Source organism: Papaver somniferum, unplaced genomic scaffold, assembly GCF_003573695.1.
Source record: "Papaver somniferum cultivar HN1 unplaced genomic scaffold, ASM357369v1 unplaced-scaffold_150, whole genome shotgun sequence".
Taxonomy (NCBI): Eukaryota; Viridiplantae; Streptophyta; class Magnoliopsida; order Ranunculales; family Papaveraceae; genus Papaver; species Papaver somniferum.
Window position 1 is genome coordinate 654,360 of NW_020624377.1, and position 71,785 is coordinate 726,144.

The 71,785-nt window shown below is 36.6% G+C and overlaps 5 protein-coding genes and 4 long non-coding RNA genes across 24 annotated transcripts in view; 3 read left to right on the plus strand and 6 right to left on the minus strand.

Annotated features, from left to right (window-relative positions):
• Window positions 1-13,562: 13,562 nt before the first annotated feature.
• On the plus strand, window positions 13,563-15,352 carry LOC113335873. Its single transcript, XM_026581897.1, has 2 exons — window positions 13,563-13,779; window positions 13,857-15,352. Exons 1-2 carry the CDS (start codon window positions 13,563-13,565, stop codon window positions 15,350-15,352), a joined length of 1,713 nt encoding a protein of 570 aa, XP_026437682.1.
• Window positions 15,353-24,544: 9,192 nt separating this feature from the next.
• On the plus strand, window positions 24,545-25,273 carry LOC113335874 (F-box/kelch-repeat protein At3g06240-like). Its single transcript, XM_026581898.1, has one exon. The coding sequence runs from the start codon at window positions 24,545-24,547 to the stop codon at window positions 25,271-25,273; it is 729 nt and encodes a 242-aa protein (XP_026437683.1).
• Window positions 25,274-26,199: 926 nt separating this feature from the next.
• On the minus strand, window positions 26,200-29,875 carry LOC113335991. 3 transcript variants are annotated; one of them, XR_003353575.1, is made up of 4 exons: window positions 27,738-29,875; window positions 27,487-27,585; window positions 27,171-27,400; window positions 26,200-26,662 (listed from the first exon to the last, which is right to left on the minus strand). It is a non-coding gene; the product is annotated as an uncharacterized LOC113335991 (long non-coding RNA). The 3 variants fall into 3 exon arrangements; XR_003353577.1 differs by lacking the exon at window positions 26,200-26,662 and having other exon boundaries at window positions 26,690-27,400; window positions 27,738-28,201; window positions 28,574-29,875; XR_003353576.1 differs by lacking the exon at window positions 27,171-27,400.
• A 664-nt stretch (window positions 29,876-30,539) lies between these two features.
• On the minus strand, window positions 30,540-32,346 carry LOC113335950. The gene is made up of 4 exons (XR_003353553.1): window positions 32,158-32,346; window positions 31,600-31,961; window positions 31,301-31,510; window positions 30,540-30,745 (listed from the first exon to the last, which is right to left on the minus strand). It is a non-coding gene; the product is annotated as an uncharacterized LOC113335950 (long non-coding RNA).
• A 2,672-nt stretch (window positions 32,347-35,018) lies between these two features.
• LOC113335875 (NAC domain-containing protein 96-like) lies at window positions 35,019-35,858 on the minus strand. Its single transcript, XM_026581899.1, has 2 exons — window positions 35,487-35,858; window positions 35,019-35,290 (listed from the first exon to the last, which is right to left on the minus strand). The coding sequence occupies exons 1-2, from the start codon at window positions 35,746-35,748 to the stop codon at window positions 35,019-35,021; spliced, it is 534 nt and encodes a 177-aa protein (XP_026437684.1). The 5' UTR covers window positions 35,749-35,858.
• A 180-nt stretch (window positions 35,859-36,038) lies between these two features.
• LOC113336021 (serine/threonine-protein kinase HT1-like) lies at window positions 36,039-39,705 on the minus strand. 5 transcript variants are annotated; one of them, XM_026582023.1, is made up of 8 exons: window positions 39,224-39,705; window positions 38,546-38,686; window positions 38,263-38,462; window positions 37,711-37,874; window positions 37,490-37,625; window positions 37,254-37,388; window positions 36,583-36,679; window positions 36,039-36,482 (listed from the first exon to the last, which is right to left on the minus strand). In XM_026582023.1, the coding sequence occupies exons 4-8, from the start codon at window positions 37,842-37,844 to the stop codon at window positions 36,427-36,429; spliced, it is 558 nt and encodes a 185-aa protein (XP_026437808.1). In that variant the 5' UTR covers window positions 37,845-37,874; window positions 38,263-38,462; window positions 38,546-38,686; window positions 39,224-39,705; the 3' UTR covers window positions 36,039-36,426. The 5 variants fall into 5 exon arrangements, with proteins under 5 accessions (XP_026437808.1, XP_026437805.1, XP_026437807.1 ...); XM_026582020.1 differs by having other exon boundaries at window positions 38,546-38,726; XM_026582022.1 differs by having other exon boundaries at window positions 39,220-39,705.
• Window positions 39,706-41,643: 1,938 nt separating this feature from the next.
• Window positions 41,644-42,949, plus strand: LOC113335853. The gene is made up of 2 exons (XR_003353527.1): window positions 41,644-42,258; window positions 42,368-42,949. It is a non-coding gene; the product is annotated as an uncharacterized LOC113335853 (long non-coding RNA).
• Window positions 42,950-67,127: 24,178 nt separating this feature from the next.
• Window positions 67,128-68,364, minus strand: LOC113335976. The gene is made up of 3 exons (XR_003353566.1): window positions 68,188-68,364; window positions 67,889-68,098; window positions 67,128-67,333 (listed from the first exon to the last, which is right to left on the minus strand). It is a non-coding gene; the product is annotated as an uncharacterized LOC113335976 (long non-coding RNA).
• A 2,556-nt stretch (window positions 68,365-70,920) lies between these two features.
• The window catches only part of LOC113336008 (serine/threonine-protein kinase HT1-like), a 6,575-nt gene continuing 5,710 nt past the window's right edge, over window positions 70,921-71,785 (minus strand). For all 10 annotated transcript variants that reach the window (XM_026582007.1, XM_026582000.1, XM_026582001.1 and 7 more), the window contains one exon: window positions 70,921-71,785. This exon is cut by the window's right edge and continues 91 nt beyond it. In XM_026582007.1, coding sequence (XP_026437792.1) covers window positions 71,104-71,785 — 682 coding nt within the window. In that variant the 3' untranslated portion in view covers window positions 70,921-71,103.

Below are 71,785 nucleotides of genomic sequence, written 5' to 3' on the forward strand. Positions count from 1 at the left end.
TTTCCCTTTTACTCTTTGAATTTGAATGTTAATTGTAACCGCAAAGATTGTTTTGTTTTGTGACCTTTTTGTATTATGTGATATTATGCAGCTTGGTATCTAGAGTACAGCGACAAATGGTCTCACTGGTAAAGAACTAAGTGATGAATTAGTCACTCGTGTATCTTATGTATTTTCAGACAAGGTTAGTGGTTCTTTATGCTTTCATGGCAATTTTCTAAATTGTTACCAGGTTATATAATTTCCCATGATGTTGTGCTTGAATTTTAACTAGTTTAGTTCCATTCTTGCTGCATGTGAAAAGGTCATCTCAAGGGTTTAGTTCCTGCGTCTAATCTTGCTGCATGTGATCGCAAAGTGGAAACTGATCACTTGCTAAGTATCCCACTTATCATGAGGGATGCTACATCATCTGGTTCAGTAGCTACTGATGAGGGAAAGCTTTGGATTCGAAAGCAGAACCCGCACTCTCCAGATACTATTGAAGTATTGAGGCTGTAATTAATTGGAATCCTTCATAAGAAAGCATTTGCGTTGAAGCTATACGCATTCCTTGCTCACTTCAGAAGCCTGTTCAACCTCTATCTCTTAATATTTCTTCCAGGGAATATTACATTGATGTCATTGCAGAAAAATCAGGTGTTGCAGATGCTTCTAATGTTCATCTCTCCAGGTGGGTAAAACAAATAAACTACTGCAACTTTTTGTGGTTGGTTTACATTTACCGCCATATGCTTCAACTAGACATAGTAAAACATTTTGTGGTTGGTTTACATTCGCCTAACTATTGGTTGAACCCACTAATAAAACAGTGGGACAACTCAGTGGTTTTGAGCATTCTTGACCCATGACCTGTGAACTCTGGTAGCTGTGTTGTTTATCTTCAAGTGATGAGATTTTGTTGGGTTTATATGTACAGGACAGGGCAGGTAGGATAGAATCTTGTCCTCAATCTTCTGACCATGTCGTTTTGCCATTAATGCAAATTTTATTTTTGCAGGACGATTGGAAAATCTTCCATCAAATGGGTCTCTGGTTTGCATTAGCTATGATTGTAGGAGTTAAATATCGCACATATTAATAATCATGCGAAGTGAAGAATACAACATACGCGAGGAATATCGCACACAACATATTGAGATGTCACATCAGATGATGTCAGCAAAGTCACGGGTAAAGTGTGAGGAGTTATGCGAAGATGTAAGATATGCGAAGATGGGCGATTGTATATGAGCGAACATGTCGCACAGAGATCCCGAAAATAAAGGGATTCTTAGCTGTCATCCACTATGTAAAACCCTATATAAAGGAGAGAGTAATTGTCTTGTAAAATATTCTAGGACAAGTCTTGTAAGAGAGGTTGAAAGAGAGAGAAAGTGAGTTTAGTTTACAAAAAGTATTATTGTATATTTCCATCTATCTTGTAAACAATTTGAATACATTCAATAAATAAGATCATTATTCGAAATGATTACATAGAAAAGTAATTAGATCAAGTGGAGTGTAGTTGTAAGATTTCTTACAACTACATTTTTGGGCTAGAAACAGCTCTGGATGATAAATCCTGGTAATAGATCTGAAATTCAAAGAGAAATTAAGGAAGAATCATAAAAGACTAATGAAGACAACAAGAATCATACCGGTCCAAGAAAGAGGCAGAGATATACAGTGTCATAACATAACTAAGGTATCAAATTCTGAGGCAGATTTCCAAGCGACAGTAACCGGGAAAATTCATAAAAGAATTCATGAAGGAAAGAAAATTGAAACGATGAAGGTAGAATTACCATTACAAGATTGGGAAAAGATGAAGATATCCTTTGCGACAGGTGAAATTCCAGAAGAAGACTTACAGCGAACAGATCCATTGGTAATCACGGTCATAGTTGAGCGAGAAAACGTTATTGCACAACAAAGGACATTTGAAGGATGGGCGATTGATAAGACATTGATAGATACAGGAAGTGTAGTTGATATATTATTTTATCGCACATTTAAAGCAATGGGATACAAAGATGAAGAAATGACACCCGCATCATATAATATTCATGGATTCAATAGAGCAATTACAAAGCCAAGGGGAGAAATCGTGATGCGAATATTGCTGGGAGAGATCTAGAATAAGGTAACACTGTGTGTGCTTGACATTGAGTCACCATACAACATGTTGTTGGGAAGACCATGGGTACATGGATTAAAGGCAGTTGCGTCAACGTTACATCGATGTATCAGATTTCCAATTCCAAGCGGTATAGGTGAAATCAAAGGAGATGTTAAGGCTGCGGACACTTGAAATCAAATAGAAGTACGAAATTATGAAGGACGAGCAAAGAAACGAAAGGATAGATGTAGAAAAGCGAAAGAACAAAGAAAAGAAGAGGAGTTTTGAATATACATGATAAGAGCAAAGGAAGGAAAAGGAATGTCAGGTGAAAAACAAACTGAGGAAGGTGAACGAATTAAAGAAATTAAGGAACCAACACATATGGGCCAACCAAAGGAGAATTTTACCGCAGCAGAACCAACAAAAGAAATAAATATAGGAACTGAAGAAGAACCAAAAATATTAAGAATCAGAACCAAAATGGGTAAAGAAGAAGAAGAAAAAACAATAAACATTCTGCGAGCATATAGTGATATTTTCGCATGGAGTATGGATGAAATGCAAGGAATAGATGCATTTGTCGCATGCCATAGATTAGACATTAAGAAGAATGTCAAACCATTTAAGCAAAGAATAAGGAAAATTGCAACTGATTATCATCCTAAAATCGAAGAAGAGTTACAAAAGATGTTGGATGTAGGAATTATAAGAGAAGCAAAATATCCAGAATGGATAGCAAATATGGTGGTGGTACCTAAAAAGAACAATGTAATTAGGATCTGTATAGATTTTACAGATATAAATAAAGCGCGCCCGAAAGATAGCTTCCCTCTACCCGACATACCCCAAATGGTGGAGTCTGCGTCAGGGAATGATAGAGTCACGATGTTAGATGGGTACAAAGGCTATAATCATATTCCATTAGCAGAAGAAGATCAAGAACACACTGCTTTCTTCACACCAAGAGGTTTATATTGTTACACGAAAATGCCGTTTGGATTGAAGAATGCCGGTGCGACGTATCAAAGAATGGTACAGAAAGTATTTGAAAAATGGATCCATAAAACACTGGAAGTTTATGTAGATGATATGCTGATTAAAAGCAAAGAGGCGAAAGACCATGTTGATGATTTGCGAGAAATATTTGAACAAATGCGAACATTCAATATTAAGGTAAATACAGAAAAATGCATAATTGGTGTACCATCAGGAAAATTCCTAGGTTATATTGTATCTAAGGAAGGAATACAAGTGGATCCGGAAAAAGTCCAAGCGATCATAGATATGCCACCACCTGCAACAGTCAAGGATGTTCAAAAATTGAATGGGTTGATAGCATTGTTGGGTAGATTTATTGCGAGATCTTCGGACAAATGCATACACTTTTTCAACATATTAAAAAAGGGAACCAAATTTGAATGGACAATGGAGTGTGATAAAGCATTGCAAAGCATAAAAGATTATTTGGTGAACCTATCCATTATGCAAAAGGCGAAACAAGGAGAAGAACTATTATTGTACTTAGCATCAACATCCCATGCATTAAGTGCAGTATTATTACGACCGGAGGAAGGTGTGGAAAAACCATTATATTATATAAGCAAAACCTATAATTGCACAGAGAAAAATTATTCAAAAATCGAAAAAATGATTCTCGCACTGGTATATGCATCATTCAAGCTTCACATTTATTTTCAAGCCCACAAAATTAAAGCATTAACAAGAATACCAATTGAAAATGCAATGACGAATTCGATGAGGTCGGGAAGAATAGAAAGGTGGAATGCAAAGTTAGGAAATTATGAGATCGGCTATGAAATTTTGTCTTCACTGAAATCTCAAGTTATCGCAGAGTTTCTCGCAGAATTTCCAATAGAAGAAGATGAATATGTAGAAGAAATGATGGAGGTAGATGACGAACATGGAAATCCTAATGATTTATTAACTGAGCAAAATTCAGACAGATGGGAGATTTTGGTGGATGATCCTCCAATGGAGAAGGCAATGGGATTGGTATTGTATTCATTTCACCAACGGGGACGAAAATGGCTTATTTTTTTAGATTAGATTTCGCATCCACAAATAATGAAACTGAATATGAAGCGATTGTTCATGCACTAAGATTAGCAATTGAAATGAAAATTGAGGATGCGCGAATAACTAGCGACTCTCATCTCGTAAATCGTCAGATAGAAGGCACATATAGTACTAATGAACCATTTTTGCAAAAATATAGGAAACTCGTTATGGATTTAGTAATGCAAATTCCAAAAATAGGTTGGAGACACATAGGGAGAAAAGATAACAGGCTTGCGGATGCATTGGCGTTCATACCATCAATGTTAGTAGATCCAGTTGCAAGGGATATAAAAATACAAACACTTTTGTTACCATCTATAGAAAAGAGTGAAGAAGTGCCAACAGATGTGATGATCGTAGACGGAACACAAGAAGAAAATTTGAGCGAAGAAAAGGATTGGAGAACTGAGATACACTCTTATCTTGAGAAGGGAGAATTGCTGAGGAAAAGATTAGAAGCACACAAATTAAAGAGCTGTGCGACAAATTATGAATTAAGGGATGGAGTTCTTTATAAGATATCATTTCTTGGACCTTCACTTAGATGTCTTACGCGAACGGAGGGAATCGAAATTCTAAAGGCATTACACTATGGCGATGCTGGAAACCATAGTGGAGGAAGATCACTTGGATATAGAGCAAAAATACAGGGCTATTACTGGCCATATATGCATGAAGATGCAAAACAAGTTTCGAGGAGATGCGAAGTATGTCAACATCATGGCAAGAAGATACATGCACCTGGGGATATGCTTAACACATCGACAAATGTGTGGCACTTTGGGAAATAAGGAATAGATATTGTTGGACCATTTATACCAGGGACGGGACAGAAAAGATTCTTAATAGTCGCAACTGACTATTTCACTAAATGGGCAGAAGTAAAAGCAGTTCAACATATTCGCGATAAAGACATATTTAAATTCATTTTTGAAAATATCATATGAAGATTTGGTATTCCTGCACAATTGGTGTCTGATAATGGGAAGCAGTTTGAAGGCGAGAATATAACAATGTTGCTCAATGCGTTCAAAATTCAGAGTGGCAAATCTACTCCTTTGTATCCTCAAAGTAACGGACAGGTAGAAGCTACGAACAAAAAAATCGTAGACAATCTGAAGAAAAAATTAGAAGGGCACAATAAAGGATGGTGCGAACAAGTATATAATGTAGTATGGGCTTACAGAACTACAAGAAGAGAAACAACAGGAATGTCGCCCTTTTGCCTGACATATGGAGTAGAGGCAGTACTACCAACAGAAGTGATCATCCTTACCACAAAGAGAGAAGCTTGAGAAAAGAATTTAAGAGCGGATTTGATTTTAACAAAGTTGGATGATTTGGAGGAGGTATGAGAAGTCGCTTTGCAGCATATGGAAAATTATCAAAAAAGACTAGCTCGAGAATACAACAAGCGAGTTAAAATAAGAGAATTTCAACCAGGCGAATTGGTGCTACGCGAAATTCCAATTTATCAAAGAGGAAAAGATGAAAAGTTGGAGAAAAGCTGGGATGGACCTTATATAATAAAAAGAATAGTTGGAGAGGGATCCTATGAACTAATGGATCCTGAAGGACGAGATACAGGTCGTAAGTTGGATCGCCCTTGAAATAGACAATTCTTGAAGAAATATTATCCATAATTACTCGCGAATCAATTCGCATGTACAGTTGAAGTTTTAAAAGTTCATATTTTTGAATAGAAATGTAGCCCGAATGTTTCGCTAAAAAGTTAATAAAAAGAGAAATAAGACCTTTATAAAAGGCTACAGAAAATGATATTTATTATCAGATTGGCTAGGAATCCAAATATGGCGTGCACCCTAGTTCGCTCATATGCAAGAGGCAAAATAGTAAGACCTAACACACGTCATAATTGGAAATACCTAGAAGGCATGACTTAAGGGAAGGCTACACCGACCCCGGAACTTGAGTTGTGGAGATTTGGGGTGAGAATTAAACGATAATGCCCATCCGGGAGAGATACTTTAAATTTTTAGTCTAAGATACTAATCTTAGATTGAGAGCCTAAGGTGAGAAAGGCTCTCCTAAGGAGTGCAGAAACTCGATCATGGCGCCGAGGTACACGGTTGAGTCAAGAGTGCCCCGGACGTCTGGAGCGTACCTTGCCACTCTTGAAAAGTCCTGACTATGATGCACTCGGTCCGAAGATACCCCACTTAGGGTGCAATCTTGTTGCCATAAACCCTATAGGTAGTGTATGCGAGATTGCGAAATCAGCTGGTTGTTGAAAAGCAGGATGGGAAGAGCCATAATCTTAACCAGATAGAGGTAAGATTCCTTGAAGGATCACCATAGGGGAAGATAAGGACGGCACCCTCCATTAAGGAGCTTAATTGTGTCAAAAGACGTAAATGTCGCAAAGCCTTTACTCATGGGAGTATTAAGACTTGTGACATTTATGCAAGAAACCTGAAGAGGAAATAATACAAGCAAAAAAAGATAAGACGAGATCAATGGGTCAATGTACTAAAATACAAAGACTTCCTGCGATCTCGTCGCACGAAAAATGGGGCAAAATAAGACCTTTACGTAGGAAGGCAGCATAAGACCTCCCAAATAAATTAAATAAACTACTGATAAATTCGCACAATTGTTTCTCACAAGCAATATAATAAGAGGCAAGTATGGGAATTAAAATAACAATGTATTATCTTCCTTGCAATAAACAAGTCTAAAGGAGGTGCGAAGGACCAAAAAAAAAAACATCAAAATAAAGAAAAGAAATCAAGAATGATCAAACAGTAACATCAGACTTTAGCGCTGGGCTCAGGATTTTCAATCTCAATACCGGCATCATTAGTAGATTTCTCTTCTTCTTGCTGAATTTCTTCATCACCTTGATCCTTCTCATCATCGCTTAAAAAGTCAAAATCGCTATCTGGTTCAGGATATTCTTCATCTTCACCCACATTGGATACGAGGAGTTTTATTGCTGGAAGAGAATTGCTATAAAGAATCCCATCAATAACAGATTGAGCACTAGAGTGGCCTTTGCGAATAACAGCCCTTTCAAGATTTCTAGCATTTATCTCTAGGAAATTCTTCTGGAATGCAAACCTTCTTCGTTCTCTGTTTCGAGACGCAGAAAGAGAAAACTCAAGATTACCACGAGATAATTCCAAATTAGCATACTCTTTGCGAACTTTGGATAATTCAGAATTCAGTTGAGCGACAGCAGATTGGTGCGATGCTTCAGAATCTACAAGTAGAAATAAAAGTTAACATTGCATAAAAAAAATGCTGGGAAATTATCATGAGGCAGTCAACCCTAGTTGACTACCTTGGAAGAATTTGAAAAAAGCAAGGGTATTGTCCTTCATACTTTCCATGGCCTTATCAAATCCATCACCAACTGAACCACTGAGACGAGAGCGAATTTTCTTTTCTTCAGAAGAAAGAGATTTGTTTTTTTTCTTAAGAACATCATAAGAATTCTTCAGCTGGACATATTGTTCTTGAAATTGGTTCTTCTTCACAGAAAGATTTATATTATTCTGAATTAATTTCTCATTTTGGGAACTCAGATCTTTAAGCGAAGTCTCGTACTGCTCCTTCTATACGCGAAGAGTTCACGCTTGGTTTTCATTTATTTCATGAAGAATTGAATACTGTTGTGAAAATATTTCTTCTTTCTTTGAAAAGGACAGTTTTCCCTAGAAAGGGTGTGGTTTTCTTCTGATAAGGTTTGATGAAGTAAGTCAGCATCGTGTGATAACTTAGAAAAATAACATATTTGATCGCTAAGAAAATCAATTTTTTGAGTAAGACGATCATTTTCATGGGAAAGATGGTCAATCTGATTATGTGCATATGAATATTGATGATTTAATTGATTTAGTTGAGACTGTAACTTCGCGTTATTCGCTTGGGCATATTCGACAAGGAATTGAAATTCATATCTCTCATTCGTTCGCTTCTGGTTTAAATCTTAATAAATGCATGAAGAAATTTATAAAATGAACGTATGGGAAGAAGTAAAAAATACAATAAGTGACTCAAAGATAACAATAAGTACCTCTAAGTTTCTGATTATCGCTGCGAAGATTTTTAGCCTCAAAATTTGAAATCTGAAGTTCCCCTCTCAATCTTTGTATTTCCTTTTCCAAAGAGATATTTTTCTGCGAGAGTTCCAATTGAGAACATCTAGACTCAAAATGCTTTTCAGCTAGCATCATACGACGATGAGATTCCTAAAAAGAAAAAGATAAAGATTAATACTTGGAAATGTCACTAAAGAAGACAAAATTTAAGGTGTGAAGGATAATTACCAAAACATCTAGAGCGACGTGGAAACTCGGGTCAATTTGAGAAAGGACCTCATCTCGTGAAGCCTTGTCAACAAGAACAGGAGCGAAGTTTGGAAGGATCATCGGTTAAAGATTGGGCAGAGTTGATAACATCGAAAAGAGTTTGAGTAGCCAATTTTACGCTATCCAAACCCTTTTTATTCAAAGGAAGAGAATCCAATAAGGAAAGGGAAGGAGGAATAGCAGAAGTTGTTGGGATGGTGGATTTATCTTGAGGAAGGTTCGGATGAGAGCTAGAGATAATAGGTGAAGGAAAAAATATATGCGATGGATTCGCAGAGGCAACAGGGGGAGTATTTTTCAGTATTTGGCTAAGAGAAAACTCCTTATTCGCAGGAGAATTTCTAAAAAGTTCTTCATACAAAACATAAGCATTCTCATCCAAAAGAGGATTTGTTGGTGAAGGAGTAGCAGGAACATTCTTTTTAGAACCATGAGGAGATGTATGGGAAATGGAAACATCCTTTTCAAGAGTTTGACTTATTGGTGGAGTGATAGGAGGATTAGTGTGCGAAGGAAGAGCTGTGGATACAGGGACAACGTCTGTAGCGTTAAAATTCAAAATAGAGAGATTTGAAGAAAGAGGTACGGGTTTGCGAGACTTTTTAACTTTTTGTTTCTTGCCATCAACTATTTCAGCATCAGAAGCCTGCGAAAATAAAGAAGATAAGAAATAGAGGCAACAATATTGTTTAGAGACAGTAGAGTATTTCTTACTTCTTTATTGTGTGAAGCCTTCCTCTTGTGAGATTCCTTGTGGTGAGGTTCATTATCGACACTGGGGTTCTTCTTTTGTGTTTCTTTATTTTCACTTGAAGAATAATTGGGTCTTTGCATAATTCGAAGAGCACTAATTTTTCTGCGAAAGTCCGGGAATCATACCATATAATAATAATAAGTAATGGTTAAAATCAATGAAGAAAAGAAACAAACCTTGATTCGGGATTCATGGTAGAAGAACAATAACAGAAGAAATCAATACAACAACAACAGAACTGGGAAGTAGCAGACAAAGATTAAGAGAGAGAGGATGAATGATGAAATAAGAAAATCTTGTGGATAAAACCCTTAAATAGGTCAAAAGAGGTTACCGGTTGGAGACGGTTCAAGCCGGTAAAAAAGGAAGAAAATCAACACGTGTAGAGAGGAGCTTGAAACCCGGATAACTGTCGATGAAATAAAATGTAAAAGGATAAGCATGTGCGATTTGAAAACGGATAATTTCTCATATCGCTCACATTGAAGAATCAAGAGACATGAGAAGAGGCAAATGTAGGAGTTAAATATCGCACATATTAATAATCATGCGAAGTGAAGAATACAACATACGCGAGGAATATCACACACAACATATTGAGATGTCACATCAGATGATGTCAGTAAAGTCACGGGTAAAGTGTGAGGAGTTATGCGAAGATGTAAGATATGCGAAGATGAGCGATTGTATATAAGCGAACATGTCGCACAGAAATCCCGAAAATAAAGGGATTCTTAGCTGTCATCCACTATGTAAAACCTTATATAAAGGAGAGAGTAGTTGTCCTGTAAAGTATTCTAGGACAAGTCTTGTAAGAGAGGTTGAAAGAGAAAGAAAGTGAGTTTAGTTTACAAAAAGTATTATTATAGATTTCCATCTATCTTGTAAACAATTTGAATACATTCAATCAATAAGATCATTATTCGAAATGATTACATAGAAAAGTATTTAGATCAAGTGGAGTATAGTTGTAAGATTTCTTACAACTACAATGATATCTCATTGGTTAGAGAAAGAGAAGAAGATATGAAAGAAACTCTTAAAAGTTGTGAAGAATTCGAGTTGGAAATCGGAAGCGGTTTCGTGGTTCTTCAGATTGGAACATGTGTTACACAAATGTTTGTTGCTCAATCTGGATCACTGAGTTGCCCACTTCAGCTCTTCGTTCTGGGTTCAGTTGGTGGTTCTGCTATGCCTATATCATTGCCATCTTTAAGTGAGTTTCTTTTTTCTTTCATGTCACTGTTATCAATTCCTCCATTTTCATGTCAGCTCTATGTGTGGTTAGACTAGTGAAAATCACCTCGCCCCCACATAAATGTAACAGAGACTTTTTTGCTTCATCTAGTTTCTTGTTTATAGTTTTTTAGTTTCACGAGTATAATCATGTGAATTCTTAACTTAATCTTTTTAAACTAAGTTTATCATATTTGGCAAGTCTCTGAATGTTCTTCTCTTTATTTTGACAAATCTTATCTCTTTTTCAGAAGATTGTCCTTACGTAATTTGTTGCGGGTACAAGAGCCTCTGAAGGATCGAATGCAGCAGGGATTGCTTAGCCCTCCTCTTTGAAGCAACGGGTTAAATATGCAGTGAAACACATGAATGAGTCCTGTGCTGCAACATTGGTAAATATTTCGTACCGTTTATGTTTTGTAATATTACCCCAATCTCATACCTATTTAATGTTCTGTTTTTCTTTTAGAATTTGGGTCTATAATGTTTTGTAACAGTTGGTGTGGATATTTCTCGTAAAAAACTTACACGCTCGTGCTGCAAAGGTGTGAACTGCTAACGAGTTACTTGATTTCACATTTGAAAGATGTTTGTCAGTTTACTGGATCTTTCAATTAATCGCTCTGTAACTGTGTCAATAATGGCAGGTTCTCCACTCTAAACTAAGTGCAGTGCATGGCCAAGATTCACCAATATCAAGCCTCATATCCGCTCAGCTATATGATGGTTCCATCACCTCGTTTGACACTAGTATGGATTCGATGTTGGTATTTGCTTGGAGGTATTTGATGTTCCCTTTCTTTGCTTTGCACCTAAATTTAAAACCTTGGAGAAGTAGGTTTTTCTACAATATTGACAAGATCTAGTGAGAACTCTTTTTCTTCCCGCAACTACTTTCTCTCACCAATACCTCACAATTGCTTGATCTTCACTGCCCCATGTCATATTAGAATGCCACACTGGTTTTATGTATTGGCCATCTAGGTTCTCATAATCTTTAATAATACTTTTCTTGGTTGCACACACTCTCGAAGAAATGAGGATGTTATAGTTCCATTTTTATATTTCAGAAAACAATGTAATTAACATGTTGAAAGCATGTGCAGGTGATTGAGCAGATGCTGGAGGATGAAGCATGTGCATTTGGTAACATTGTGTTCAGTACTTTCCTTTCAGTCCCGAAATATTGATAGTGTCGACTCCAAATTACGAATACAACCCAATACTACAGAAGATTTCTACTTATCGAGATGATGCAGCAGATAGGAAGAACTCGTGTATTCCCTACAAATTCCGCAACAGTGACCACAAATTTGAGTGGGCTCGAGAGCAGTTTAACTGTCGGGCTCCCGACATAGCCACAAGACACAATTAAATTCAGTGGAGTTGGTGGGATAGGGGATGTTGAACCAGGGTTCCCTCTCAGATTGCTGTTTCAGGAGGAAGAGACATCTACCAAATTTAGAAGAAGATCGATGCTCACACAACAGAGACTTGGCAGCCCAACATTATGAAGTTGTGTGGGAGTGGAGTAGAATTTAAGATTTCTGGAACCAATGTAAAAATCTTAGTACATGCGTTGTAAATTTGCAGGCTCTCTTAGAATGTAAAAATTATTAGGTAGTTTGTAAATTTGGTTAGACAAAAACCTGATCTTTAATTTTGGGTATGATTTTACTTTTATTAACCAAAAATGTTGAACATAATTCTGGAGATACTTAGCACCAAAAGACAAAAATTCGAATCATTAGTGACTAAGTAGATAAGAAGTGGCTGATAGTGCATCCACCAAATTAGAGAAATCGCTATTCTGCTGCGTTAATGGAGATACAGCCCTGGGTGAAGAACTAAACGAACTTTCGCAACTGTTTGCATAATTTGCAATTTGAACAGTTTTTCTGTTGAGTCCAAGATATTGCTTTGATCCAAGTAGATTTCAAGCTGCTTTAACACTGTTAATAGCGGAACCATAAACCCTGAGACAATAATTAAGGTGCCCCTGTTGAGCACCAGCAGCTTGCGGAATCCAATCTTTTATCTGGTTATATATTTCGATGGCTTCAACCATTTCCTGATTAATAAGAGCTCTTGATACGGTTTCAAGGTTTTGGTTCGCTACCCCAGGAGGCAATACACCCATGCAGAAACCAGGGTTTCTTGTCCTTGAACAAACTTGATCAACCGAGACTTTGATATTACCGAAATTCTTAATAACTTCCCTTGTTGCAGTTGCTGTTGTGGCTACTAAGAGAACAACCAAAATGCTCATAAGACTAAGAGAGGAGGAAGCCATGATGATATTCTGGTTTTACAAAATACACGCAGTGTGTGTTCTCTAATCAACTCGAAGAAGCTTGCTTGTCTTATATAGTATGGAATATCTCGAGTCCTTTCGAAAAGAGGATCTCATGAATTAACATTCATATCTTGAGTCTTCATTAAGTTAATAAAAAAAGTAGGAATTACCATTAGGTACTATTACAGTGGTCTTAGTTAGTGGCAGGTCCACCCACTAAAGCCCAGTAATTGGAGGTCCATAATAAAAAGAAAACAACAAAATTGGACCTAAAACTTTATCCCATGGTCCTGTACACGTGTACAACATATGAGGACGTATTTTTAAATACCGAAAACACCCTTAAGTATATAAAAGCAATAACCAAATCCATTTTTTCTTCATTTTCTCGATCTATTCTTTTTCTTCTTCATTTTTGATGTAGTGCAAGATATGGCAGAATCCTACTTGGAAGGAAGGGATCGACGAAAGAATATCCGTTAAATATTTTCCTATTTGTTATTTTTGTTAGGAAATAAGAGATATCTTGCTAGTATTGGCATGATATTATATTTAGTAGGATTTCCTCTTTATTAGCATTAATCATAAAAGATATTGGCATATCCCATAAGGCCTATATATGGCCACGTTTGTAAGGAAGATCGGCAGATTTTTGAGAAAAGAAAACTCTTCCTTTGAGAAGTTTATTCATTGTGTGATTTCTAGTACTAACATTCTACACCATTTGGTATTCAGAAACTGGGTATCGATCCTTCCAACATGGTTCGTGGTAGAGGTCAGGGTGGTCCTCGCGAGGCTTTAGTTGAGGAGGTAATGGAGAGAACGAGATACGATGAACTATCACGCACGGTTGAGCAGCTCGCCGGTCAGGTAGCAACCCTGTTACAACGACATGAGCGCCGTCATCCTCCTATTGATGAGTCCAATTCATCTGATGCCGATGACGATAATGATACTGATAACCCTTTTGCTGGGCGTGAGCGTGAATCTAGGAGTTGGGAATCATCATTCCGCATCGAATTCCTGAGTTTCATGGTAGCGGGTTGACACCAGAGGATTGTATCGACTGGTTTTCTACTGTGGAGGAAGTTCTGGAATTTAAGAGGGTTCCTGATGATCGAGTGGTTCCGCTTGTGGCTACACGCTTTCGGGGTAGGGCTGCTGTTTGGTGGCGTCAACTGAAAGCTTCCCGGATTCAAAAAGGTAAAACTCCTATTTCTTCCTGGGCAAGGCTTGAAAAGTGTATGCGTTCAGCCTTTTTGCCATTTAACTATACCAGAGAACTGTATATTCGTTTACAAAACCTTCGTCAGGGTTTTCGTTCCATTGATGAATATACAAAAGAGTTCTATGATTTGGTCACTCGGTCAGGTATTACAGACACCGATGATCAGCTTGTCTCCCGCTATATAGGTGGTCTACGTGAGACTTTCCAAGACACACTAAATATGTTTGATTATTTTTCTGTGTCTGAGGTTCACCAACGAGCTCTGCGTTTGGAAAAACAATTATCCCGTAAGTCAATTAGAGCAGCTGTTGGCCGTCCTACTATTACTCCTTCACAGATTGCTTCCGCTCAACAGAATGTTAGTACGTCTCAAAGGCCTGGTCCTAAATGCTACCGTTGTGGTGATCCTGGTCACTTGGCAAACGATTGTCGTAAGGCTGGTCGACCTGGCAAAGCTTTACTTGTAGAGCCGACTGCTGCTGATGATATATTTGCTGATGCGGAGGAGACATCAACTGAGTTCGATGAAGTATTTCTGCCAGGAGACCAAGGTGACTGCTTGATGATTTCTCGACCATCGTTCCTGACGCCGAAGGTTGACACTGACGAGTCATGGCTCAGAAAGAACATCTTCCAGACAACGTGCACCATAGAAGGAAAAGTCTGTCGAATGATCATTGACTCAGGCAGCTGTGAGAACGTGGTGTCTGAAGAGGCTGTGAGAAAACTCAAGTTATCGACAGAGAAACATCCTAGTCCGTACTCTCTTCACTGGCTGAGTAAAGGTTCGGAGGTAACTATTTCCAAACGTTGTCTTGTGAAGTTTTCCATTGGTTCTGTATACGAGGATGCTTTGTGGTGTGATGTCGTGGTTATGGATGCTTGTCATCTGCTATTGGGACGACCTTGGCAATACGACAGGGAGGTAATTCACAATGGTAAACTAAACACATATTCATTCTTGTTCAAATCGACTCGCGTCACGTTAGTACCTGCCAAGGAAACTGTGCACAAACCACTCTCTAATCTGGCTTCCAATTTTCTGTCTTGGCGTACGTTTGAGACCGAGATGATGGATGAGGGTATTGTGTTCATCCTGTGTGGCCTTTCTCTTGCATCTGCGTCGACTGTGGCGGTTCCGTCATGTATCCAGGGAGTATTATCGGACTTTGCAGACATTTTTCCCGTTGACCTTCCGGATGGGTTGCCTCCATCTCGAGCTATTCAGCACCGGATAGACTTAGTACCAGGATCGGTTCTCCCTAATCGAGCTCATTACCGTATGAGCCCAAGAGAACACGAGGAACACAACGTCAGGTAGGGGAGTTGTTAGCCAAGGGTCTCATCAGGGAGAGTCTTAGTCCTTGTGCAGTTCCGGCGTTACTCATTCCTAAGAAGGACGGTTCATGGCGCATGTGTGTGGACAGTCGTGCTATTAATAAGATTACGGTGAAGTATCGTTTTCCCATCCCTCGTCTGGATGATATCCTGGACCAGCTTCATGGTGCTACGATTTTTAGCAAATTGGATTTGCGTAGTGGCTACCATCAGATTCGTATACGGCCTGGAGATGAGTGGAAGACCGCTTTTAAAACTAGGGAAGGACTTTATGAATGGTTGGTGATGCCGTTTGGTCTCTCCAATGCTCCGAGTACGTTTATGCGTGTCATGAATGAAGTATTAAAACCATTCTTGGGTAAGTTTGTGGTCGTTTATTTCGATGACATTTTGGTTTATAGTACTAACTTGGATATGCACTTGCGTCATCTTCGTGAGGTCTTGGTAGTCTTACGCCAGCAAAATTTCTTTGCCGCTACAAAGAAGTGTGTCTTCGGTACAGATCGCATTTTGTTTCTTGGATACGTCATATCCAAGGATGGTATTTCCGTGGATGAATCGAAGGTTGATGCTGTGCGTACTTGGCCTTGTCCGCAAACAATCCATGAGGCCAGGAGTTTTCATGGGTTCGCTTTTATAGAAGGTTTATTCCCCACTTTAGCACTATTGCAGCAGCAATCACCGATTGCATGAAGAATGGCAAGTTTTCTTGGACAGATGCAGCTACAGCAAGCTTCTCTTACTGAAGGAGAAGCTTTGTTCTGCCCCTATACTGTCGTTACCAAATTTTTCTTTACCATTTGAGGTTCATACAGACGCCTCTAAGGTTGGTATAGGTGCAGTCCTCAGCCAATCCAGCAAACCGATCGCATTTTTTAGTGAGAAATTAAATGGCGCTAAGCGTAATTACAGCACGTATGAACTAGAGTTTTATGCCATCATCCAAACCCTTAAGCACTGGCGTCATTATTTGATTCATTCTGAATTTGTGTTGTTTACTGACCATGATGCTCTCAAGCACATCGGCAATCAAGACAAGATGAATGCACGACAAGTTAAATGGGCTAATTATCTACAAGATTTCACATTTGTCCTCAAACACAAGGCTGGAACTCAGAACCGTGTGGCTGATGGTCTCAGTCGTCGACGAAGTCTGCTAACGTCACTACGGACGGAGGTCTTGGGTTTGGAATCGTTTGCTGATTTATACAAGACTGACCCCTATTTTGGTTCAATTCTGGACGCTGTGCATGCTGGCAACAGTACCCAGTTCTCGCTGTTGGATGGTTTTCTCTTCAAGGGAACTCGACTTTGCATTCCTGACTGTAGCTGGCGTTTACGTATCATTCAAGAACTGCATCACGAGGGTCACTTTGGTCGTGACAAGACCTTCCAGTTGGTTTCAACATCATACTTTTGGCCGCGCTTGTTTAAAGAGGTACAACGTTTCGTTTCTCGTTGTCATATCTGTCAGGTATCTAAAGGTTCTACGACAAATGCTGGTCTTTATATGCCATTACCAATTCCGTCTAAGCCTTGGACTGATATTAGTATGGACTTTGTTGTGGGTTTGCCTCGCACTCAACATGGGATGGATTCTATTTTTGTCGTCGTTGACAGATTTTCCAAAATGGCGCACTTTATAGCTTGCAAAAAAACTACGGATGCAGTTCATGTGGCATTTTTGTTTTTTCAACACGTGTATCGTCTTCATGGTCTCCCAGAGTCCATTGTATCGGACCGTGATTCTAAATTTCTTAGTCATTTCTGGAGGTCTCTTTGGAAATTATTGCGTACGGAGTTGAAATTCAGCAGTGCTTATCACCCTCAAACGGATGGGCAGACAGAGGTTGTTAACCGATCTCTTGGGAACATACTTCGCAGCCTGGTGGGTTCTCACACTAAACAATGGGACAAGCATTTGTTTCAAGCAGAATTTGCCTTCAACAGAGCCATTCATAAGAGCACCGGGTTTAGCCCTTTCCAAGTGGTCTGTGGATTTAATCCGCGTTCACCCCTTGATCTTGCGCCTGTGCCAGATTTGCAACGAGTACATGCCACTGCTGATGAGTTGGTGCATCACTTACAGCAGATACATGACGAAGCTGCTCAAAACTTGGTGGCGTCCTCTACGAAGTACAAAACGGCTGCCGATAAGCATCGTCGTCACGTTGAATTTGAGGTAGGTGATTTCGTTTGGGCTGTACTTATTAAGGAACGTTTCTCTACGGGCACATACAACAAATTGGGTCCTCGCAAGATTGGTCCGTTTGAAATTATTGAGAAGATCAATCCTAATGCTTACCGTTTGCGACTTCCCAGTCATATTCATACTGCTGATGTGTTCAATGTCCGTCATCTCATTCCTTACCACGGCGACTTGTCTGATGATGATTTTTCTACCCTGCCTAATTCGGGGGCGAATTTCCTCTTTCCCGGGGAGAATGATGTAGTGCAAGATATGGCAGAATCCTACTTGGAAGGAAGGGATCGACGAAAGAATATCCGTTAAATATTTTCCTATTTGTTATTTTTGTTAGGAAATAAGAGATATCTTGCTAGTATTGGCATGATATTATATTTAGTAGGATTTCCTCTTTATTAGCATTAATCATAAAAGATATTGGCATATCCCATAAGGCCTATATATGGCCACGTTTGTAAGGAAGATCGGCAGATTTTTGAGAAAAGAAAACTCTTCCTTTGAGAAGTTTATTCATTGTGTGATTTCTAGTACTAACATTCTACACCAATTTTCTCATATGTGCTTTGGTGAAGAGCTCCGGCTATGAAGATCTCCTGAGGTATCTTGTAAGTTGATTTACCTATATTGATCTTTAGTTATTTTAAGTTTCTTCTTGATTTTATCTTAATATGAGATCCAAATCTCTTGATTTCATGGAGAAAAATTCAAAATTCAGATTTTAGGGTTCCGAAAAGAGGAATTGAATTCGTTTTTTTTTGTGTTTACGATCTTCATGCTTGATTCGTTAATTTTTTACTTCAATTTTGGTAAAAATCCTTCAGATCTAGATAGAAAGTCATGTTTTATGTTCATTTCATTAGTAGATCTGATGTTTTAATTCCATTTTGTTGGTCTTTGGTTTGTTTTTAGTTTGTTTTTGTGTATTAATCATCAATACATATATGATGTACTGGTGGTTTTTGATGAAAATAGTCCAGATCTAGTTATAAAATCATGTTTTACGTTCGTTTCGTTTGTAGATCTGATATTTTAGTTTCATTTTTGTGGCTTTTGGTTTGGTTTCAGTTTGGTTTTGTGTATTAACCATTAGTACGTTATGACGTTCCGATTTTTCTGTGTTTACAATGCTTCTATATGTTTGGTTTCAGCTTTTGCTTGTGTATTAAACATCAGTACGTATATGACGTATTGTTTTTATGAATTTTGATCGTAATTATTCGATTTTTTTGGTTAGATTACGATGGTTTTAACTTATTTGAACTCTCAATTTGATTTTCTTGTTATTTCCGTTCTTTATTTTCTCAAAATCATACTTATTTGTTGTTTCAGGGGTATTATCCATCAGTACAGATGTTGCATACTAATACAAACTACTTTTGATTCTATTTTATTCTTAGTTTTATCACTTGTTGTTTGATCCATAAGTACATATCTTCGATACTCAAATAAGATTATCTCGATTCTGTTTTTCTGATAGATTCATTGCATGTAGTTGTTTTTTAGTTCATGAATCAGCAGTACATATGTGGCATACTTATACGAATTGCTTTTGATTATGTTTTATTTATAGTTTTATCACTTGTTGTTGTTTCATCCACAAATACATATATGCGATACTGAAATAAGACTATCTCGATTCTGTTATTTTTTTTTGCCATGGAGTTGTTTTATATAGTGAATTAACAGTACATATAGTGAATTAACAGTACATATATTAAATACTGAAAAACTGCTTTTTGAATATGTTTTATACATAGATTTTAGTCAGTTAATTCTTATGATTTTGGCAATGCATATATGGAATACCGAAATAAAATTGAACCATCGTTAGGTAATATAATTTTGATGTTTGTCATATTACTTGTATTGTTCATTTTTATCTATTATTCATATATGAATTGTTGTTGTGTTTTAATTGTTACATTTTGGTCACATTTACAGGTTCAATATGTCTACTGTTAAGAAGAGTGTTGGCGCTTTGGGAGGACGTGGTCCAATGGGAGTGGAGCACTAGAGAGATCCTGTTTTTTGTAGTATACGAATTTTTACATATATGTAGTGAAAAATTTCATTTTAACCCGTTTCTTTTAAGTACATCATATATGTACTGCTGAATTATATTGTAAAAAACAACTAAAGTAAGTGATGAACTTACGCAAATAATGAAATTTAACCTGCAAGCAGTGTAGCAGATATGTACCCAAATTATGTAAGCAGTGTAGTAGATATGTACTCAAATTATGTAAGCAGTGTAGCAGATATGTACTCGAATTTGTAAACAGTGTAGCAGATATGTGCTCAATATAATGAGCATGTAGACACACATGTTTGGTACTCGAGGGTATTATGGCCATTTCCATGTTTTAATTAATTTTGGACCTTCGGATAAAAGAAAATTCTGGTAGGACCCTACTATAAATAACTATATGGGTTTAGGACCAAATAGAAAATTAATAGCGACGCAATTAATGTAAACATAAAATAAAAAATCTTTGTAAATCAATATACTCCCAAGCAAACAAGGGAACAAATGCCAGCCATAACAGTACACGTTAGGGGGCATCAGCACTAAAGGAGTCAATGTGGTCTAATCTTTGTCAATCAAACTCGTTTTCGTTGCTGCAGTTGGTGCATATATGTATATAGAAATCTATGGATTCCTGCTCTTAAAGGTGTACCTTAATGGCTGGATGGCTCGTAAGTTTAGCAATTTTTTTTATATACTACATATAATTATCTGTTCGGGGGGAAGTATAATTAGACCACAGTGTGTACATACTGTTACAAGGTTTTGCACTTTGTTATGGTAATGGCAGATTTCCGGGAGATTTCGGGTTTGATCCTTTTTTATTTGATGAAAATGAGCAATATACTGTAGTTATATTAGATTAAGTCAGCTATACAAGAAGAAGAAGGTATAAGGAGACTTCGGCAGAACTAAAAACAACACTAGTAGCAAAAATATAGAATTAAATTAAACAAAACAAAATTATGGAAACAACGCTTATCTTAATTTTGGGTTTGATTTTACTTTCATTAACCATATGTGGAACATAATTCTGGAGATATGTAGCCGAAAGACAAAAATTCTAACCATAGCGACTAAGAAGACAAGAAGTGGCTGATAGCACATCCACCAAATTAATGAAGTCACTATTCTGCTGCGATAATGGAGATACACTGAACGAACTTTCGCAGGTGTCTGCATAATTTGCAATGTAGGAATTACCTATAGATCATATTATAATGGTATTAGTTAGTGGCAGGTCCACCCACTAAAGTCCAATAATCGGAGGTCCTTTTTTTATAAAAAGGAAAATTATGGATCCATGTTTTTATCAACAGGTCCTAGCACACGTGTGAATTTTGGTCGAAATACCAATAATATCATTAATATGTAGGAATATAAGAAAAATTCTTATCATAACCTTCTTTTCATTTCTCTCTGATCATTTTTCGTCTCGAAGGAGTTCTGGCAACGAATGTTTTATTGAGATCATGCAATTTTGGGAAATCAAGCTTCGATTGATTGTAACTTGTAAGTTGATTTACCTATTATTGATCTTTAATTCAGGTTTCTTCTTGATTCAATCTTAATCTGAGATCCAAATCTCTTGATTCCTTGGAGAGAAATTAAGAATTAAGATTTTTGGGTTACGGAAAGAGGAATTGAAATCGGTTTTTCTGTGTGTTTACGATCATTATTCTTGATTCGTTAATTTTTTTACTTCAATTTTTATAAAAATACTTCAGATTTAGATACATAATCATGTTTTAGGTTCATTTCATTAGTAGATCTGATTTTTTAGTTTCATTTTGTTGGTCTTTGGTTTGTTTTTAGTTTGCTTTTGTGTATTAATCATCAGTACGTATATGATGTACTGGTGGTTTTTGATGAAAATAGTCCAGATCTAGTTATAAAATCATGTTTTACGTTCGTTTCATTTGGAGATCTGATATTTTAGTTTCATTTTGTTGGCTTTTGGTTTTGTTTTTGTTTGGTTTTGTGTATTAACCATCAGTACGTATATGGCGTACTGATTTTCTGTGTAAACTATGCATCTATATGTTTTGCTTGTGTATTAACCATCAGTACGTATATGACGTACTGTTTGTATGAATCTTAATCGTAATTATTCGATTTTTTGATTAGATTACGATGTTTTTAGCTTATTTGAACTCTCAATTTGATTTTCTTGTTATTTTCGTTCTTTATTTTCTAAGAAAATCATGCGTGTTTATTGTTTCAGGGGTATTATCTAGCAGTACATATGTCGCATACTAATACAAACTACTATTGCTTCTGTTTTATTCTTAGTTTTATCACTTGTTGTTGTTTGATCCATAAGGACATATCTTCCATACTGAAATAATACTCTTTCGATTCTGTTTTTTATAGATTCATTCTACGCAATTGTTTTTTAGTTCATGAATCAGCAGTACGTATGTGGCATACTGATACAAACTGCTTTTTGATTATGTTTTATTCTTGGTTTTATCACTTGTTTTTGTTTCATCCATAAGTACATACATGCGATACTGAAATAAGACTCTCTCGATTTAGTTATTTTTCTTCATGGAGTTGTTTTAAACATGAATTAACAGTACATATATTGAATACTGAAAAAGTTGCTCTTTGAATCTATTTTATACATAGATTTTAGTCAGTTAATTCTTATGATTTTGTCAGTACATATATGGAATACCGAAATAAAACTGAACCATCGTTAGGTAGTATTAATCTTGATGTTGTCATATTACTTGTACTATTCATTTTTGTTCTGTTATTCATATATGGATTGTTGTTGTGTTTTAATTGTTACATTTTGGTCACATTTACAGGTTCAATATGTCTGATGTTAAGAGTGTTGGTGCTTTTTGGAGGAAATGGTCCAATGGGAGTGGAACACTAGAGAGATCCTGTTTTTTTTTTTAACCTGTAAGAAGTGTAGCAGATATGTACACAAATTATGTAAGCAGTGTAGCGGATATGTACTCGAATTTCATAAACAGTATAGCAGATATGTACTCGATATAATGAGCATTTAGACACACACGTTTGGTAGTCAGGGTATTGTGGTCATTTCCATGTTTTAATTAATTGTGGACCTTCAGATAAAACAAAATTCTGGTTGAACCCTACTATAAATAACCTTATGGGCTTAGGACCATACAAGAAATTTTCCATTTGCAATTTCAATAGTTTTTTTTGTTGAGTCCCACATAATCCTTGGATCCAAGTAAACTGCCACCTGCATCAATATCACTAATAGCTGAACTGTAAAGTGTTAAACAATCACTAAGATGACCCTGTTGAGCACCAGCAGCTTGCGGAATCCAATCTTTTATCTGGTTATATATTTCAGTGGCTATAACCATTGTTTCGTTAATAAGAGTGCTTGATATGGTTTCAAGGACACATGTCAACATCTTATTTGTCTCAGGGCCGGTCCTGAGTTGTTTTTTTCCTGAAGCGTATAATTTTTTTTTGCCCCAATAATTACATCAATGATCATTTTTTTCTACAATAATCCAACAATCACAATAGCGAACTATCGAGAGAATAAACATATACAAGCATACAAAAGAAGAATGAGAGATTGAAGATGAGAACTAGAAAACCTTTACAACTTCACTGCAAAATCCTAAAAGCTCTGATTGTTTTTTTTCTCTTTCGTAATCCCGCCGATAATGATTATCTGATGGAATGGGTAAAACACTTCCATTTTAGCACTGACTATTCAATATCTGTCCGGTATACAACACAATTATGAATAAGCCCCTAAAATATTTTTATTTTTAACAAAAACCCAAATAGGAGAACAACTATTTTGTTGCCCCCTGGGCCTTGTTGCCCCGAAGTGGGGCTGTCCCTGCTTCCCCTGTTAGCCCGGCCCTGTTGTCTCCATGCCTCCATCCAAAAACGCCCCCATCAAAAATTTTCTCATTCAGCTATACAAGAAGAAAATACAAGAAATATTCAGCAGAACTAAATAGAATACTAGTAGCAGTAATTACAGAAACAATGTCTCCTAATTAAGGATACTTCGCAAAAAAATTACATGTAAGCCAAGCATTCCTCAAGTGGTACAGAGAAGCAGAATTGTTCCACGCCCGATGGGAAATGGCAGCAGTTCTTGAATTTTCATGGGTCAAGCACTTCAACATATCGGTTCTTCAATGTACAAATAAGTATCCGTTTGTGACAAAATACGGAAACCAAGCCTTGGCTAGTGGGTGTTGTATATATGGCTATAGTTTCTTGCCATAGTTGTTCCTCTGTAACCTATAATCTATCCAAAGCAAAGAAAATACCCTTCCATAGTGCTTGCTAGTATCCCGAGTATATCCCTTGGTAGTATGCCGTACCCAACGACTTATATCCGCAGTAAAGCCCATTCAAATCCTGAGCCCCAAATCTTCCTCCATACGTCTTCATCATCAGTTTGGAGGTCTTAAGATTGACGTCTAAGAAAGAGGAGATACAGAGAAACGGCGATGTCAAGCATTCCGGAAGATCTTTACCTCGATATCTTGTTAAGGGTACCAGCGAGATCAATCTTAAAATGTAAGTGTGTTTGTAAGAGTTGGTTTTACATAATTTCTGATCCAAGTTTTGTTAGAACGCATCTAAAATTTTCTTCCCTTAGAGATATCTCTAAAAACCTCTTGGTTGGAGGTTATGATAAAAACATCAAAGAAGTAATCTACTCTATAAGTTATGATTCATTAGAACCATCTCCGCGGAAGAGTGAATTGAGTCTACCCTTATAAACATAAACACTCAGGTTACAGAGTTGAATTAATAGGCTCTTGTGATGGTCTAGTTTGCCTCGTGTTTCACAGTTATAGCTATGCTGGTGGGGTTTCCCGTCAGGAATTATTCTTCTGTCTTTGGAACCCAGCCACCAAAGAATACAAGAACATATAAAAATACCAACAAATAACTGTGACTATGTTAATCTCCGGATGTATGCTTTTGTTTATGATCACAAGAATGATGATTACAAATTGGTAATTGCTGAAGATCATAAACATGGTTCTTCCGTTTATGCTTATACATTGGGATCCAATTCATGGAAAACCGATATTGAGGTCCCTTATCGTTTCTTTAATGATCGGATATCAGGGGTATTTGTTAATGGATGGTTTCATTGGTTAGCTGCCGATAAAGGGTGCTGGCAAAGCAAACTCATAGTCTCATTAGATATCAGAGACGTGAGATTTGAGGAGTTGGAACTGCCAATGGAACTTAAGGAGGAGCATGAACACTATGGCAGGTTTATTACAGAAGGAGTGTTGGAAGGGTGCTTATGTATACTCGCAGTCGATACTGGTTATAATCATCCTGGTCCAGTTGAAGTATGGGCAATGCAAGATTATGGAGTTCGAGAATCTTGGACCAAGCGTTATACTATTAAGAATGAGATAATAATTAGGATAATCTATCCTTGGTGTCCTACGAGGACTTTGAGTTTTATATGTTGTTTTAAGAATGGTAAGATTCTATTCAAGACTTTTCTTGGTAAGTTGGTTTTGTATGACCCAAAAGATGGAAGTGCTGTTGAACGAGATATCAAAAGTATATGTAACTTAAGATCAAAAGTGATTTACACTGAAAGCTTAGTTTCAGTTAACTCTGGTAATTACGTGAGGAAAGGTGAAATTCAAGAACTATTTGAAACAGAAGATGCCTAAGAAGGAAAACATGACAATTGTGCTTAGTGGTTAGTTCTTACAACATAAGCAATTTACACTCTACATTTCTTGTTTCTTGTTTAAGCTTTTTGGTATTTTTTTATATAGCATGTAATGGGTATGAAAATTGTGGACAGTGTCGTGCCCTCTTAAGTACTCCATTTCATATTCCTAAACAGAAATTCAGGCTAAACTATTTTTTGTTGTGAAGTTCTTGAATTTGGTTATGTGATTGCAGTTTTGTGTCTCACCCAGTGTCCAAAATTTTCTCATTTCACATATACATATATGCACTCCTGGTTATGATGATTTCGAAAGAGGAAATATTCACTGGTAGAGAGGTTACGTGCAGTGAAGGATATTGTGTGTAGTGTGTTGCAGTGTTCAATAATATTCAGTTTCTTTCTCTAGGAAATTCGGTTAAACCTAGTCAAACAAAGTCAACGCCATGGGACTCATAGCCTAGGTGGTATTCCACAGTAAAGTTGGCCAGAGAGGCCCGACTTACATGAGAGGTGAAAATCTCAGCTCAAGGTTCAGTATTGGGCTATTGGCAACATTCAGCAGTGACATTGAATGTCAGAGGTGACCTGATACAAATAATGGTATTGTATTATGGAATGTTGTTTTTCATATTCCGACCGGATATGGCCGAGTATTAGATCAATATTGCGTTCCATGTAACCGTTGGCCCTAGCTAATTCAAATTAAGATCTCACAAGTAAAAGTCTACAATTCAATTCAAATTCCCAGCCAATTCAAATGAGATAATCTCAATACTCAAAAACAAATGAGGTCGTTGGGTTTGGATTTATGAAACTGGAGAGGAGGATGTGGTGACAAGAATCTGGTTCAAGTTTGGAGTGCATAGATAGGTCCGCAGTGGGCATGGAACTGAAGTGGTGGCTCATGGGAGGGAAGCAATATAAGAAAACAAAAAGTTTCACAATTCTGCTCACTTAAAGTCACTTCTAAGCACAGAAGACACAACAACCAAAGGAACCACTAATGCAGTGGAAGATCCAAGTTTCATGATTGTCAGTATAAAATGAATCAGTGTCAACTTCTGGAGTCAGGACGAAACTTGTAAAAAAAAACAGTGAAAACAGCAACAAAAACCATACAATTGTGGCTGATCTGAACTCCTCCTGCCAGACCCATAACTCTCATCCACAACTTGTGTTTACGCCCCTTCCCAAACAAATTCTTCCGGAATCAGATCCCAGACTTTTCCAACTCTCTGCTGCTATCAACAGGTTCATTCTATGAACATAAATACATCATCAACCAATTTCTTCATAGTTCCTGACCAAACTGGTTCAACCTAGTTAGTCATATGCAAAAATAGCTTGCAGCATCGCAGATTTCCTCTTCCACCCGAATTATTACCTACACAATCCAAAGATACCCGAATTATTACCTAGACAATCCAAAGATGCAGAAAAAGAAAATACAATGACTTGAACAAGTTCATAAGAACGAAATACCAACATTATGGAAAAGAAAGATGTAAATAGAGACATAAATTATTAGATGGACATATTCATATGGAGTTACAGACATGTTTCAAACGCCTAAATGAGCTTAGGGGTTACACAGAAATTGAGACTGAATCAGAGAAACTCAATTTTTCTGGATTATTATACAATATCTAGAAGGCTATAATGATCATTAAGCCATCCTCCACTCAGCGCGTTATCTAATCCAGAATTAACTTACGGCTATAACTTACTATTAAGAGCACCGAGTTAAAGTGAATGTCATATTCAGGCTCCTCAAGGAGCGATCAGACATTCCAGAACTTTCTATAAATGAACTCATCAAAGTAGACACATAATACTAACAAGCAGCACATTGCTGTAAACTGCAATTAAAGCTAAACCAGTTTATAGCTTACACAGCTTCCCTAGCTAAGCTAAACTTGTCATGATTCAGATCTTCGCTAAACTTGCAGGTGCAGAGCTTATAAACCCATTTCAAGGCACTTCCGATACATCCTTCACTAGCATCCATAAGCTCTGCCACAGATGCTGGATCATCCAAAGTAATTTATGTGGAATAACAAACACAGTGGACAGAACACTCGTATCGACCCAAAATAGTAGCACCATCCCAACTCAAAAAAATCTGTGCAGAACGAAGTCGTCGAGTTCATAATCAATTCATTAAACAATGTATCAAAACCATAAACTCAATATGGTGTTTTGGCATACCAAATTTCGCTGCTTCTTGAGAGGAAAAATCGTAGTTGCAATGATGATGGATTCTTCGTGCCCCGAGCTCTTCCAGTAAATTTCCATACTTGAAGTTACCTAATAAGTCAAGAACCACTAAGATTTCAGCATGACAACCAATATGAAAGCTATAAGGCCAAATATTCAAATTAATAAAGTTTAATTCAAATTCAGTAAGTAATTTAAATGAGACAGGTTTGAATGATTACAAGGATATACAAATGAGTTACCTTGGAGCTGTCGGAATCATTTTGAAGTTTGGGAAATTTACCGTCTTCTTAACTCACACTTCGGCTGATAATGGGTTTACTGAGGCATCCTAATCAAAGTTTTTGTCACATTCCTTGTCTCTCTGAACCCATAATGGCTTCTTCCTCAGGTGTTTTCATAGTTTTGTCAGCTGATACCTGATCTATTGCTTCACTCTGTTCCTATGCTCTACTTCGCCACCGAGAGGATTCTTTCCCTCTACAGTTCACAAACATGGACACTTCAGATTTGCTGATAAGTTGAGATGGTTGCCGTTGCTGTCAAAAATACTTATTCTCCTTGTTGCTTGGTGAGTAAAAAAAAGGGGGCAAGGACCGACAGCATGGAGAGAATTATGAGAGCACAAGCACAACCTTTGAGGGGAAGCAACATGAGTTCTCACATGTCTAACAAGAAGACCATGGAGATAAATCCTGATAAACGACTGGTCAGAGAAAGACTTGGAGGTTCAGTTCTTGGCTGTTGAAATCATGAATTTGGTCGTGTAATACATTATGCCTAACCAAAGTCTCCTAGTTAGTACTAGAAAAAGAGAAAAGTGTATCATTCCTTATTACTTGGTAACTATAGAACAGTTCACAGGATGACGTTAACAGTGAGAACTAAAACTGCAATCACAGAACCCGAGTCATTAAGTTCAGAAATTAACCAGAATTTCTGTGTATGGATACTAACTACTTAAGACATTGGATACAAAACACAATTTTCATACCCATTACAAGCTACATACCTAATACCTATAGTTTCTAAAACTAGAAATGAACACTGGAAATATAAAGCGTGAATTATATCTTACCGTAAGAACACATTCTCATGTTTTTCTTCTTAGGCTACTTCTGTTTCAATTGATTCCTCTATCTGTCCTTCCCCCACATAAGTAACAGAGTTAACGGAAACTAAGCTTTCAATATAATTCACCTCGGTACTAACGGTTCTACTACCCATATCTCGGCTGATAGCACTTCCATCTTTTAGGTCATATAAAACTAACTTACCCTCCACCATTAATAGAATCTCACCATTCTTGGAAGATGATATAAACCTAAAAAAATAGTCCCTATGCCCAGTTATTAATTCATGGGTAATGATATAACGCTTAGTCCAAGATTCACGAACACCATAATCTTGCATAACCCATAGTTCAACATGACCAGGATAATAATCATCAGCAACACTATTAGGTTTGGGTGGGAGGAGCACACATAGGCAACCTTGCAACACTGCTTCAGTAGCAATATCCCAAGTTTCAGTCACCTTGCCACTTCTTTGAATCTTTCCGCACTGATATCCAATGAAACTATAAGCACGCCCCTTCCCCTCTATCGGCAGCAAGGAAATGAAAATCTCCATTAACAAGTACACCAGATTTCCGAGGAGAAAAAAAAATAATACTGTATGGTGATAGTGCATTTCCATGAATCAGATTTTAATGTGTAGACATGGACTGCAGTACCAGTTTCATTGTTACCTACACCTAATACCAATTTGTAATCGTCATTCTTGAAATCATAACCAAAAGCATACATTCTGGTATCCCAGATACGAAATTTATCTTCTGGTTTGTTTATCTTCTTGTATCCGCGTGTGGCTGGGTTCCAAACACAAAAGAAAAATTCCTCACCACGACCAGTATACACAAGGCAAACCAGACCGTTACAAGAACCTAATAATCTAATTTTATAAAGTGCTTCATACGGGTAAGACATTTCAGTGAATTCACTCTTCTCCCACAAAGATGGTTGTAATGAATCGTATTTTATAGAGTGGATTACAATAAAATCATATAAAAGACCAGTTGCCATTAGATTCTCAGAGATATTTCTATAGGGAGTAAAATCAAGATGCATATTAGCAAAACCCAGATCAGAAATCAACGAAAACCAAGTTTTACAAACACGCTTACATACGAATGTTGATTTCACTGATACTCTTAACAAGATTTGGAGGTAAATCTCTTCTGGAATGCTTGACATGTTCCTCGTCTTTTTCCTCAATTAACCTCACAACTCTGAAACTCAACTGATCACAAATTAAACACCCAATTTACAGATGAGGAAATATGATATGAAAAATTGGGGTTCAGGGTTTGACATTTAGGTTACAGATGAATAAAGAAGAAGAAGATGGAAGAGGCTGTCTAAACGAGGAGCTAATTTAGATAGTGAAATGGGTCGGGCTTTTTAAAATAGGTCAATACAGATCCGAAGTGTACCCGTAATGCATTGTTAGTCAGTGCCCTGTTTTATGCTAAGGGGTATGCTATTGTTGTCAGGAACTTTAGGCGTGGATTGTTGTAGTAGGGCTAGGAAGGAGGAGGTTATGGACCACGAACAAGAAATCTAGAGGGGAATTTGACTGATAGTTCATGGGGCGAGGGTGAAGAAAATTAAGGAAAAAGTGATGTGCCGAAGTGAAGCAGTAGTGGACTTGGTAGTGTGATCAGCGACTGAAGCACGATTCGAAGCGTGGATGGGCTAAAATAACACTATGGGCTAAACATTAAATTCTTAGGGTCTATTTTTTCTCCCCCAAAAATTACACATGAAAAAATGGTTTTGGGTGAGTCTTTGAGATTTGGGGGTGGCTGGAGCACCCCTAAGCGGCCGCCACCCCCGTACTCCCTGGGTTCGATAGCTTCTAGCTACCAACAAAATGCAGATAATCGTCCCGGATGATTTGTCCCGCTGTTAGTAATGTCCCAAGGGACTGAAAAGAGTGATAATTGAGAAATTGGGCAACAATTTTTACTATTGCCTCGGGGCAGCAAAATCACAGCCGGCCATGATGGCCGATACCTCTCAGCTCCACAAAAAACTAAAAATTATGGTCACATTCCTGGACCTACCTTCCAAATGACTTCTCTACATTCAAACTACAAATTTCTACTCTAAGTGCTTATCTGTGCTGAAGCTCCAATGTACCTAAGCTGACGCATCACTCTGGGCATGCTTTCTTCTCCCAATTGTACCTGCGCATTTGCAAAATGATTACGGATTCAATAAAACTTGTTTTTGTGTCATTGTTAAAATGGAAAAAAAACATGTGAATCTAAATAATGAATCGGCATTGGGTAAGGGGTTTGGAGTTTAAATTCAATGAATCCATTTGGAATCAAAGGTAAAAAAATTAAATTCAATGAATCAATTTGAAATCAAAGGTAAAAAATATCTGTAAGGAGAATTATTTATTTAATTTTATAAGTCCTACGCCAATTAGTCTCAGCTTTTAATACAAGTGGCCAGAGTGAGCACGTCGGAAACTTCAAGATTTCCCTTAAGTGGATTTACTATGCTTATAAGTCATGCGCCAATGAATCTCAGCTTTCAGTACGCGTAGCCAGATTGAGCGCGTCGAAAACTTCAAAATTTCAACCATGTTACTTGATATGAAAATGGGGCAGAATTTACAAAAGATGGATAGCCAAACTCAAGAGAGAAACTTGAGGTTAAAACTAGTATAAAGACTAAAAATATAAGTGTTTATCTAAAGTCTAAACTTTCACAAGAATCAACAGTAAACTTACCCTGAGTTTGAAGCCTATCTACTTGTAGCCACTCATCTCGAGACCTTGCAGTCTATACGAACCACCTCCTCAGAAACAAAAGCATCTCTGACCATGGGTGCAACAACTTCACAAATTCATACATAAAGATACAGAAGATGATTTGGAGAATACTGTTTTCTCTGAGGCCGCCATTTTAAGCAAGAAACACACACAGAGAAAAAGAAGAAACTACAAAAATCCAAATCAATTATAAGATAGGATGTACTTAGACTCGAGGGCATTCTTGATTTGTAGATAATAAACTGTAATCGACTTACTTCGGGGCAGAGTCTTCACTTTTGTTGATTTCCTTTGTGTATATGTAGTTGATTTTGCTAATGTTATTGTTCATGTAATAATGTTGTTGCTGCTGTTCTTCAAATTGCTGCTGTTGTTCACTTTTGTTGATTTTCTTTTGTGTTATTGTGTATATATAGTTGATGTTGTTAATGTTATTGTTCATGTAATAATAATGTTGTTGCGTCTGTTGTTCAAATTGTTGATACGGTTGTTGCTGATGCTGTTGGTGAAACGTCGCTGAGTAACCACCAAATTGGTAGTGATAATTATTTTGATGATGTTGAATACTTGGCATGGAACCGGAGGACATCACAGAATGCGCAAAGTTGTTACCTGCAAACTGAGGATTATAATAATTAAACTGATTTCCATACTGAGGATGGTGAACTGGTTGAGGCACGTTTGAGGACGTTGTGACATTCTCATTAACGTAAGTCAGAAAAGAACCCTAAATTCACTTTATACCAAATTAACACAATTAACCACACAATACAACGAAAACAAAGATAAATACACGTTGGGTTTCTATTACTTACTCTTTTTGAAGACCCATGTTGCTTCTATTTGCAGTTTTCCTTCTTCTCCTTCTCCCTTTAACTTCAACTGTTCTTCAACTAATCCAACAACGAAAAATTCCAGTGCTCTAGGTTTACCGTTATCTATTCCAACTAATCGAACATCAAACACTAATCTTTCCCTCCTATTCTCACATCAGAAATCTCCCACTCTCTCGACTGGTTTCTTTATCTCTATCCACTGTGTTCTTTGTTGTCTTATAAGAGAAGAAACCAAACCCGTGAATATAAAAGGCCTAGATTTGGTTTGTTTAATCAGAAGCCGTTAAAAATCATCGAGATTACACCTCGATTGATGAAAACACGTCGCACCGGGAGAAAACTTGTCAATTCCTATATCAGGTCAGGTGAGACCATCAAACGGTCGATGTGTGGTAAATTGACATTTTAACCTTGTTTGACTGAAACTGGTCATCTTGGATTTTTTGTTAAAGGGAAAGCTAAAAAGGTTATTTTGTTTTTGGTACTCAAGTTTTGTCCAACTTTTGAGTTTGGTCTAACATTTGTCCAGTTTGGTGTTTGGTACTTGAAAATAACGTTGATCCACGTTGACTCGTAACTTTTATTTTGTATTTTTCAAAAGTTAATATAAAATCTAGTAATTGAGTGAATTTACTAGTATAAGCTTGAGTTCAAACCGAAAGGGGGTAAAAGTTTAACAACAGCTGAAAATTTTGATATTTTCTTCTCCATGACTGTTCTTCACAAAGTGTTTCCTCCACCTCTCGACATCCCATCACCTCCACCACCACCGTCTCCTATGTCAAACAATTGCGCCACCAACTCAACAGCTGCACCTCCATGTCTAACTAACAATTCAACTGATCTTTAACAACAACAACCATAACCTCAAACCCATCTCCATTTCCATCTCATACTCGCGGCTACAACAAACACCCATCAAGACCATTTCTTCCTTATTATCTAAGCTTTGGCACAACCCAATCAGTAACGGCAGCATCTCTCACCATTCTGCTTCACTATGCCTCAAATTAAAGCACTGTAACTCCATCTTTCACTCTTGATTCCATCAGAAGAAGCTTTATCACGCCCGGAATTCCTCCAACATAACCCATCTCTTCATTGAACTCAAACCCTAGCTTCACTGTTGCTATCAAAGATATAAAATCAATCTCAAATCAAGCTTGCACTCATAAATTTCCATCAATTATTGAAGAGCATAATAACATATTCAAAACCCCTCTTTTAAAATCTCGAATTCCATCTTAATCAACCGCCACCATTACATCTCGTCAACAATAGCAGCAGCAGAAATCACCGTTTCTTCTTTACCCCATGTGTCTTCCCTGTCATGTTGATTCGAAACATACCTTCCACGAAATCACCATGGATTACACCTTCATATCGAAGAAGATGAAGAATTCTTAAATTTTGGGGTTTCTAACAGTAGAAGCGGAATAAGATATAGAAGAGAGTATAAAAGGAAAAGCAAGAGTTAGCTTTAGGGTTAATATATGCTTCATATCACGGCCGTAGGATGAATGGGCTTATTAAAGTCGTTGGATGTAATGTAAATGTTGGAATGAATAAAGGGTATGATAGTAATCCCATCTAATAATTACATTTTTATAATTTTTTAAATTATTTATTAATTTCTTAACAGAAGTCAGTTGGGTCAACGAGGATCAACGAGGGTCAACGTTATTTTCAAGTACCAAACACCAAGCTGGACAAATGTTAGACCACACTCAAAAGTTGGACAAAACCTGAGTACCAAAAATAAAATAACCCAAGCTAAAATGATTTGGGAAAAGATGGCTTTTGGCAAATTAAAACTGATCTAAGTCTAGATGGCTGTGAATAAAAGCTTCAAATATACCGAAAATTTTCACCAAAACTTCTCTTCTTCTAAAAGATTCATGGAGGTTTTACAGATAACCTGACCAATCCACATATCATGGTCGAGTCTTGAGAAATAGATTGGGTAACTTCTTGTTTAGAGTATCTACATACTGCGAAGGCCCGATCTATCATCTGGTCGGAACGTTTTCACATCAAGAAAACTCACGCAGCAAAGCAATACACTATTAGTTTCCTAGTTGTGTTAATTAGAATATAAAAATAGAGCAGAAAAGTTAAGAAGTTATTATTATTTTCTAATAATATAAAGCAGGAATCACACAGATAAACAGAAGCATTTGAAATGCATATGGCTCAATTAAAAAATCCAAAACAGGTAAAAGAAGTAACTAAGAAAATCTAAATCAATTATAAGACAGGACGTAATTAGACTCGAGTGCATTCTTGATTTGTAAATGATAAGATTTACTTCAGGGAAGACTCTTCACTTATTTTGATTTATTTGGTGTGTATATGTTGCTGCTGTTGTTCAAATTGTTGATGATATTGTCCATATTGCTGGTGCTCTTGTTCAAATTGTTGATCCGGTTGTTGCTGATGCTGTTGGTGAAACATCCCCGAGTAACCACCAAATTGGTACTGATAATTATTTTGAGGTTGATTCGAGGGCATCACACAATTCCCAAAGTTGTTACCTAAAAACCGAGGATTATAATAATTAAACTGATTTCCATACTGACGATGGGGAACTGGTCCAGGCACGTTTGAGGACGTTGCGACATTCTCTTGACCTTCAATTTTGATACCTTCTTGCCCTTCGCCATCTTTTCTTTCTTTTTCTATCCTCGGCTTCTTATTACAAGTACTGTTGATACTATTTCCAGCGTTACTATCATTATCAACCTCAGCAGTGGATTCAGTTTGTTTGCCGTTCTCGTGCCAGTGGACTCGGCATATGACCCAATCATCCAGCCTCATGTTGTTGCTGCTGCTGCTGCATCCTACTTTCTCTTTATCGTCACCACACATGACATATATTCTTTCATCTGCCAATTTGTTGCAATACAATCTTTTTTATTCTTACCCACGTAGAACTTAAGGCTATTCCTATAACCAACAATTGTCCTTCCGTTAACTCCTGGAATCTCTTTAGTTTTGGATCCCATTCTCCAGTGTCCTTGGCCTTTTTTGACACTTCGATCAGCTCTAGTCCCGTTTTGATATTTTTTATTTCTTGCTGAAAAGAAATAAGCATCCATGTCTTTGTTTCCTTCTGCAATAAAATCAACAATAATAAAAAATCGTAATAGAGATCAATTAACATACAAGAAACTTCAAGAATCAAGAAAAGAAAATAAGGAACAAGAGTTTAACGTGATCAAGAAAATTTAACCAAGAGCATATTGCAACAGCATATAGTTCAGTACTTAAGCGAAAAGAATCAACCAAAGGCATGCATGTATACGTACCTAACAGCTCTCGAGGAAGATAATCGTAAATATTTGTGTCAGGGATAAAAGAAGGTCGAAAACGAGTAGGATCTCTAATCTTGTTCTTTATGTAATAAGACACCAACTCATCATCGCTTGGCTGAAGCTTGAAACCGGGTGGAAGATTTGGGTGCTGAATCCGAGGAGGATGTTGAATGGGTTCTTGATTGATGACATCTGGTTCGTCTTCGTGTACAATAACACTCTTACCCTTGTAGTCTTTAGGATTTTTGTCTCCCATCTTTGCGCTGTTTTTTTCTCTTACTACGTACAAAAACTATTCTCAAACTACTCTCTTTCTGATGATCTTTGTTTTCTTGTAGTTAGATGTACAAGAAATAGGATGACACTGCTGCTGCTTATATATTGCCTACTTTCCGACTTGAAAATTAATTCTAATTTGACAAGAAGTAGGATTACTTCACTGATCAGGGAATCTCCGATTTTTTTTAGTTTTCCTTCTTGTATAAGGTTTTAATTTTTAAACGGTCAATGTGTCGTGAAATTTGGGTAGGTTGTCGAACTCTCAGGTGAAGAAACAGCTCAAAACTGGTGCCTTTATGCACAAAATTAGTTGTGTAATGTTTTTCATTAGATTCAGCCGCCCGCACAACTAGTTGTAACATACTTATTTTGGTTTATTCTCAGCCACCAATCTAAATTAACATCAACCATAGGAGTTGTTTTTAATAAAACGGTTATTACTAAGTTTGACCTGAATACTTAACTGACCAAGTTGACTACCGGTCAACACCCAAATACTAAAACGACAAATCCGAACACAAATTAATACATACTAAAATCAACGGCAAACACTAATTTGCGCTCTTCACATAACCTCTAAACGCTTAACTATGTCTGCAAAGGATGGTCGAACCATAGGGTTTTCTGCCCAACAGTCCTTCATGAGTGTTCCCCATTAGCTATCACAGCACTCCGGAATCGCCGGCCTCAGCTCTTTATTTTTAAGATCATCTGTATCAACAAAAAAAGAAAAATAATGTGTTTTATTTAAGCCTTGTGTATAAAAAATTTGAACAACAAACAAGAAAAGAATACAGATCGGGATGAATACCAAGAAATTTCTCCAGGGAAATATCCATGTTTGCATAGGGTACTTGTTCCGTCCAAATCTCCCATAGTACGATCCCAAATGAAAATATATCAGCAGCCTGTCATCCAAGGATATAAATTGTTCTGAAACGAAATTAATTTCTGGTTCGGAAAATATGAATCCACACCAAATTCTTGGATTAAATTATATTAACACTAACTAAATATTGATACATATCAAGTATGATTCTGCATTAAATCTTGTTTGAATATATCACCAGGTCTTAATATTTAGCCAGTATAATGTGAATGTGATATAAGTTGTACAAAATTAAACATAATCGAAACTGAAGTACGATGAGTTAAGCGATAGTCCTTTGGCAGTTATTGAAGTTTAGATGCTCTGTTGATTTCAAGAATGTGCATGTAAATGCAGGTAATATAGCTCATACATAATACAAACACTCTATGCGGATTGGATTTCCAGTGCTTCACCCAGAAGTAATGATGCAATACAGAATCTCTATGAAGGAGCCAGAAATCTGAGGATGCTCTTAAATTTAACTTTGATGCATCATTTTTGGAACAAACTGGTAAAGCTAGATTTGGACTAATACTTAGGGATCATGCAGGTTTACAACATGGAGCTAGATGTCTGCCATCCAAAAACAGAAAAGAAGAACAGTAGCTTACCCTCCCTGAAGCTCTACTCCCGCTGTCATCCAACCGCTCAGGTGCAATCCAAGGAAACGACTGTTTCCAGTCAGCCAAATCGAGATCTTCCGGAGTTCTCCTTATATTTGTATTAAACATGCCCAAGTCACCAATCTGTTAAAACAAATACATATAGAAATTCATTTATTTTCCAAATACATCAAAATGGCGTAGACGTTTTGTAAATGGACAAGCGAATAAATGTAATCACATACCTTGCAGGGATTGTTATCATAGAGCAACAAGTTGTTACACTTGACATCAAAGTGTATGATATTTTGGGCATGCAAGTATGCTAGCCCACGCGCTGCATGCATCGCTATCCTCACCTTGTCACTTTTGTCAAGTTTCCTAATTAACATAATTTCGCATTTGGTCAACATATCTTCCCTTCTTAGAGAAAAAAAAAAAACAAACCAACAAACAAGTTACGTACCCTGGATTCTCTGCAAGATATTTCCTTAGACATCCATGTTGCATATACTCACAGAGGACAGTAAGTTTTGGCTGTGGACCATCAGGGACAACCGCATAAAACTTCACCACATTTGGATGCTCAGTCTTTGACATAATAACTGCTTCACGCCAAAATATCTCTATCTGGAAAGGAAAACAAAGAATGTTATATCTATACTGCATTCAACTCACTATATATACTGCCATGCTATATCTATTTCAAGGTTGTAGCTAGAGTTGTTATTCAATAATCCAACTGAAATTTCTTATGATGCCTTTATCGTGTTCATATTGCGCTCTGACTTGAACTTTGTAATTTAGACTGTTGGGTTTTGATTTGTATCTCAGCAACTTCATAATACTACTTCCAGATGAATGTAATGGCATGTCCCTCCGAAGGTGTAGATATTTATGTGGTTTGTCTAGCATAATGCAATACCTAAAAGAGGTTGCAAGATAGAAAATGTTGTGTGCAGTCTTTTATTATGCGGTCCAAGAGCACATGCTGTTACATTGTTAAGAGAATTCTTACCAAATTATCCTCTTGTTCCCGGGAATATCCTTGGAAGCAGCTATCTTTAAGCTTTTTAATGACTACTGATGCCCCTTTCCATTTTCCAATGTGGAGTGAGCAAAAGGTTAATGTACCAAGTAATCCGAATTCCTCCAAATCGCTAAATCTTGCAACCTGTACGCTATATGGACCAAAGGAACCTCATGCAATCCTGCGTTCTGAAAACAGGGAGAAAGATTGTCAAAAAGAGAAAAATTTTAAACCCATCGAGACAGAGATGGTGAGAACGACAGAGAATTACCTTAGCCAGAAACTCCTGGATTTCCCTCTTAAAACTGGGTGGGGAAGTTATGCTTCCAGGTTCAACTGCACCTGGGAATATCGAGTCAAAAAATGACGCGGGAACCGATCGTTGACATTAAGGAGGATTGTGTCGAGATTTCTGTTTGCGAAGGAAGATGATTGGCCTTGGTGAGTCATGTCTGAATAAAGAAAAGAATGTTCAAATCAAAATCACTTGAGGATGTCAATTAATCACATAATATAAGCACACTTAGGAAAGTATATGTAAATCGGCATGGCACCACATATTGTACAAGTTGCATCAATATCCGTTTAGAGATGAAAAAGAGCAGACAATATGTTTCTGATCATGTAGTTGAAAATCGGTCTCTTAGTGCTATAGTGGTGGAACTTGAGGATGATATTGTGTATACTCAATCATTAGAGTGGCATCATATAATTTATAGAGTTGGATTAAGAGTTGATTAAACTGTAAGATTCTAATCTACTTAGAAGGGATGTCAAATTTTGAATACAAATATCTCTCGCATATATATTCCAGGAAAATAAAAAGCAAATAAACCTACATATGATAAGAACATAAAAAATAAAAAAAATCCAAAATCCAAAATCGCATATTCCAGAAAAATAAAAAGCAAATAAACCATGATAATAAGAACATAACATACTTACTTACTGATTGTAGAGAAACGAAGAAGAAAATCACTATTGCCTTCTTGAGAAGGAAGAAGAACTAACAAACAGCTTTTTGATAAGAAGAAGAAGAGGAAGAAGAAGAAGATTTTTGTTGTTGTTGTTTTAGATTAATCCTATCTCCGGCTCTCTGTTTTAGAAGAAAGAATTGAGGAGAGTGTTTTAAAATGAAGAAGATGTGGTGGTTCAAGACATTAAGACTACTAAACGAAGTATAGAAATTAATATTAATAAATGTGGTGGTTAGAAATAATTGAAAGAGTTATGTGTCTTCTGGCCTTCACATGTACGTCTACTTCACCCTACGTACCAAACTATTTTTTCGTGCAGACTGGAGAGTAAATATACATACTCTTATTAACTTTCATTTTCGTATTAACAGTAACGGTAGCATTTCATCTGTATGTACTGATCGAGGCAAAACTAACAGGCCATGCATGTCATTTGATGCTTCACATTTGCAGGGTAACATACAGGAAGCAAATGCACATACTTTCATGGAGCAATATAGCTGCAGAGCTGACGGAATTTCTTGCCTTATTAGCTGTTGTAGATCGGTCAATCAAAATGAGTCTGCAGACTATCTCCCGCAAGTTACTTTACAGTCAGATAATACAAGGGTAGTAAATAATAGCCATGTGTGTTAGTTAAACTTATCAATCAAATTAATTATCTTTATGACTACATCACCACACCATGTGTACAAAATAATTCGCCAATTGTTGGAAACTTCTACTTTTTTTACGTATTTAATATTTTTTCTAATTTAAGTAAATTTATTTGGTTTCTATCGTTGTCAAACTGAACAAGACATGTAAACCTAAATATTGAAACAGTGTTAGGTAAGGAGTTTGGTGTTTGAATTCAATGAATGGATTTGAAACCAAAGGAAGAAAATATTTGTAAGGAGAATTATTTAGAATTTAACTTATAAGTCATGCGCCAATGCATGTCAACTTTCAGAACAAGTGGCCAGATTTAGCGCGCCAGAAACTCCAAGATTTTCCTTACTAAGCATAGAATTTCAACCATGTTACTGGATGTATGAAAGTGAAAATGGGACATAATTTACCAAAGATGGATAGCCAAACGCCCACACAAAAGTTGAGGTTAAAAATAACTGACGGAGCACAATTATATGGACAACGAAAATGAACAGGAAAACAAAAAATGAAAGCCAAATAGTTGGGCCAGTAGTACCAATCTGCTAGTTGAGGTGGGGCTTTGCCATTTTCCTAGAAAGGATTGAAAATCTAATCAATCAAAAACTTGAAAGATAGAATTAAAAGGTAGTGTACTTACTGATAGTGGAGGAAGAAGAAAATTACAACGACAACAACAAAAATCTTCTTCTCTTCTTAGTTCAAAATGAAGACGATGTGGTGGTTCAGGATATCAAGACTACTAAACGAAATGAAAACCGAAACAAATCACTAAAGAAGTATAGAAATTAATATTAATAAATGTAGTTAGAAATAATTAAAAGAGGTATGTGTCTTCTGGCCTTTACGTGTACGTCTACTTCACCCCACTCTAGCCGAATTTTTTTTCAGTATCGAAGTCCGACCAGTTCACTCACCGGCAGTTGGTTAGGTTTTACCGAATATTTGGTATTGGCTTTCTACCCATGTGGATTGTCACTTTCTGAGTTTCTTAACCGTTCATTCATTTCTCACTAAACTCTCTTATAGAATACATAGCTTGGAATAAAAGCTATAGTGCCTGAGAATCCGTCTTCTTTCTTAGCCATTAGAATTAGGCAGGAAAAAGTAGTAGTAGTTGTCAACTCAACTGAAAGCATTCTTTTACCCTCTCCGCTGCTCAACATTTTTACGGTTTTACACTGCAGTACTTGTGCCCATATATAACTTCTTGAAGTTTTAGTACAAGTCTCTGTATTAGCTATAATGTGATCTACTCCCTTGGATATGGACTCTTTTACATTATATAACTCGACAAGTTAAAAACATATCTAGTTAAACACATTGTGTACTTTTTAAAGACGAAAGGGGTTTGTACAGAATGTCTAATGTGTTTGATTTGAAGCATTTGCTGGTGGTGGACGTTCGAATCTAAAGCAAATTGGAAATGTACCGAGTGAAAGACAAAATTGAAAAGAGAATAATTTCATATGTTATTGGAAGCGCATTTACTTGTAGACCGTTCATTCATCAATCAGTGAACGACACAACATGTGTGTTGAAATAACTAAAGATGTTGACAACTGAAGTCTAAGGACAATTATTCAATTCTTCCGTACGATAAGGTTATGATGTTTACAGGTAGCCTAATGTTGGGACCAAATTTATGAGAAGCCTGTGATCATATTATCCGTACACATCACGTATACAGTTTATAGAATTCAACGAGCCTCCCAACGCAAAATAGGGAAGAATCAAATTTCTCCATAGACGGTCATATAAACGGCGCGTAGCATAAGGTCATTTATAATGCCTATTCAACACCCCTGATGTGAATTTTGCTGTTTCGAAAACGTACGGGAGTTTGTTGTGCCATCGTCCACTATTTCGTGCAGTCTAGATAGGAAAATCAGCAGTGCATTGTAGCCTACAAAGTCACCAATTTATCATTCATGAATATTATGAAATTTCCGCATCAACAACAATGTAGTGTCTCAGTGTTAAAGTTAATGTAGTAATTTAAAGTTTATTTTTGTGGATGGATTCGTTTTGGGGGATAGTGCGACATACAGTAGTGCCATGTGTACGAGAGAACCTGTTTATGAGTGTGATGTGGATTGGCACTTTCTTTATTCGAACGAAGAGCTCAAAAATTGTGTCGCAGATAAATGATGGTGGAGTGGAGTAAGGAAAATGAGTGAGGCACATAAAAAAAGAACAATTATCAAGTGGATGCGGTACTTTGCTTTTGATTCAAGCTTTTAGGCTTTTGGCATGATTCCTGGGTGGGTGAAAATAGAAGATGATTGTATACATATAGAAGATGGTGTGTCTAGTTGGAAGTGGGATTCCAAAAGAAGACTTCGCAAATGTAGAGGTAGATGAACTCATTGTGTTATTACATACTATTAGCAGATGCTATTACATTTCGTACGTGTAAATGTTTTTTTTTTTGAACTTACCAAATCAGAAAACTCATTCTATAGGATGCTCGTAGTAAAACACCCAATTTAGGCACAAGCTTTTGAAGGACATGGTGGCGAAGCACATCGCACAAAGGAACAAATCAATCTTTTAATATCATGCCATGCAAATGGGAAATATGGATATTCTGCTGTAGATGTTCTTGAAGGATGAACCAATTGAACAAACTTATACAGAAGCCGGTTTCCACTGAATTGCCAAATCGAACTCAAGTATACTCGGGGTATATGGGTGATATCAAAATAATTCCATTCATCAAAACCTGATCGATACCAATGTTTCACCATTCGTGTCTCCAGAAATCACGACTCGCCTTAACTCTTTTCAGAAATGCAAATGTCCTGTCATCCTTTTTTAAAAAACAAGATCAAAGTTATGGAGAAAAATAATCATTTGTGGTACCCTGTTATAAAAACAACTGCTAAGAGGTTGAGAAAGAATTTGGAAACTAAAATTAGTGCTGAAATGGTGAGAAAACAATTAACTAGATTTTTGGATTATAGTATGTATCCCTTTTCTCGGCAAAATAAACACTGTAACCTTTTTTTATTCAAAAATAATTATTAGATATATTAACCTGTGAATACATGTAAAATGTAATTTTAGCGAAGATATGCCAATTAGGATAGCAGCCTTGTAGTATATCTTGTTTGCTAGTTTGAATCCAGGCTAAATTGCGCTTCAGGAGCAATCTTATCTCTAGTAGTTGGATGCTGTTCGTTACCGGATGGAAATGTGTGCATGGTGGTGTCATTGGTCATGGTTTAGTTTAGTCTAGTCTAATCCGAAGTACTAAGTAATTGAGAAATGAAATGAAGTTAAAATTTGGAATCAAATCAAGAAAAAAAATACATGGGATCTTTTGGGTTGTACAAAGTTTAAATTTTATTTTATAGTTTTGGTTGGTCAGTGTACTGATCTGTTTGGTCTGTGTGTGTGTTTCTTTGTCTATTGTTGCACAAATATCAGAGTGAGTATCTAGTAGGTAGGTCTGGAAAAAGAAGAGATAAGGTGTGTATGGACTTGGACTTGGCATCTTGCAAGCCAACAACGACTGCTGCTGCTGCTGCACTATATTTTTAAACTGCTGCAAGATTTTGTTACTTTTGCATCTGGTCTTAAATTTTTGCAGCATCATTAGAAGATAGTGTTGAGCAACTTTCATCTACAATTGGTTCAGGACGTAAAGGACAATTTTCATACCTATCAAATGTTAATCAACAACCTAAACACCCAATCACATCTCTCACACCACGTTGAGAGTTGCGCCTTACCTCCCCTCTTACTGGCCGGTGAACATAACCCTCGCTCCTGATTGGCTGAAAAACAAGTTAGCCCCCTTACATTTCGTAGCCATCAATTTAAAATCGAATTGATTTGATCTTATGCTCCAAATTGAGCGGTAACGTTCGCCCTCTTTTTGTGTGGGGAGTCGACGAAATCCTTGATCCTCATTGGTCGAAATTTTAGCAAAATTCCTTACACCATGTTTACGTAATTTTAATAAAATCTAATCATCACATTTACAACATGTAATTCGCATGACAAAAATAAAACCATTTTTGACAATTCAATTTTTAATTTTTTAGATATTTTTAGCAAGACTTTGGGGAGTTGATGTTAGGTAAATACCAATCTAAAACGGCTCCGGATCGTCTGTTACCAAAACCCTCTGTTCCTCAATTCCACCCAATTCATAGCAGCCACGTATCTCCTATTATAACTACCACATTTAACAAATTTGGACGGGACATATACTTAACTAATTTAACGGAGATATTCTAAGAGAAAATTTTGGAAATAAATATTCCTCCCTTCGTAGTCCTTATCCAGCAACATACTCCCCAGTCCTAATATCCCTATTTTGTGAGTTCGCAATCCAAATTTTTGCAGAGCTTAAGACAGGAAGGATTCAACATTCCCCATCAGGTCAAGTTTGTCTAAACTGGTTGCCACTGACAAAGCAGTAGAGTACTCGAGCAAATTTCTTTTACTTCAACAGTGCCAGTTTTTCTCGATGGTGCGAGATATATATATCGAAGTTTTTCTCGATATTTCTCCTGAATCACTTTTAGACCCAGTGGAATTGGATGACTATAACTTTTCCCTTTGATACTTGATTGATATGTTGGAGTTTTTATCCTAATAGATTTAGTGCACGCAATATCCACGGGAGCTCATTAAATATAATGCACATGGTTATTCTACAAGTCACCTATTTAATGGTGGGGGGTTCCTATGCAGTTGGTGTATCTTACACTATCTCATAATTTCGGGGTCACATTTTTCATAAAACCTAAACAATAAATTAGAGATTTTGGATATGTGCCTGTTACAAGCCGCTAAATTTCTACCAAAAAAGATTATTACATTTCGAGATGCTTAACCTTACCGTCTGTCGATTCAAAATTCAGACATTTACTTTCAACGGCTAAGTTTCAAAGTGATAGATGGCGATATTATACTTCTCAGATTTTTCTCATTATTAGAATGAATGTGAATTTTTATAAGTATACATCCCTACAAGAAATCTGCTCATTTATCCATGTAGCGGTTTTAATTTTTGCGATAATTTTCAACGACTATAAATTTTCAAACTGATAGATGGAAGTGTCATACATTCCAGATTGTGCTTATTTTTGGTGTTATTGTAGAGCTTAGTTTGTAAGAGCTTTATCCAAACGTCAGCTTCAAATGCATTGTCGTCATTTGAATTCTACAAAAAAAAAATTGGTGCCGAAATTGTGAGATATATTTAGAAATCATGTTCAGTTGCATGATAAGATAGACTATACAGAGTGATTTTCATGTAACCATGAATTAAAACTCACATTCTACGATAAAATTAGCATGTTTTTTTGTTTTGATCTTTTTCTATGAACGAAAAAAATGTACTATTTCTTACTGTATGAGTATGTTTAAAAATACTATAATGAAATTTTTCTTTTTTATTATCATTATTGTTCTGCTAACAAAAACCAAATATTCCTAGAAAATATTAAGTACCAAGTGGTATTAATTTGGAAAATAATCTACCAATCAAGAAAAAATTTAAACATGTTTGCATCTGGACCACGGGACACCAAGTCAACAATTACCAACAGAGTCGATGCATAGCACGGGTTACATACTTGAATAAAGGAACTTCATATATCTCACTCTAAAAGCACATGTTATATTTCACTATAATAATGCTTTGGAGAAAGCATATGTATTGAACAAAAATGAATGAATAAGTACAACTTCTGATGGAGAACAACTCCAAATACCTACTAAGAAACCTGGTACAAAGTAGGAAGTATGACATTATAGAAAACGACGATGACATGCCTATGTTAATCGAACTAGATGAAGATAATGATAAAATAGACGTGATTATAGAGAGGACTCTTGACATGCCACTTTTGGTCAAGATAGATGAAGAAGGCAATGTAGTTTTTACTTAATAATAGAGATTATGAATAGGATGAGTGTTTATTTTTAGACACACCACTTTTGAAGCATATTATTATTCTCTGATAGTATATATATTGTTTACATTTTTTAAACCCAAAACCAATTGTGACAATTTTAAACTAATCAGATGTGAATCTTATAATTAAAAATGGTACCATGACGTTCTTTTTTGGGGACCAGTGTCCATCTTATCATGGAACGACGCTTAAGTAGTAGTTCAACACCATCAACAAACATGCAATGCTAGCATCTGCCAATTCAAATTTCATATGTTTACTTTCAACGACTAAGTTTCAAAGTGATAGATGGCGATGTTATACGTCTCAGATTTTTCTCATTATTGGAACGAATGTGAATTTTTATAAGTATACATCCTTATAAGAAATCAGCTCATTTATCTATGTATCGATTTTAATTTTTGCGTCAATTTTCAACTACTAAGAATTTTCAAACTGATAGATGGAAGTTTTATACGTTTCAGATTGTGCTTATTTTTGGTGTTATTGTAGAGCTTAATTTGTAAGAGCTTTATTGAAACGTCAACTTCAAATGCATTGTCATTTGAATTCTACAAAAAAATTGGTATAACAATTGTGAGATAGCATGAGAACTACCATGTGAACGTATCCTCCCCTTATAATGATTTTTGTATTTTTCATCCCATTTTATGTGGATTTAATTGCTCTAGTTTTGGAATTTGACAATATTAGTTATACTATTTAGTTGTTTTCCTGCAAAAATGCGTTGAATATCGGTTCACAAAAAGAACAATGCAAGAAACTGTTATTTACAAATCATATTCAGTTACATGATAAGATAGACTATACTGATTGACTTTCGTGTAACCATGAATTAAAACTCACATTCTACGATAAAATTAACATGTTTTTTTTTTTTTGATCTTTTTCTATGAATGAGAAAATTTAGTATTTCTTACTGTATGAGTATGTTTAATAATACTATAAGCTAAATATTCCTAGAAAATATTAAGTACCAAGTGGTATTAATTTGGAAAATAACCTAACAATCAAGAAAAAATTTAAACATGTTTAAGGCATCTGGACTACGAGACACTAAGTCAACAATTACCAACGGACTTGATGCATAACACGGGTTACATACGTGAAGAAAGGAACTTCATATATCTCATTCTAAATGCACATGTTATATTTCACTATGATAATGCTTTGGAGAAAGCATTTCTATTATAAAAAAATGAATGAGTAAGTACAACTTCTGACACAGTACAACTCCATACACCTACTAAGAAACCTGGTACAAAATAGGAAGTATGACATTATAGAAAACGACGATGACATGCATACGTTAATCGAACTGGATGAAGATGATGATAAAATAGACGTGATTATAGAGATGCATCCTGGCATGCCACCGTTGGTCAAGATAGATGAAGAAGACAATGAAGTTTTTACTTATTAAATAGAGACTATGAATAGGACGAGTTATTATTGTTAGACACACCAGTTTTGAAACATATTATTATTCTCCGATAGTATATTGTTTAAATTTTTTAAACCCAAAACCAAGTGTTACAATTTTAAACTAATCGGATGTGAATCTTATAATTAATGTGGTACCATAGCGTTCTTTTTTGGGGACCAGTGTCCATCTTATCGTGGAACTGCGCTTAAGTAGTAGGTCAACACCATCAACAAACATGCAATGCCGACAAGTTGCTAGAAAAACTGGATTCAACATGGTATTGTTACATTCATCAACTTTTATATCTCGACATAAACAAACTATTTATCCGTTAACACAATGTGCACACTTCTTGCATTTCACAATTCTTTTTATTTTATTTTGAAAATTGTATTTTACAAATTTTCATGTGATGTATATATTTATATATCTACCAAAGATTTTACAGATAAAGTCGTTCAATAGGACAGTTTGTTATCATAAAAAAATGGTTGGGCAACAATAAATGTAATCATATTCAATTGCAAAAAAATTTAGGCATATAACCTTTAATTTTAAATCCAAAATTGGTGGAGTCAACTTCTTCGTATAAAATTTGTAATACAAAATTTGTGGAGCCACCTTCTTCTTAATTGTTTATAAAAAAAAAACTTTTTTTGATTCTTTTTATATCAAAGTACCTAAAAGGTATCGGAGTTCCCTATCCCTTCAAAAAAAATATATAATGTATTTGACCATGAGTGCGGGGCGGAGCCTCGCCACACTAGATTAATTGTTCCCAATGACCCTGTGTGTAGCACGGGTTGCATACTTACCGTTCCTACTAAATATGGATTTCAAATGCAAGTATCGGTGATCTCCGATTGAAGATCTTATACCAAAAAAAAAGAAAAAAAAAAATCAAACGATAGGGCTTTACTTTCTCTCTTCTTTTCTTTCTTCTTGAGTTTTCTTTTTCTAAGGTTTGATGTTTTTAATTTTGATTTCGTCCAATGTTTAATGTTTGGTTGATTTTCTTTTTTGGTTGAACAAACAAGCCAGCTAACTTTATATGGGTTTCGTTTTGATTTTTTACTAATGTGATGTTTAGGTTTTCTTTTTACAAAAATATTCCCAATTCAATCCACACCAAGGTAACAATTTTTTCTTCTTCCTTTTTTTCATTCATATAGTGAGGAATTTAGAGTTTTTTGTTTATTGTTATTGCTCTTTGTCGTGCTTCTCGTATTTTTTGGGTTCACTGATCACTTCTTTTGTTCTTCATGATGAATTATTGGCAAAGAATTCTGATTTTGGTTAAATGATGTTATGAACTGGAGGGGTTTGAAGCTACATCGACTAGAAGGTTTCATTCTGTCACGCACTTGACCTGGTCCTATTTTACTCGGTTAGGCTGGAGATGTATATTTATCGTTTCATGATTTTTTTTTCAAAGTTTGCAGTATTTACTGCAATAATATTAGCTGGTGGAATTGGGTATCTCTGATGGCTCATGCTCTAGCGTAATATGTTGGATCTGATTTTTTTTTTTTTTAAGTACTATAGGGATTTAATCAGTAGCTTCTACATAGTTTGATTTATATAAGTGAATAGTCGATGAATCACAGTAAGTTCCCTTTGCAAGAGTATATTGCTTAGTATTCGAAAACATAGTGAATCTATTTTATGGTTTTTTATTAGAACGATGAGTTCCGGAATCTATTTTTCCCTTTCCGTTTACTGATTTCCATCAAGAGATATAAAATTCATAGTTAAAAAATGGTTGGTTTCTCCCGATGTAATATGTTAAATTGGATTTTCAGGTTTACCTCAGCCAAAGATTATTATGATGAATAATCTTTTTTCAAATATATGATATGCTCACCCCTTCTATGTTGTGTGATAATGAATAACCTGACGCCTTTAGGGAGGCCCCGAAAGAGTTAGGGGAGGCTAATAAGACAAAAAAGGTTGTAAAACACTTATATATCCCTTCATAATCGGTAGTTTAGTATGGGTTTTATCAACCGATTGTGACTATGTTCTTCTCTTTTTTGCTTTGTTTTGAAATAATTAAATTTGGAGCTACTACCACAATCGGTAGATAAATAACATCACGAGACTACCGATTAAAATCGGTAGATAATAAACTTCAGGAAACAACCGATTGTGAAAATAGAAAAATTCAAAATTATTTGTTATTTTTTGTTTTATATTCTTCGTAATTTTGAATGACAAAATGTTTTCATGTCTACCAACTTCCTCATGAAATCTTTATGGAATCCATTTCTAGATATACTTCTGAGCCTCAAAATCTTCTTTTGACGTCATAAGCCTTTATGTACTCTTAGTGGCGTGTTACTTTAGACAAGAACATGGTCACTTTTATATTGTATGCCATTTCGGTTTCCAATTCTGCATTCTTTGGATGAATGAAGTTATTAATTAATTATAATAATGGAGATCATGGAATTAGTACTGGAAAATAACATGATTTTTTCGTTTTAGTGCATGAATTAAAGGAGTTTCAGGACGCGCATGCAATAGGTGTAGTAGAGTTGAAAGTATGGCTAACAAAAGGTTGAATAGTTCTTGGAATCAACAACTGGGATCGTGGACATCGATATTATGATGAGAAAAGTATCAACTTGGAAAGTTGTTCCATTCTTCGAGTTAGAGTTAGGAGAATTAATAGAAGTTAAAGGAGGGACAATATAGCCTGGGTATAGAAAATATAAATATTGAGCAGGATAAGTATCAAACAAGGTCATCCAGGTCTCTTCATATTAAAGAGGTTAAGATTACCGGTTGAAGAGATTATCATTTCTGCCATTCCTTACCTGCGTATGTCGGAGTTCCATCAAAGAAATATCCAGTTTAGGACCTCAAACTTCATGGAGAAGGTAAAAAAAAAAAGCTCAGGTGATGCATTCCCTGCCTAAATTTTTTGATAATATAACCTAAATCGTAAATTGTGATATAACTCTTCTATTTTTGCAAATGTTATCTGAACTGTGTCAACTAGATAGTATCTCAATCTGAGTCATAAATGTCACGGTCGTAAATGTCACCATTTTTGGAGCTGGGTAACTTTGAATTTCACTGGATTCATTCACAGAGCAAGTACTTTTATGAACTACAATTATACCCTTACGTAAATGTATGTATATGCTTTTAAGTGGAAAGGAAGAGTCTAATTACTGAAATAATTCGTGGAAATTACTTTAGAGCTCATGCGAGGATATTCTCACATGTTCATAGGCTTATATAGTCAGAGAAAGTTGATTTTTCCTCTTCAATGATATCTAATATTCTTTTCTGTAAAATATTTACTATGTTTTAGGGGGTTTCTCTAGAGGGTAAAATCTAGATGGATATAGACTACTTATACCTGTCACATTTGCACATGGAAAGGAATCAGTGGCAATTTGATCACCCATCTTAGGCTACCGAATTCTCTTGGCGAAAAGAGGTTGTGATAACAAGAGGCTGCTACTAGGATATTTTCCTAGCCTCCATGGGAAGTCAACAATATCCTCTTTATGTTTCAGACCACAAGGTTCAGAGGTTATCAACAAGATGGACTCACTTTAACGAATATAATATTTGAAGTTAATGGCTCCCATGGAATCGATAAAAGCAAAGGGGTGATCAATAAGATATGGATCTCATATCAAGTAGCGGAGTCTGATGATGTTGTCATTTAAGTTTATTTTTCATTTTGTTAGTATATTGGATAATTTACATGCATGTTTTTTTCTTCTTTCCGTAAACTGTATGAAAGAAACTGCTATTTATAAATTGCTGCGCATTGACACAATGAAGTTGGCAATTGAAATATAACTGATGTGCATTGACACAATGAAGTTGTCAATTGAAATATAACTGATATAACTGCCACGCATTAGCACAATGATGTTGTCAATTGAAATCTTCTTCGGTGAGGGTGCCTATATGGGGCCGATTCTCATCACCCTCGATGTGTAGCATAGGTTACATCAAATGATTTCAAATTTAGGTGTTGTTTATGAAAAGCGAGTCTTGGTACGATAGATGTTCAATCATATTAAATGCAATAATATATACCACAATGGTAGATGTAAAGGTAACTATAACGTTTATGATAAAACACAATTTTCAAGGAAAAACCGAAATACAATCTCTAGAAAATTTATTTTGTTGAAAATCCGAGTAGACTGCGTAGAAAAATATTAACTGCAACAGGGAAGTCAATAGACTTTAGATTCATACTTGAAGAAAGCATATCTCTTAAACGGAAACAAATTGGTAAATACAACTCATGATAGAGAACCACTTAAGAAACCTACTACGAACGACCTGGTAAAAAAAAAGTATGATACATTAGAAACGATGATGACATGCCAATGTTGATCGAATTGGATGAACATGATGATGATATGGACAAGATTATGGAGAAGGATTTCGGCATGCCACTATTGGTCGAGATATATGAAAAAGGTAATGAAGTGTTTACTTATTGACAAAGATTAGAGATAGCATGGGTATTTATTTTTTTAGACACACCGCTTTTGAAATATAATGTTATTTTCCGACACTATACTGTTTAGTTTTAAAAAAAAAGTGGCAATTTTAAATTAAAAGGATGCGAATCATATAATTAATAGTGTTACAATTGCGTTCTTCTTTGGTGACCACCGTCCATCTTGGATAATACATATTAAGTTGTATCATGAAACTATGCTTAAGTAAAACCTCAAACACCACCAACAAGCATGTGATACTGATAAAGTGTTAAGCAAAAATGGACTCAACATAGTACTGTTACATTGGTAGACTTCTAAATCTCGACATTAATAAAGCTATCCCTGCAGTAACGCTGCATGTACAATTGTAGCATTTTACATTTCGTTTTGTTTTGTCTTTAAAATTGCATTTCACGAATTTGCATGTGATATATATATATATATCTTCCAAAACATTTACAGATATAATTCATGGATTATATGCAGAAGTAGGCCTGTTCTGGACCCTCACCTTCATTTCTAGGCCACTTTTTTTATTTCTTGCAAAACTAGGCAAGTTAAACGGATTCCATCCACTTTAACCATCTCGGTCAATTTATCGCGTTGACTTGTCAATATCTCGCAAAAATATCATATAGGGAGATCTCATACATGTGGTAAGATTAATGAAATGTCCTTCACACGTGTGTGTCAGTCACGTGTTCGATCTCATTCATTCTTCTTCTTCTTCTTATCTTCTTCTTCTTTGTTTTCTTCTCCTTCCGTTTTCTTTCTTCTGCTCAAATTAGTGAAGAGGGGATTTGGAATTAAATTAGGGTTTCACTGAAAATATTTGTAGGAAGAAATTGATGATAATTCTGAAATTGATTGAACATGGGAATTCGAGAAAAAGGGTTTGATAGAAATTGAGAAGCAAAGTAGATTAAGGTTCAGTTTGTGAAGAAAGTATTGATGGTGTTTGGATCTAATCTGAGGAGAATCAGAGACGGGTTTCTTCTATAATTGAGTATTAGATTGATGTGATTGAAGAGAGAAACCAACATGAACTGATGGAAATGCCATTGGTCGGAGATGTGATTTGATGTTGTGCTCGAATTATCAAGAAGAAGAGGTTTTGAAGATGGGTACTGATAGAGATAATGAGATGGTAATGGTGGTGAATTGAGAAAGGTTGAACTGTGAACAAGAGATGCCAGAAATAGAAGAAATGATTAAGCTGTGGTGATTCAGAGTTAGGGTTTCCGTTGGTTTTGCTGCTGCTGGGTGAGAAATCGAAGCTTTGTAATGAAGCAATCAGCAGTTGTGTTGATGAATAGAGATGGGTATGACTCATCTGGTGAATGGGTTTGAGCTCGATGGGAATTCAGGTGGGGTTCTTGTTGGATTAATTACATCATGAGAAGAAGAAGATGGTGGTGCTACTAATTCAAAGTTCGTGATGGCCTGGATGGAGAGATGGGTGCTGTGTATAATTTTACAGAAGATTGAAACCGAAAATTACAAGAATTAAGAAGATTGGGTTGCTCCTAGATTTGATTTTGGTTTATGTGTGACTGAGTTTTGATGGTAATTGGTTCTGGTAGTTGCATTTGAGCAAGAACAACACAGGGTAAGAGTTGGTGCTGTCGAGATATGTAGGGGTTGCACTGCAAGAATGGTTGCAGTATCAGATGGTGCTGGTACTTAGAATTACAGGTGGTATTCAGCTATCGTTGGTGGTTGTAGCTCATGACAGTGAGGCATGAGGTGAGTAACAGAGCAAAATGTGCAATTGGTGTTGAATGAGCAGATGGGTTCTTGAGTTGGTAGGTGGTTTGCAGCGGAGTGATGCCGTGGTGAGATGAACTAACAAGAGCTAAGGGCAAGCTGTAATTGCAGGGTTGTAACTGAAGTTGAAGCTGCGGAAATGATGAGATTACAAGGTTGTTGAAGGTAGTGAAGGCTGTTGAAGGTAGTGAATTTGATGTGGTGATAGTTGGTTGAGGTGTTGCAGCTGGTAGAGATTGAAGATTGTATGTGTTTTCCATTCTAGGAGTTGCTTCTCTTGAGCTTTGTTCGGGCGCAATACAAGGATGATATGTATCCCACTTGAAGTGTCCAAGGTAAAGAAATACTAAAACTGTGTTGATACTTTTTTTTTCAAAGTCCGTCTTCATGACCAGTCAACTAGTGAAAAACAACGATTATATTTTGTTGTAGTTGAAATTTTGTTGTTTAGACTGTATGGCTTGTGCAAGAATAGCAATACTGTTTTAGAGGAGATTTCTAAGTAAACGAGATATAACATTTCAGACACTAAGTGTGAATTGTTGTAAATTCACATTAGACATTTGATGCCAAACTGACTAGAAAGGACACCTTTTTCTTGTGCTTGCTTAATTGGAATGTCTGGAGATCAGGCTGGTAGATTAATAAGATTTCGTTGGTATCTTGGGCTTGCTAATGCTCGTCAGTGTTTGAGCGCATTTCTTTGTTTCATTGGGGACTGTTGATGGTTGGGTGTTGTTGAAGCAGGCTTAAAAGATGGTTGCAATGGAACTATGGGATTTGTATTTGGCAGAAAAGGGTGAAACTGGTGTTGATGAAGGAATATAGGCTTGCAGTGGCTTTGTTGCACAAGTATGGTTAGATTGCAGCTGTGGGCTGAGTTGTTGCCATGATTAGATGTATGTCTAGGATACAGGGCTGGTACAGCAGGTGTTTTCGTTGAAGCTGGTTTGCAGTGGAGATTATGTTATTGTTGAAGCTGGTTTGCAGGTGTTTTTGTGGCTGTGGCAGAGTGCAGTTGGCAATGGATGTGAAAGAAGTACAATTAAGAGCATGACAAGGAGTTGTTGCTGCTAAATTGGCAGCTTTGTGCGATTAACTGGTGGTAATGAGAGGGCTCTCAACTGTAGAATCAGGTGGAGAGCAGGAGCAGTTGGTGGCAGCTGAGCTGCAAATGGTTTATGGAAATCTAAAATGGCAGCTCAGCTTAGTTGAATTTCTGGTGTAAATCTGAAATTGGGTTTTACATGAATTGATTTTGAATTGAAGGAGATGGGCCAACTAATGGAACTATGAATGGTGATATGTACAAATTTTTCCCGTGACATGATTCCCACGTAATCAGTCCACATGGCATAAAAAAAAAGTGGCGTAGATTTGAAAAGCACCAAAAAAACAGGCCTATTTTGTAAAAAGCCCATTAATCATTGGTATGATTTTCTAATAAAAAAGGTTGGACGAAAAAAACGTGTAATTATGTTTAGTTGCTAATACTCATAGGCATATAATTTAATTTTTTTAAATCCTAAATTTACGAAATCAACATTATTTTTTTCTTCTTTTTAATCAGTTTAATATCTGCTTATCAAATTACATGATTTTAGATTTATAATATTAAATTTAAATAATCAAATCATTGGATACCTAAAATGTATCAAAACAACCAAAGACCATTCAAATATGTATTAACGCATTTAACCACGGGCGGGGGTGAAGCCCCGCCGCACTAAATTAATGATCCCCATGGTCCCGGTGCGTAGCACGGGTTACGTACTAGTAGGTTCTAAAACTTGAACAGGACACAGGAAATATAAAGCATGAATAATTTTATACTGTAATGAGAATTAACCACTAAGCATGCATTGTCTTGTTTTTGTTCCTAGGCCTCTTCTGCTTCAACTGATCCTCTATTTGTCCTTTCCTGGCGTAAGTACCAGACTTGACTGAAACTAAGCTTTCAAAGTAAGTCACTCCTTGTCCAAAGCTACTCACACTACCGCTCATATCTCTTTCAATAGCACTTCCATCTGTTGGATCATATAGAACTAGCTTACCCTGTATCATGAATAGAACATCACCATTCTTAAAAGACCAGAAACTCAAAGACCTTATAGACCGCCACCGCAAGGTTGTCCTAATTATTATCTCATGGGTAATGGTATAACGCTTGGCCCAAGATTCCTTAACTCCATAATCTTGCATCAGCCATACTTCAACTGGACCAGATTAATAACCGGGATCAACCCGAATATGCATAGGCACCCTTCCAGCACTGCCACCAAGCGATCTCCGTTCTTCTGAAGTTCTATTGGCAGTTCAGTTTCTTTGAATCTCTCGGAGGTAATATCTAAATAAAGTATGAGCTTGCCTTGCGGTGAGTTGGCTAACCAATGAAAACCTCCATTCACAAGTAACCCAGAGGTCCGATCGTAAGAATATGCACAATAAGGTATAGTTAGAACGCTTTTCCATGAATTGGATCCAAATGTATAGACATGGATTAAAGAACCTGAAGAACCCTGTCCAATATTTTCAGCAATTACCAATTTGTAATCATTATTCCTGTTATCGTACCAAAAGCACACATCCACATATCGTCATGATCAATCGGAATTTGTGGTTTGGTGGTCTTCTTGTATTCTTGAGTGGCTGGATTCCAAATGCAGAAGAATTCAGAGAAAAGGGCGTTCAAAAACATAAGGCACACTAGACCATTACATGAACCCAACAAATCAACTGCGTGACCTAACGATTGATATGGATAATAATTTCAATTCAGTTACAGAAAATTCATTCTCCCACAGAGATAGTTCTACGAATCATAACTTAAAGAATATTACGTCTTTGTGTGCTATCCGGGGATGAGTTTCTCGAACAATGAGTTTACTAGAGATATTTCTATGGATGGTAAAATCAAGATGCATTCTGGCAAAACTCGGATCAGAAAGTAATGAAAACCAAGTCTTACAAACACACTTACATGCAAAAGTTGATTTCACTGGCACTCTTAACAAAATATCTGAGGTAAAGATCATCCGGAATGCTTGACATCTTCGTCTATCTATATATCTCTTGACCTCACAACTCCGAAACTGAATTAACCACAAATTAGACACCAAGGATGAATAAGACAGAGGATGTTCGGAGAACGGAGGTTTTAGGGTTTGATATTTATAAGAAAAGATAGGATTTCTACGTACCAATCGAGAAACTCTCTCGGTTTTGTATGGGACCCACCGATCCTGAAAATAGTGCTGTAAATCCCTTGACTATTAGGGTTTTCGGTTTTTAGGGTGCCCCATGAGCACATTCTAGGCTTCTATCCGGTAACGTTTCTTTTGAAGGGTTTTATAGATGGAGTCAGACTGTCAGAGTTGAGCCATTAAGTTTCAGAACACCTCAAATTAATTCAGACTATGAATGGCATAAAAATTTAGCCAGAAGCTATACAGGAATACGAATTGCATAAAACAAGTTTTCATACCACATCATCACATGCTATATACCAAATGCCAATAAACTCTAAACCCAGAATAGATCGCACATAGGAAACGCATGTAAAGTCTGAATTTTGTTACTATACTGTAAGAACTAACCACTACGAACGACGCATTCTCTTGTTTTTCTTATTCGGCCACTTCAGCTTCAGGTGATCCTTCTTTTTAGGCTAGCTTCTTCTGTTTCGATTGATCCTTTAATTGTACTTCTCTCAGGTATATACCAGATTTGACTGAAACTAAGCTTTCAAAATAATTCGATTCATGTGTAATGCCATTACACTACGACTCATATCTCGTTCAACAACGCTTCCATCTTTTGGATCATACAAAACTAGCTTACCGAGATTCATAAATAGAACCTCACCATTCTTAAAGAACCTTATATACCTCAAAGAGTAGGGATGCTTAGTTATCATCTCATTGGTAATACTATACCGTTTAATCCAAGATTCTCGAATTCCATAATCTTGCATTACCCATACACGATCATTACGGACGAGAACAGATAGGCACCCATCAAGCATTGCTTCAGTAATAAACCGAGATCTCTTCTTTAGACATTCTATTGGCAGTTCGATTTCTTTGAATCTCTCGTCGCTAATATCTAAAGAAACGATGAGCGTGCCTCGCTTTGAGCCCGCTAACCAATGAAAACTTCCGTTAACAAGTAACCCAAATGTCCGGTAATAGAAAAAATAAGGAATAATTGGAACGCTTTTCCATGAATCAGTTCCTAACGTATAAGATTCGACTCCGGTACTAGTTTCACCAAAACTTACGCCAAATACCAATTTGTAATCACCATTCTTGTTATCATAACCGAAAGCACACACATGGTACGAATTCGGATTTGTTGGTTTGGTTCTGGATTCCAAACACAGAACAATTGAGAGTAAAGGCCGTCGTCGTAAAACACAAGGCAAACTAGACCATTACAAGAACCAAATAATGAAACTTTATAACTTAACCATTTATAAGGATAAGACACTTCGGACAGAGAAAAATTATTCTTCTTCCACATAGATGGTTCTAATGAGTCATAATTTATAGAGTAGATTGTTTGCCTGTGGCAAAAATCATAACCTGGTACGATGAGATTATCAAATATTTTATGAAGAGTGAAATCAAGATGCATTCTAGTGGATCAGAAACTAATGAAAACCAAGTTTTTGCAAAAAACACTTACATACGAATGTGGATTTCACTGGTACTCTCAACAATATTTGGAGGTAAATGTCTTCTGGAATGCTTGACATCGTATGTTGCGATGAGTAAGACCGAGGAAATACGATATGAGAATCGAGCTCTGAGGGTTTGATATTTGGAGCGCAGACTTAATTCTTATAACGATTGGAAGAGCGTGTTTCGGATACATAAAATTGGGTTTTTAACGGATCCAGTATATGAATTGGTTTTGTAACAGATCGGAGATCCACCAAGCTAAAAATATGTATTGTTAGTCACTACCTGCTGCATGCTAAGGGGTATAGTAGCGTACGTAGATTTTACGAGTGGGTGGGTGGAGATGCTATGAAGTTTTGGACAGTGATGCAGCAGTGTAACAACAAAAAAATAAAAAAATACAAACAACAATGTGATTTGAACCCTGATTTGGGCATACTGAAGTCTTACTAGGCATACTGCGTAAAGACAAAAAAGATTGTGAAATAGCAAAATCAGATTACCCCTTAACCCAAATTTTTTTAATGGCAAATCTGCCCTTTACATATTAGTGTTAGTAATATTGATTAGTGATTAAATATTTTGTTTAGTGATTAAGATAATTTTCAGAATTATAAAGATTGTTTAGATGATTTTTTGGATCATGGTTCGACGAAACAGGTTGAGGTTCGTCTCACATCTATGAGCCGAATCTACCAATTGATGAACGGTTCGGCTCATTGAATCTGTTTACTGCATGCACCGAACCTATAATTTTCAATTCCAACCCTTTTGCTAGACACTAGTTCGGCTTATATGAAAGTTTCATAGTAGGCCGAACAACATCTTGAATAGCTCGGAAAAAAAATAATTACTGGTTCGGTTTATATTTCGAAAATCGTATGAGCCGAACATCAATTTGTTATTTTTTGGGTTAAAATATTGTTATTGGTTCGGCACATATTGAGAATATCGTAATAGCCGAATCTCGTAAATGTGCTAGGTTCGGCACATATTATGATTATCGAATACGCCGAACCCCTATGCATCTCTATCTATGACTAGGTTCGGCTTGAAATTTCATGAAATTTTATGCCGAAATGTTTATATACACTTACAGGAAGCTTTTGTGAAGAACAGTTTGGCTAAAAACGCAACTCAATTTTGAGCCGAACCCAACACTATAACCGTCATTTAATCGATGAAAAACAGCAAATAAGAGATTGAGTTTGTAAAACTTGCTTTCTTATCCTCATTTCCGGAGTTGGAGATGCGGTTGGTTCAATTTCTGGTTCAATTGGTGGTTGATTTTCAGTTTCTACACCTTCATCTTCAATTGGTTCTTCTTCTTCTATTGATGGATTAGAAGACGATTTGGTTTGCCTAGTCCCTGCTTTTCTTTGTACGAGTCATTATGTGGTTGAATTTAATCGACGATCAAAGTTTTACGAATCGATAATTAATCACGATGTTGAATTTGTTTTCGCAGGAGGGGGAAGAGTTCGGCTAGAGGAGGAGGAAGAAGAAGAGATGGTAAGGGAAACTGATTTTGATTTTTTAGAAAACTGATTTTAGATTTTTGTATTAAGGGTATATAGGTAATTGAACTACCCATAGGGTACCCCTTATAAGGTCACCCAAGATGGGACTATTGTTTTGTATGCCTAGAAAGATTTAAGTATGCCCAAAATCAGGGTTCTTTGATTTGCGCAGAGGTATCGTTTTACAAATTGTCCATAATTATGCACGAGTATGTGTTATTGAGCTTTGAAGGTTAATTTTCAAAAAGTGCTCTTGTGCCAATCGGTGGAGCTGTAAATGCAGTAGATGGGGCTACTATTTTTGGATGTCCAATTACTTCTTTTCCTATGAAATACTTGGGAATACCTTTAGGGAGTAAGTCTAAGGCTGTGGAAGTGTGGGATGTGGCAAAGCTGCGTACGTGGCAAAGGAAATATCTTTCAAAAGGGGGTAGACTCATGTTGATTCAAAGTGTTTTGTCTAGCTTTCCAGTTTACTACTTATCATTATTTCAATTTCCAAAGTCAGTTGAGAAGCAAATGGAAAGGATTATGAGACAGTTTCTTTGGGGTTCTGTCAAGAAAAAGCCTAGAAAAGGATGGGTAGGTTGGACAAAGGTAAATCTTCCAAAAGAAGGAGGAGGAGCAGGTATTAAAAAAATCAGGCTAATGAATAAATCTACATGCCAAATGGATTTGGAGATATGGTAATGAGGAAAAAGCTTTATGGAGGAGGATTATTCATCGTAAATTTGGCGACAATGAGAAGGCTTTTCTCCAAAATAAAACAAGGAATTCAGTTGGCAAGAGTCATTGGAGTGGAATCTTGAAAAGCAGGGATCATGTGAAGCAAAATATGCATATTCAAGTACAAAGTGGTGACAGATGCCTGTTCTGGAAGGATGTTTGGATGAATGGATATTTTATACAATCCATATTTCCTAATCTTTTTAATTTAAGCAGGTTGCAGGATGCTACAATTCAAGAAAAGTTGGATTTAAATGCAGGAAATGGCTGGAATTTTGCTTTCTGTAGAAGCTTGAAGGATATAGAGATTGAAGATATTGCACACTTACTGGATTTTCTTTCTAAATTCAATACAGGAGTTGGTGCTGATCATAGAGTTTGGCAGACTGGAACTAAACATTTTCAGTGGAAGAATGCTATAAATCTACAGAGGAGGATGGGATGCTTGTGTTTCCTCACAACTGTGTTTGGAACCCAAAGATTCTACAGAAGGTAATCTTTTTTGTTTGGACTTTGTGTTACAATGTTGCACCAACAATGAATAGTTGGAGAAACTCTTTTACTGTGAATGGATGCTTATTGTGCAAAAAGAGTGTTGAATCGAATCAACATTTGTTTTTGCATTATGAAATCACAAGAGAAATATGGCATTAATTTTTGGATGGATACAATTTACAGTGGGTGTTTCAGGACAGTGTTAGAAACACAATCTTGGAATGAAAAAGAAAGAAAGGTAGAAATCTTGACTTGAAAAACAAAATCTGGGACATTATACCAGTTGCCATTTGGTGGGCAGTTTGGCTTGAGAGAAACGCAAGAGTATTTAATGGAAAGTATGGCTCTGTGGATAGTTTTGAAGGATAGTGTGAATACTTTCATCTACAATTGGTGTGTGGGAACAATTTTTTTTGAAGGCATTACGTTAAGTATGATCTTACATAATTGGGAGGTTGTAGTTCTTTAAACAGTTTTAACATTTTTCTGTTTTGGTTTTTCTTCACTTTCATGGCTATTTCAGTTATTTAAGTTTGTACTTTTCTTCCCAATTTCATTACTTCCTTAGTGATGAACTGGCTTTTTAATAAAATCTTCCCTGTTTGAGTCAAAAAAAAAATGCACGAATACGCCTCGACATAGTAACATACGATAATTGTTTCAGCACCCTTGCATCTTGAGAGCATATTCACAGTTGTGCAACACTCTCTAGTTGCAACATATATATTACTGCTGAGATTAAATGTTTTATTCGCAAGTTCGGTAAGTGGGAAAACTGTGCACTCTTGGGTGTTATTTTTTGTTGGAAAATTCAGGGTAATAGAGGATGAAAACAAAGAATGAAAAGAATGTTGTATCACTCGAGCTTCAAGGTCTTGCGATTCTTTTCAGCAATTATTTCAACCCTTCCCAAATAATTGGAGAGTACAACCAGTCAGTGAAATATTGATGTTAGGATACAATGAAGCCCTAACAATGTTGTTGGATTCAAAGGTTATACTCCCTTGACCCAACCAAGAATACACTGTATTTGAGAGAGAAAAAGAGTTTTTTTGATAATTGGAATGAGAGAAAGCCTTCGCTATTTTATGAGGAATTCATGCCTTTTGGAGATGGATTTTCATCTCCAACAGACGCTTTCAACGGCATCCATTAATGGTTTCTCTTGGGAAGAAAACCTTATGGAAAAAGATGTGTCGATAGAATTTTTTGGAAACTGAAATAGGTTTCAAAATTCAAAACCAGAAAAATTTATACGAGACGCTTTCTCGCACTCTGCTAGGGGGCGTTGCCCCTTAGACCCCCACGACCTGACATGTCAGGTCGAACACACCCGGAAGGGGCTACGCCCTCCCGGACCCCCCTCGGATAGCGACAAACAGTATTGAAAATATCCAACATTCTCCCACTATTTTCAAATTTGAAAAAACACAAAAAACAAAGTAAAAAACTTTTAAATCAGAGTGGCTGTATCACCAAAGTGACTTCCTACAAACCCGAGTGGGATCAAGCCAACGTAGTTCACGCTTAGTTGGGAAATAAGGATCTTCGTAGAAATCAATACATAATTGATATGTATGTTTTGGATTTGAACCTTCAATTAGTGTAAGAAATTCAAATCCTTATCGGGGGTTCAGTGTTGAAACCAGTCTTGAACCAAGTACCCCATGTGATAAAACCGGAATCTCCACGCATACTGATTTCTGAGATAGCGTGTTTTGTAGCCATCACATTAAGGGCCATGTGCTTATCCTGAATTCATGAGTCACTCGGAGAGCGGTCTTTTTCTCTTAGTAAACAGCCTGATTTCTATACTCATATAGGTAAGTCTCTAAGGTGTTTCTGCGATACACTTGTAAACAACTATAGACTCACTAAGGATTTTCATCCGTCCTTTTTTCTTGCAGAACCACTGCACTAATTTGAAATGGGAAGTTTATTATTAGTGCGCCATGACCACTTCCATAACTTGTTGGTACCACATTGAACCTTGTTTATCTTTTTCAAAACATAGGTTGGGTTTCTTCTATAGGTGATCAACTTTCTTACACAGACCTTAGTCTCATTTCCTCACATTTTATTGAAAAAATTGCATTTTGTAGACTCTTTGTGAATGGGTCCGCCAAGTTCTTCTTTGATTCAATAAAGCTACCCGAAACTACTCATCTCTTGAGTAATTGTCTGACAATTTGATGTCTAAGACTTGCATGTCTTGACTTCCCATTATATGTCTTGTTAGTGACATTAAATCACAATTAATCAAGACTGCTGGAGTTGGCTTCTTCCAAAATGGGATCTCCTCAAGTACGTTTCTAAGCCATTCTACCTCCTTACAGGCATCCGTAAGTGCTATTAATTCTGACAACATTATTGAATCAGATATACAGGTTTTCTTCTTGGAACTCCAAGACACAGCAACACCTCCTAGTGTAAATATCCATCCACTAGTCGACTTAGATTTGGATTCTACATTATCCCAATTAGCATCACTGTATCCTTCTAATACAACGGGATAGCCTTGAAAATGCAAACCATAATCAATGGTTCCTGTGTGGGTAAAATACCTGATGACCACGTGTCAGCATCATAAGGGATGAACACATGATGAGATGATAAGATAGAAGGATCGAATCATCCTCTAAAAATGAGAGTTTGTCTGAATCAAGGCAACTGCACAAGCATCACATGAATGACGCGTGTAAGGAGAGTTCTAATGTGCTCAGACAGCCAAGTCTAAAAAGCAAGACCGTATTTAATGAAGGATAAGAACAACACGTGGGGATATCAGCATCATGACGGAAGACTCGGACGATCTACACTATGACCCAGAGGTGATAGAGCATGAGGTTCTCCATATAAGAGAAGTACGAGGTGAGGAAGAGCGAGACCACTTGGAGGGAGAACCAGACGAACCATCATGAGGGATAGTTTAGATCCCGTCCGAGGCATCCAGGATGATGGAGGACAGCTCACCAAGCTCGTACGATCAGGCCACCATGAGTTTATTTTTCCTATAAATACCAGTCCATGTAGAAGGAGATGGACAACTTATGTAATCTTAGATGGTCTTTCTACAGAGAATTCATGAGAGAGATCTAGATAGATAGAAAGTGAGAAATGTAGAAGAGATTTGTAACTCTTTCAAGTGTAAGACCTTATAATCAATAAGAAAACATCTTCTTTACCGTGGACGTAGGTCTTCATGGCCGAACCACATTATATTCTTGTGTCAATATTTACATTTCATGCTCTTTATATCTTGTTCATAGTTGTATCTTGTATGTTTTAGTAGTTTTTAGTCTTTCATTTCACTTGGATGTAGTCATCAGAAAATATGCAACTACATTTTGAGGTTGGAAACAGCGAGGTATGAAGATCTATTCTACCTCCCTAATAACAAATATATATTGTTTTCATAATCTCCATGAGAGAAGTGTTTTTCACACTACAAAGTAGATCTCTGTTGAAATGAATGAGTAGAGCTCGGACTCAAACATGATCTTCACGATCTGAGAAGTCCAGAAGAACCTCAAGATTAACAGATCTGCGTTTTTCACTGATTTTCTTTAATATTTCTTGTTATTTCAAAGATTTTTTGTACCTTCCTCAAGGATCTCAGGAGAGTTGTAGATCGGAGCAAAAATGAAGTCTCAAAGACTTCGGTGCTCAAACGATCTCCTCCATGAGAGCCGAGAAGAAATACTAGTCAGTAAACTACATAAGGGAGATATGACCTTATCAGAGTTGAAAAGACAAATTTCATGATGTTTTTCATCAAACTCAACAAGGTCCAAGATCTCCTTCTTAAGAACCTAAATCTAAGTCAAGGGGAAGGATTAACGAGTACATAATCATTCATCAAACTCAAAGTTTGTTCAAAATAAAAAGCTAAAAAATGATGAGAAATAGTTCCTAGAATGGGAAAATATGCTCAATCGTCATAATTTTATTTTTTCCCTAAAGAGGTATAACGTGTTGAAAGATGTATTTTCTCGAAAAGAGAGAACTGATAAAACACCTTTTCTTCATCATTAACATCTCGTGCAAAGAGGGGATGTTTTGACGTTTTCACATGTCTCGAAAACTTACTGGAAAGTCTTCCTGTACTAAACTGTCCAGTCTGAATTATGACTTAGTAATTGCACGTGACCTGCAAGTCTAGGGTCCCACTTTTCTAAAACTAGAAATGAACACTGGAAATATAAAGCGTGAATTATATCTTACCGTAAGAACACATTCTCATGTTTTTCTTCTTAGGCTACTTCTGTTTCAATTGATTCCTCTATCTGTCCTTCCCCCACATAAGTAACAGAGTTAACGGAAACTAAGCTTTCAATATAATTCACCTCGGTACTAACGGTTCTACTACCCATATCTCGGCTGATAGCACTTCCATCTTTTAGGTCATATAAAACTAACTTACCCTCCACCATTAATAGAATCTCACCATTCTTGGAAGATGATATAAACCTAAAAAAATAGTCCCTATGCCCAGTTATTAATTCATGGGTAATGATATAACGCTTAGTCCAAGATTCACGAACACCATAATCTTGCATAACCCATAGTTCAACATGACCAGGATAATAATCATCAGCAACACTATTAGGTTTGGGTGGGAGGAGCACACATAGGCAACCTTGCAACACTGCTTCAGTAGCAATATCCCAAGTTTCAGTCACCTTGCCACTTCTTTGAATCTTTCCGCACTGATATCCAATGAAACTATAAGCACGCCCCTTCCCCTCTATCGGCAGCAAGGAAATGAAAATCTCCATTAACAAGTACACCAGATTTCCGAGGAGAAAAAAAAATAATACTGTATGGTGATAGTGCATTTCCATGAATCAGATTTTAATGTGTAGACATGGACTGCAGTACCAGTTTCATTGTTACCTACACCTAATACCAATTTGTAATCGTCATTCTTGAAATCATAACCAAAAGCATACATTCTGGTATCCCAGATACGAAATTTATCTTCTGGTTTGTTTATCTTCTTGTATCCGCGTGTGGCTGGGTTCCAAACACAAAGAAAAATTCCTCACCACGACCAGTATACACAAGGCAAACCAGACCGTTACAAGAACCTAATAATCTAATTTTATAAAGTGCTTCATACGGGTAAGACATTTCAGTGAATTCACTCTTCTCCCACAAAGATGGTTGTAATGAATCGTATTTTATAGAGTGGATTACAATAAAATCATATAAAAGACCAGTTGCCATTAGATTCTCAGAGATATTTCTATAGGGAGTAAAATCAAGATGCATATTAGCAAAACCCAGATCAGAAATCAACGAAAACCAAGTTTTACAAACACGCTTACATACGAATGTTGATTTCACTGATACTCTTAACAAGATTTGGAGGTAAATCTCTTCTGGAATGCTTGACATGTTCCTCGTCTTTTTCCTCAATTAACCTCACAACTCTGAAACTCAACTGATCACAAATTAAACACCCAATTTACAGATGAGGAAATATGATATGAAAAATTGGGGTTCAGGGTTTGACATTTAGGTTACAGATGAATAAAGAAGAAGAAGATGGAAGAGGCTGTCTAAACGAGGAGCTAATTTAGATAGTGAAATGGGTCGGGCTTTTTAAAATAGGTCAATACAGATCCGAAGTGTACCCGTAATGCATTGTTAGTCAGTGCCCTGTTTTATGCTAAGGGGTATGCTATTGTTGTCAGGAACTTTAGGCGTGGATTGTTGTAGTAGGGCTAGGAAGGAGGAGGTTATGGACCACGAACAAGAAATCTAGAGGGGAATTTGACTGATAGTTCATGGGGCGAGGGTGAAGAAAATTAAGGAAAAAGTGATGTGCCGAAGTGAAGCAGTAGTGGACTTGGTAGTGTGATCAGCGACTGAAGCACGATTCGAAGCGTGGATGGGCTAAAATAACACTATGGGCTAAACATTAAATTCTTAGGGTCTATTTTTTCTCCCCCAAAAATTACACATGAAAAAATGGTTTTGGGTGAGTCTTTGAGATTTGGGGGTGGCTGGAGCACCCCTAAGCGGCCGCCACCCCCGTACTCCCTGGGTTCGATAGCTTCTAGCTACCAACAAAATGCAGATAATCGTCCCGGATGATTTGTCCCGCTGTTAGTAATGTCCCAAGGGACTGAAAAGAGTGATAATTGAGAAATTGGGCAACAATTTTTACTATTGCCTCGGGGCAGCAAAATCACAGCCGGCCATGATGGCCGATACCTCTCAGCTCCACAAAAAACTAAAAATTATGGTCACATTCCTGGACCTACCTTCCAAATGACTTCTCTACATTCAAACTACAAATTTCTACTCTAAGTGCTTATCTGTGCTGAAGCTCCAATGTACCTAAGCTGACGCATCACTCTGGGCATGCTTTCTTCTCCCAATTGTACCTGCGCATTTGCAAAATGATTACGGATTCAATAAAACTTGTTTTTGTGTCATTGTTAAAATGGAAAAAAAACATGTGAATCTAAATAATGAATCGGCATTGGGTAAGGGGTTTGGAGTTTAAATTCAATGAATCCATTTGGAATCAAAGGTAAAAAAATTAAATTCAATGAATCAATTTGAAATCAAAGGTAAAAAATATCTGTAAGGAGAATTATTTATTTAATTTTATAAGTCCTACGCCAATTAGTCTCAGCTTTTAATACAAGTGGCCAGAGTGAGCACGTCGGAAACTTCAAGATTTCCCTTAAGTGGATTTACTATGCTTATAAGTCATGCGCCAATGAATCTCAGCTTTCAGTACGCGTAGCCAGATTGAGCGCGTCGAAAACTTCAAAATTTCAACCATGTTACTTGATATGAAAATGGGGCAGAATTTACAAAAGATGGATAGCCAAACTCAAGAGAGAAACTTGAGGTTAAAACTAGTATAAAGACTAAAAATATAAGTGTTTATCTAAAGTCTAAACTTTCACAAGAATCAACAGTAAACTTACCCTGAGTTTGAAGCCTATCTACTTGTAGCCACTCATCTCGAGACCTTGCAGTCTATACGAACCACCTCCTCAGAAACAAAAGCATCTCTGACCATGGGTGCAACAACTTCACAAATTCATACATAAAGATACAGAAGATGATTTGGAGAATACTGTTTTCTCTGAGGCCGCCATTTTAAGCAAGAAACACACACAGAGAAAAAGAAGAAACTACAAAAATCCAAATCAATTATAAGATAGGATGTACTTAGACTCGAGGGCATTCTTGATTTGTAGATAATAAACTGTAATCGACTTACTTCGGGGCAGAGTCTTCACTTTTGTTGATTTCCTTTGTGTATATGTAGTTGATTTTGCTAATGTTATTGTTCATGTAATAATGTTGTTGCTGCTGTTCTTCAAATTGCTGCTGTTGTTCACTTTTGTTGATTTTCTTTTGTGTTATTGTGTATATATAGTTGATGTTGTTAATGTTATTGTTCATGTAATAATAATGTTGTTGCGTCTGTTGTTCAAATTGTTGATACGGTTGTTGCTGCTGCTGTTGGTGAAACGTCGCTGAGTAACCACCAAATTGGTAGTGATAATTATTTTGATGATGTTGAATACTTGGCATGGAACCGGAGGACATCACAGAATGCGCAAAGTTGTTACCTGCAAACTGAGGATTATAATAATTAAACTGATTTCCATACTGAGGATGGTGAACTGGTTGAGGCACGTTTGAGGACGTTGTGACATTCTCATTAACGTAAGTCAGAAAAGAACCCTAAATTCACTTTATACCAAATTAACACAATTAACCACACAATACAACGAAAACAAAGATAAATACACGTTGGGTTTCTATTACTTACTCTTTTTGAAGACCCATGTTGCTTCTATTTGCAGTTTTCCTTCTTCTCCTTCTCCCTTTAACTTCAACTGTTCTTCAACTAATCCAACAACGAAAAATTCCAGTGCTCTAGGTTTACCGTTATCTATTCCAACTAATCGAACATCAAACACTAATCTTTCCCTCCTATTCTCACATCAGAAATCTCCCACTCTCTCGACTGGTTTCTTTATCTCTATCCACTGTGTTCTTTGTTGTCTTATAAGAGAAGAAACCAAACCCGTGAATATAAAAGGCCTAGATTTGGTTTGTTTAATCAGAAGCCGTTAAAAATCATCGAGATTACACCTCGATTGATGAAAACACGTCGCACCGGGAGAAAACTTGTCAATTCCTATATCAGGTCAGGTGAGACCATCAAACGGTCGATGTGTGGTAAATTGACATTTTAACCTTGTTTGACTGAAACTGGTCATCTTGGATTTTTTGTTAAAGGGAAAGCTAAAAAGGTTATTTTGTTTTTGGTACTCAAGTTTTGTCCAACTTTTGAGTTTGGTCTAACATTTGTCCAGTTTGGTGTTTGGTACTTGAAAATAACGTTGATCCACGTTGACTCGTAACTTTTATTTTGTATTTTTCAAAAGTTAATATAAAATCTAGTAATTGAGTGAATTTACTAGTATAAGCTTGAGTTCAAACCGAAAGGGGGTAAAAGTTTAACAACAGCTGAAAATTTTGATATTTTCTTCTCCATGACTGTTCTTCACAAAGTGTTTCCTCCACCTCTCGACATCCCATCACCTCCACCACCACCGTCTCCTATGTCAAACAATTGCGCCACCAACTCAACAGCTGCACCTCCATGTCTAACTAACAATTCAACTGATCTTTAACAACAACAACCATAACCTCAAACCCATCTCCATTTCCATCTCATACTCGCGGCTACAACAAACACCCATCAAGACCATTTCTTCCTTATTATCTAAGCTTTGGCACAACCCAATCAGTAACGGCAGCATCTCTCACCATTCTGCTTCACTATGCCTCAAATTAAAGCACTGTAACTCCATCTTTCACTCTTGATTCCATCAGAAGAAGCTTTATCACGCCCGGAATTCCTCCAACATAACCCATCTCTTCATTGAACTCAAACCCTAGCTTCACTGTTGCTATCAAAGATATAAAATCAATCTCAAATCAAGCTTGCACTCATAAATTTCCATCAATTATTGAAGAGCATAATAACATATTCAAAACCCCTCTTTTAAAATCTCGAATTCCATCTTAATCAACCGCCACCATTACATCTCGTCAACAATAGCAGCAGCAGAAATCACCGTTTCTTCTTTACCCCATGTGTCTTCCCTGTCATGTTGATTCGAAACATACCTTCCACGAAATCACCATGGATTACACCTTCATATCGAAGAAGATGAAGAATTCTTAAATTTTGGGGTTTCTAACAGTAGAAGCGGAATAAGATATAGAAGAGAGTATAAAAGGAAAAGCAAGAGTTAGCTTTAGGGTTAATATATGCTTCATATCACGGCCGTAGGATGAATGGGCTTATTAAAGTCGTTGGATGTAATGTAAATGTTGGAATGAATAAAGGGTATGATAGTAATCCCATCTAATAATTACATTTTTATAATTTTTTAAATTATTTATTAATTTCTTAACAGAAGTCAGTTGGGTCAACGAGGATCAACGAGGGTCAACGTTATTTTCAAGTACCAAACACCAAGCTGGACAAATGTTAGACCACACTCAAAAGTTGGACAAAACCTGAGTACCAAAAATAAAATAACCCAAGCTAAAATGATTTGGGAAAAGATGGCTTTTGGCAAATTAAAACTGATCTAAGTCTAGATGGCTGTGAATAAAAGCTTCAAATATACCGAAAATTTTCACCAAAACTTCTCTTCTTCTAAAAGATTCATGGAGGTTTTACAGATAACCTGACCAATCCACATATCATGGTCGAGTCTTGAGAAATAGATTGGGTAACTTCTTGTTTAGAGTATCTACATACTGCGAAGGCCCGATCTATCATCTGGTCGGAACGTTTTCACATCAAGAAAACTCACGCAGCAAAGCAATACACTATTAGTTTCCTAGTTGTGTTAATTAGAATATAAAAATAGAGCAGAAAAGTTAAGAAGTTATTATTATTTTCTAATAATATAAAGCAGGAATCACACAGATAAACAGAAGCATTTGAAATGCATATGGCTCAATTAAAAAATCCAAAACAGGTAAAAGAAGTAACTAAGAAAATCTAAATCAATTATAAGACAGGACGTAATTAGACTCGAGTGCATTCTTGATTTGTAAATGATAAGATTTACTTCAGGGAAGACTCTTCACTTATTTTGATTTATTTGGTGTGTATATGTTGCTGCTGTTGTTCAAATTGTTGATGATATTGTCCATATTGCTGGTGCTCTTGTTCAAATTGTTGATCCGGTTGTTGCTGATGCTGTTGGTGAAACATCCCCGAGTAACCACCAAATTGGTACTGATAATTATTTTGAGGTTGATTCGAGGGCATCACACAATTCCCAAAGTTGTTACCTAAAAACCGAGGATTATAATAATTAAACTGATTTCCATACTGACGATGGGGAACTGGTCCAGGCACGTTTGAGGACGTTGCGACATTCTCTTGACCTTCAATTTTGATACCTTCTTGCCCTTCGCCATCTTTTCTTTCTTTTTCTATCCTCGGCTTCTTATTACAAGTACTGTTGATACTATTTCCAGCGTTACTATCATTATCAACCTCAGCAGTGGATTCAGTTTGTTTGCCGTTCTCGTGCCAGTGGACTCGGCATATGACCCAATCATCCAGCCTCATGTTGTTGCTGCTGCTGCTGCATCCTACTTTCTCTTTATCGTCACCACACATGACATATTCTTTCATCTGCCAATTTGTTGCAATACAATCTTTTTTATTCTTACCCACGTAGAACTTAAGGCTATTCCTATAACCAACAATTGTCCTTCCGTTAACTCCTGGAATCTCTTTAGTTTTGGATCCCATTCTCCAGTGTCCTTGG

What these genes read in the sequence shown, in the direction of transcription:
- LOC113336021 (XM_026582023.1), bottom strand. Translation starts at nt 37,844, where the DNA reads ATGTCAAAGACTGAGCATCCAAATGTGGTGAAGTTTTATGCGGTTGTC. An exon ending in ATGATAACAATCCCTGCAAG is followed by an intron (nt 37,389 to 37,489) that starts GTATGTGATTAC and finishes TTGTTTTAACAG; the next exon opens with ATTGGTGACTTGGGCATGTT. An exon ending in TTCCCTGGAGAAATTTCTTG is followed by an intron (nt 36,483 to 36,582) that starts GTATTCATCCCG and finishes TTGTTGATACAG; the next exon opens with ATGATCTTAAAAATAAAGAG.
- LOC113335875 (XM_026581899.1), bottom strand. Translation starts at nt 35,748, where the DNA reads ATGGGAGACAAAAATCCTAAAGACTACAAGGGTAAGAGTGTTATTGTA. An exon ending in TCTTCCTCGAGAGCTGTTAG is followed by an intron (nt 35,291 to 35,486) that starts GTACGTATACAT and finishes ATTTTATTGCAG; the next exon opens with AAGGAAACAAAGACATGGAT.
- LOC113335873 (XM_026581897.1), top strand. Translation starts at nt 13,563, where the DNA reads ATGGTTCGTGGTAGAGGTCAGGGTGGTCCTCGCGAGGCTTTAGTTGAG. An exon ending in TGATAACCCTTTTGCTGGGC is followed by an intron (nt 13,780 to 13,856) that starts GTGAGCGTGAAT and finishes GGTTGACACCAG; the next exon opens with AGGATTGTATCGACTGGTTT.
- LOC113335874 (XM_026581898.1), top strand. Translation starts at nt 24,545, where the DNA reads ATGTATGCTTTTGTTTATGATCACAAGAATGATGATTACAAATTGGTA.